The 72,089-nt window shown below is 28.3% G+C and overlaps 2 protein-coding genes and 1 pseudogene across 2 annotated transcripts in view; 2 read left to right on the top strand and 1 right to left on the bottom strand.

The window, feature by feature from the left end:
• MTR4 (RNA helicase, ATP-dependent, SK12/DOB1 protein) overlaps positions 1–10,810 on the bottom strand; it is a 12,828-nt gene extending 2,018 nt beyond the window's left edge. Inside the window, exons 1-12 of the mRNA XM_022867481.2 lie at positions 10,239–10,810; positions 9,933–10,151; positions 7,865–8,203; positions 7,286–7,390; positions 6,335–6,445; positions 5,342–5,592; positions 4,390–4,513; positions 2,876–3,155; positions 2,625–2,779; positions 1,189–1,329; positions 858–1,090; positions 50–314 (exon numbers count right to left, since the gene is read on the bottom strand). Coding sequence (XP_022723216.2) covers positions 50–314; positions 858–1,090; positions 1,189–1,329; positions 2,625–2,779; positions 2,876–3,155; positions 4,390–4,513; positions 5,342–5,592; positions 6,335–6,445; positions 7,286–7,390; positions 7,865–8,203; positions 9,933–10,151; positions 10,239–10,706 — 2,691 coding nt within the window. The 5' untranslated portion in view covers positions 10,707–10,810. The remainder of the gene's footprint in view (positions 1–49; positions 315–857; positions 1,091–1,188; positions 1,330–2,624; positions 2,780–2,875; positions 3,156–4,389; positions 4,514–5,341; positions 5,593–6,334; positions 6,446–7,285; positions 7,391–7,864; positions 8,204–9,932; positions 10,152–10,238) is intronic.
• Positions 10,811–32,178: 21,368 nt separating this feature from the next.
• LOC111280671 (uncharacterized) lies at positions 32,179–34,239 on the top strand. Its single transcript, XM_022868085.2, has one exon. The coding sequence runs from the start codon at positions 32,521–32,523 to the stop codon at positions 33,976–33,978; it is 1,458 nt and encodes a 485-aa protein (XP_022723820.2). The 5' UTR covers positions 32,179–32,520; the 3' UTR covers positions 33,979–34,239.
• A 10,867-nt stretch (positions 34,240–45,106) lies between these two features.
• LOC111280669 (uncharacterized) lies at positions 45,107–47,788 on the top strand (annotated as a pseudogene).
• The last annotated feature ends 24,301 nt before the right edge of the window (positions 47,789–72,089 follow it).

The following is a 72,089-nucleotide window of genomic DNA, read 5'->3' as shown; positions in this document are numbered from 1 at the left end:
ACAAACAAAAATGGGATAGCAACCAGCAAGATGAAGGTTTCTAGTATACCTTGCACTCAAGCTGAGCTTTGGCAATCCTCCGTGCTGTATCTTGTAGTTGTGTAAAGAGCAACTCAAGTTCCTCCCTGGGCTTTGCAGCATCTTGGAGCCTCTCCTGCCAAACAAAACAAGAGAGCAAAGACACCATTTCTTCTGCCTTTACATCCTTTAAGACCCCACTGAACATAAGCTCTGTCAGAGTTAACTCATCAGCACTGCTGATCTCACAAGCAACCTTGCCCTTCAACTCAACAACATCATCACTAGTAATATATCTGCAATCACATCCAATATAAGAGAAAAACCTAGGCAACATAGGCCTCTATGCAACAAGCTTAAGTTTTGTGAAGTATTATCCATTAATATTGAAACTGATAAAAGGATTTAGTTGAAGCTTTAAGTTAAATAACTTTAGCCATGAATAAATTTGAGTAAATGGTGGAAGTAATGGACAATTCATAACAAACTACAGGCATCATTGAGCATTTACAACCATAAACATTAAAGCAACATTTGATTTATATGTTTTTAGAAGGTGGGAAAAAGCAAGGACTAGGGTATATATATTAGAAACAACAACAGATCCTAATTCCAAGAAAAATGATGATTGAGGATCTTCATTTTGATTGCAGAAAAAAACTGCTGGTCATCTTTTGTTATTCTCTAAGACAGAAGAAACAATAAAAAGCAATAACTGGAGATCTGGAGAAAAAACGTATCAAATGCTAAGCAGCTATCAAGTTATGAAACCATGAGATGAGGAAAATTATGCTATGAGCCAATGAAAGAGAAGCTATGATAGAGAAATGCTTGTTTACCCTAGCCTCCTCAGAACCCGTTTTCTGGCCTTAAGCTCATCTTTAAAAGCCAATACTGTGGATGAACGCATTGTTTTCTTAATTGATCTGACCTTGGCTGTCAATTCTTCCTTCCTGTTCAGAAGTTTGAGCTTTTGCTCAATAAGAGGGGATTTTGCAATTTCATGTTTTTCAAACAGGTTCTCTAATGCCTCCAACCTACGGACTGCCTTTTTGTATGAGTTACTTTGAATCTGAGACATGGCAAAATAATTTGTTAATTAATAGAAAGAACAAAGACAATCTTGAATTTTCTTCACAAAATATCATGAAGAAGAAGTTAAACGTATACATTCATTTCTTCAGGATCCAAAGGCATCCCATTAGCATATCTAGAAATAAATTCTGAAAGCTTCTTCAAGGCATTCTCTCGAGCTTCTAATGGCAAAAGATCTTTGGGTATGTTCAAGCGTGCACTACTTAAACTAGTAACCTGTTCAAGGCATAAAATAACAAATTAAATTCCTCCTGCATCAAATGGACATTAGTTTCACCAAGACCAAATAAAATAAGTTAGAAGTATATTCCTATTAACTTTTTATATTAAAATAATCAATTATATGGCTGCAACCAGAAAAATCCAAGTCAAGTAGAAGCCAATCTTCTAAATCCTATAGAAGATTCAATTTTTCTTCATTAAATAAAGAATCAGTCTGAACAATAAAAAAGACTTCAAATATTGTAATCAGAAATTCCAATGACAAAAAAAAAAAAAAAGAAATTAACTGATTGGTCAAAATAAAAAGGAAAATTCCAGCCAAAAAAAAAAAAGGAAAAGAAATGAACCTAAAAGCAAGGTTCTTCTGCCACAGCTATAAGGAGAATGATTATTTCATTTAAAGACAGATATTTTCCCAAATAAATAGATCTTTTCTTAAATGTCATTATGAAGTAGGCAAGTGCAGCATATTATGAATGATATTGTTTATTTGGAACACAAAATCAATCTACACATGCAAAGGTGTACATCAGGATTATAAAACAAATGCTGCACAGAATCAATGCTAGTGACTTGCTACCATAAATTTTACCAACTCCCAAAGCATACAGTTAATTTGAACTGAGAGTGAAATATAACAATGAAATAAAAAGAGGGGTAACAACAAAATAGAAAAGTTGTATATGGCAGAGTTAATCTACCTTAACATATTTGCTCGCTCCCACGTCAACAAGCATATCCCTATCCTTAGTTTCAAAAGTTTCTTAATTAATTATTATCATTATCCCTTTAATTTATATTACATGAAAAGGTTCACTATATCCTTCCAAAATCTTGTTAATTATATTTACTTGAAAATTTCTTAAAAGACAAGAAAGACACAATCTAGGAAGAAATAACATAGATAACAATTGTTCATCTCATTAATGACTATTATTTATGGTGCTTTGTAACAATGCTGCATAAATTAAAAATGTTGAGGACGAGGGAGGAAAGGAGTGGAAGGCAAATGGCTAAACACACGAAATGCAAAAATCTATGCCTAGAGCCAATTAAGTTGACCCGAACCTGAAAAACCTGTCAAAATCTGAACTTGACACAACTCATTTTGACCAAGAAAAGGTTACAACCCCAACCCAAAATGATCCAGCCCTGAATAACCTAAAATTAAATTGATTTGACTTTAAAACTCAATAATTTAGACCTAAAAATGACCTGAAAACGAGTGTCAAACCTGAAAGACCTGCCCCTGGACAGAATATATAAACCAAGAAGTACATTCATTTCACCTGAGAGAGAGGCACAGAAACAACAAGTGGTTCCCCTGGCTCTTTCAAAGGGACAATCTTGATTTGTTTCTTCCCAAGACCATCTTTGCTCACAGCACATCTTGTAAGAATATCAAGGGCATAGCTTGCATCTTCCGGTCTTCTACTGGCATCATCTACATCAAGAATTTCACATGTTTGCAACTAATTTAACTCTAAATGGGGGCATTGTTTGACAATTACAAGCAAAGAAATCAACTTAGTGTTCTCACCTTCAATAGCACTTTTCACTCTATGGAAGTCCATTAAAACACCCCAAGTAGCATGGTCCTCAATGGAGAAAGATGGAGACTTTTCGTCATCAATGCATTTTATACATACAGGCCTGCCAGATTTCATATAGGGTAAACAATATTTTGGAGAATACACAATATCACGAATATCATTCTTCAAACTTTTATATTGCTGAATCAGATTGTAATAATTCTTCAAACTATCTTCTTCTTCAATTATCATGGAATCCCTCTCTTCTTCAAGAGCCTTTACTTGTTTCTGCAAAAATAACACCTTACATCAGATTACTTGACAAAAGCTCTAAAATAGTTAAAATAGCTCAAAGAGCTATGGCATGTTTGATTTTCGTTGGAGAAAGAGTTCATAATTATCATGGAATTCCTCTCTTCTTCATGAGCCTTTACATGTTTCTGTAACCATAACATCTTGCATCAGAAAAATCAACAATGGCTCTAAAAATAGTTAAATAGCTCAAAGATGCTACACGTTTAGTTAGAATTAGAGAAAGGGTTCAAGATTATTAGAAAATTATTTATCCACTAAAATGTAAATACAGATGATCGATCAAGGTTAACACAGCATACATTTCTTTTCACAGTTTTTAACATGATACTCATGGTATGCTTTGGCCCTTTCTTTAATGAGTTTCAGAAAAGGACTAAGATTTAGTAATCAACAATTTAATTTATACTTAAATCAAGTCAATCTTATTTAACAATTAAATCAGCCACATTATCTACAGATGGCATGGCCTTAGTACGGTGCAGGTATTGCCAATGTCAAAGTCAGCCATGGAATTAATAAGGCTTTGCTAGGTAAATGCTTTTGTTATTTGCCTTGTATATTCTAATTATTTTTTATTTTTCACCTTTTGCATTCTATGCTTTTCTTTTTTGTTTTTTTAAAAGTGCAAATAGCAAAAGCATAAACCAAACAAAATCTAAATTTTAGAATGGAAAACCTTCAGTAAAAACTGATGAATACTTTCCACCATCTCTTAAATCTTTCATCTTTTTCTTCTCTTTTTTCCCAATTAAATCTGAAGATTCTTCATTTACTAGAAATGTATAATCTTTCTTCTTATGTCCCATCAATTTTTTATTATTATTTTTCGTATTACACTAGCACTATGACGGTGTTCCTTTCCTACGGCTCTAGAGGTGGAATATTTCACCATATGCCTTTTTTCTCCTTTAGATTTCTATTTCCTCACCACTCCGATCATGGGGAAACATTAAAAGTAAATGCCTTTGATGACCAGAGAACAATAGCCACTTGAACTGGCCAGCAATTCAACACAACTTGTTGTCTCAAAAACTAACATTACTATCTGTCTCCAAGAATAACTGGTACCTCATATTTTTACTCTCTGCTATTGATGACCAATGATGTAAATAATATTAAAAATCAGTTTGAATATTCGAAAACCAGAAAACCATAATCAAGGGATCAACATAAAATTAAACAAGTGTGGAATCTAATAACGACAGACCTCAAGGTCAGGAATTGCATGATCGGCTTGAAACTGGTAGAACGAATTCCGAAGCATACTTTCAGGATCAGCATCTTCACAGCGCAATTGATTCAATAGCATATTGTAGCTTAGGTGGAAGGCACTGATATGAAATGGAAAAGGTAATCAACAAAAAAATCATAATTCTTTGCTTATGGAAAAAATCTTATGCATTTAAATCCTCTACTATAGCATCCTTCAAAACCAAGTTTTGACCAGTCAGTGCTTGTCCGACAATGTTAACACCTAACTTACTAGGAGTTAACCATCAACTTTATTCACAACAAAAGGATATAAGTTGCTATCAAAAAGTATGTCCGACTAGATATCAGCTAGCAGCAACTAAAACCCTCTAAAATCACCTCAAAAAGATTTCCCCTCTAAAAGAAAATATCATTTTACCCCTTTCCGAAGTTAAGAACCCCAGATCAAGAGATTGATTATACAAATTTGTTGCCAGCAGGTGTTACACATAAAATTACTGAGTTTCTGTTGATGTTTAAATAGAGCAAGAAAAGCTAAGACCTTTCATTTTTAATACTGCAAAGAAAAGAACTGTTTGTTCACCTTTCAGTTTTCTATCTCTCCTGACTTTTTTATAGTTTCCCTTTTTCATCTTTTCTACTAAACAAGGCCCAAGAACTGGAATTTAGGATCATGGGCCAGGAAAGTTATGTTATCTGATTTGGTTTAAATAAATGAATCTCTCCAACATTACCATTATAGAACTTGCTTGAAGTTCCTTATGGAAAGGAAAAAAATCCACAGATATGATATCATACATAAACTAACAAGCATCATGTATAAATGTTCTGCAGCATGAAACTTATTGGAAATAAACAATAAATTCAAACACCAAAGTATCATCAAATCATGGAAAGATATGGATTTGTCTGATTTAAACAGGTTGCATCTGGTAGAGCAAATATACCTGTTCAAACTATCAGCATTTCCCTTGAGCATCATTTTAGCAGTAGATGGTTCCATCCTTTCATCCACCATAAGAATGCATATCCCGCGTGCATCAATACCTCGACGACCAGCACGGCCACTCATTTGTATGTACTCTCCACTAGATATCCATCTAAACTTGTCCCCATCAAATTTACGAACATTTGTAAACACAACAGTTTTAGCAGGCATGTTTAACCCAATGCTGAAAGTCTCTGTAGCAAACAAACACTGAAGAAAAAGGTTTCAATCTTTGTACCTCTGGTAAAAGTAAGCATCAAAGGAACAGCCAACAAAAGGAAAAGAAAATTTTTCTACTGCCAAACAAGCAGTATCATGTTCAGAGATGCTTAACATAATAAAGATTCAATAACATAAATCAACCTATAACTCATATGGTACTCAGAAAGTTTATAGCAATCTTTGGTCTCACAATATTTTCTTTACCAGTCTGTTAAAAAATAAGTGATCAAATTGAACGTACTGAAAATTGTATATAACAAAGGGCAAGAAGGAGGTCGGGCAGTTACATACTTTCACAAATGTAAAGCTTGAGCATGCACTTATGCTCCAGATTCCAGAGATACAAAAGCCAACTTACCATAAGCATGTGGAAAACCACCCAACACAAATTCAAGAGAAAAATTAAAAAGGACAAGAATTTCAGACTATCAATTAATATGACAAAAGATCACTTCAGATGCTCAAATGAACAACTGGAAAAAAATCAAGAAAGATGATAGTGTAGTGAATAAAGGGCACATTTTCGAAGATTGAATTCAAAACATGAGCGAAAGAACACATGCAAACTAGCCAGCAGACTGCTATCTATCCATTTAATTTGATAATTGAAGATTCCACAACCGTAGGTAAATTTAGTAATTAATCAGTCAATATGATATGTTATGGCTGATAATTAAACCTTAAATATATGCACTAACTTAAAGAATCAAATTGAGTTTATACTGCCTACCTTGATCAGTCCTTCCTGAAATAATATCTCAATTACTTCCTTTAGGATGGGAAGCAAGCCAGAATGATGCACACCTATTCCACGTTTCAGAAGGGGTAACATGTTTGATACCTGTAAAAGGATATAATAAAAGGCATAACAAACATCTGAGCAAACCAAAACAAGTTATAACATACTAAAAATGACAGCAAAACATAGATCTAAAATATAGATCTCCATGTTGAAACACATTCATTGCATATAAGGAGCAGCTGAAGGGTCCATTGATACAGTTTTTATTTTCTATGTTTTTTTTTTCTTCTGAATATTCCTTCTTTTGTTCTTTTTTTCTTTTTTTTTTTTTTCTGAAAACAACTAAAAAGTGTTTAGTCAACATTTAAAAATAAATAAATAAATGAAAACTAAAAACAAAATTTCATATTGTTTCCATTACTTTGGAAGTTCTCTAGTTGGTATTCAGGTGCAGGTGAACAATACCCACACATATGACAAAATTCAAAATTTTTATTTGTAAATAAGCCTTGAACCTGGGACTTCTTTCCTTTCATTACCCATTCTATCTTTAAACCAGTAGAACCTGGGAAATCAGAATTTTGCAAACCAAACGTGTGGTTTCTTATTATAAATTGAAATCAAATGCAAAAATAAATAAATAAACAATTAAAAATTTTAAAAATAAAAAGGAAAAACTGCCAACTAAACACCTTAAGTGAGGTAACATTCGCAAAAAGTTAATAACTTAAAGGATGGATGGTTAGAAGTAACTAATAAAGGATACAAGATCCTGATTTTGACATAACTAACTCTCAATTTGGTAAACAGAGAATAATCGTACATTACAATTCCATAAACAGAAATACAAATGCATTTGCATTCTTACATGTGCAAACATTTGTAAATTCAAATTCATACATGTATCATGCATTTAGAAGAAGAGGAATAACAACTTGCCTGAGGTAGCTTCTTATCATCATCGGAAAGCATATCCATGGCACTCCAGAAGATTATTTCTATGTTTCCTTTCTCATCATCATCATTTAAATCCATCCTTGCCATCTACAGTTAAAAACATAAGAAAAGAACAAGATGTTGACATATTGGACAGTAAAAAGACAGAAAAAGCGGTGCATGTCCCTAAAGGGAATATCAAAATATTTATTTTGTTTTCAGCACATTTGGAAAAGAACAAGAAAAAGAAAGGAGGAAATGATCCTTCATAAACCCTCTATTGGAGAAGCAACTACCACTAGGCCAAACTTGAATTGGCAGTAAACTAAAAACTATGATAGCATATATCTATTATGAACTTGGCAGAATTACGTGTAGCATAATGCTGAGCAAGTAATTCTTTGTGAAACATACTATGAAGCAAGCTACTAATATTTAGGCATCTTTTGGTTTGTAAGAGGAAACAAGAAATGCCATCCACCCATGCCTGCCCTAATCCCTAGCAACAAGATATATATTAAAAAGAAAAAAAAGGTTTTGTACAATCACACCCTGCTTACACCAAAAAAAAAAACAACCAACCTGCATTGCGAGAAATTCACATTCCCTCTTGCTAAAGCTGAAAATTATCACAGGGTCGTACTGTCGCTGAATGATCATTTTCACCAACTTAAAGATGTCACTTTGTTCATTAACTTTTCCCATCAACAACCCCTTCTTTGATTTACCATTATCTTTTTTCCTGTCACTTTCACTTGTGGGAACTAGTGCATTTAAAGCTTTCTGAAAGCTATCCTCACGGAATTTTCCTTTCTCATCTACCACCAAAAATAGACCATCACCTCCAGCAGGGAAAATATAATGCTGAAGAGGTGTAGGCCGATAATCAGTGTAAACAATGTGACATGGCTGCTTGTGAACCTGCAATCATTGAACCAAAATAAGCAAACATATTTCTACAATTAAACAAGCTATAAAGTTAATAGTTTATAGAGGCATCTAGCAATATAATCTAATGTGCTTGATCCAAAAAACAGTCTACTAAAAAAAAGGTGCATAATGTCCTCGAGATTCATAATCACTTTCTAGGCACAAAATCCAATCACAAGAATCAGCAGCAGGGACCATTAGGATTAGTGCTGGTATTTCACATAGGAACAATCTAAAGAAAAAGAAACGCAAAGTTATTATGCCACCTCATATCTTTTTTTTTAAGCATTAACCAATAACATTTCAATTTAGACATCAAAGCAATATATACATATACATACAGAAATATATATATATACATATATATATATATATATGCTTTTCAGTACAACTCTCTTGGTTCTTCAAGAAGGGTTAGACTACTCTCCATTACTTTTCAGTCCATATTTTGTAATATACCTTTAATCACCATTCATAAGCATGTTTTTCACAATTCATGGGAGGATTCGACATATGTGAATGGTGATGATGATGATGATATATATATCTATATATATTGAAAAGTAATGGAGGGGAGCCCAATCCTTTAAAGAAAAGAAATTTCATAAACATAGTTCAATAAAATGGATAACAAAGTATTCATACAAGATACATACAATAGAAGATTAGAAGAAATGCAACTTCCAAATAAAAATTAATATACCTTTTCTCTACAGGGGAACTCCTCTACCTAACTCATTTGTGATTCCATAGATTAATAATACAATGAAAAGCATAAGTTAGTCTCAATGAATCCTCAAACTTGATAGCATCTAACATTAATATTTCAGATTTAAACAACATGAAAAGAATACAAAAGGTTGGGCATTAAATTAGTGACTGATTTTCGAAGAGTCTCTGGAGTATTAAAGTTCCTAGAACAAATAATAGGATAAGGTCCAGAACGTCTTAGCGTTTGAATAAATTGACTGTTCTCAAGAGTCAAAACCAAATGATATCTGCTTGACAGCTTGAAATTTTAGCTTCAAACAATTCCATAATACCCAAACAATGGGAGTAAAACTGCTTCTATGAAATCACAAGCCTAGTGCTCAAAGTCAGCACATATTGTTTTTTAACATCCCTACTATTTCTTCAAGGAGCATTGACTACATATTGAGAAGTAAAGCAAAAAATATTGCAACTAGAAAAATTCATGCAGAATGGTTTTCAAAATTGTATCATACATCATGCCATCTTTCAACCAAGTCACAATAAATTGCAAAATAATTCAAAAGGCACAGGTTGGAAAAAAAAATCTCCTCAAAAAAGTTTAAAACTGCTCTTAAAAGACTAAAGCAAGCAAACCAATCTATAGGGTCTATGCTGGCAGGTCCTAGCCACTCAAACATCAAAATAGTATAACCAACGGTTGTACTGATGGGAAAACTAAAAACGCCAAGTAGTTTCCCTTGAAACTAACATCAATTATGCTGTAATAATCAGATTTAAACTCAAGCATTTGAGATTTTGAGTTGGATTTATTATGTAATTTAATTTTGACTGGTGTCCTCTTTGTAGTTCCTCAAAGAAAACTTTCCTACTTTCAATTTATAAGACCAAGCTTTCAAATGTTGCACATGTAACCTACTAAGAGAAATGACTTTAAATTGGCTGTAAAGCATGATTAATTATTATCAAGTTGAAAGTTGATGAATATATTCAAGCAAAAATTAATCACCTTTGCCACCCAATCAGCAAATTCCTTTGCATTAGGCACAGTTGCTGAAAGAAATACAAACCGAGAGTTCTTTGGTGCCATAACAATGCTCTCTTCCCATACCACACCTCTCTCACGATCACGCATGTAATGAACTTCATCAAAAACAATCCATGCCACCTCTCTAACAATCTCTGACCCTTTATACTGCATACTACGCCAGATTTCCGTAGTCATCACCTGAAAATCAAACAGTTGGGAAGATTAAAAAAATCAAATTATAGACGAAAAGACATAATCTCAGACGGATAGCAATAAAAAACCAACCAAGCAAGAAGCATTAGGGTCAATTGTAACGTCTCCAGTCATCAAACCCACATCGGAAAACTCTTGTTTAAACTCCCTATACTTCTGGTTGCTGAGAGCCTTAATAGGTGAAGTATATATAACCCGCTGATTATTCCGCAAAGACATAGCAATTGCATATAGAGCTACTACAGTTTTCCCTGCTGATGTATGTGCTGATACCATGACAGATTGGCCATTATCGAGGCAGTTGATAGCTTCAGACTGAAAAGGGTCAAGAGTGAAGGGAAATTCCTTGGCAGGTTTACAGTCTTTTGGAAGTTCTGTTGAGGAAGTGGAAGGAACATAACCTTCTGGATATGAAACATCATGCACACAACCTACGGCTTCCTCCACCAACAATGAGCCATCTCCACTCTGTTGTTTCTTCTTCTGCTGAGGAGAGTCCGAGGATGCCTCCTCACCCCACTTCCTTTTCAGCGATCCCATTTATCAATATTCTCAACGAAGAGACCAGGGCAGCGACGGCAACTAGGGTAAACTGAGAAGGAAAGAAGACAGCAGGAACAAAGCAACGACAAAACAGCTTTGTTGGGAAAATGCTCTTTAGCCCAACTGTTTATAAAATTGGGTTTTTTAGTGAAAAATTAAAATATAGGCTTAATTATTAAAAGGAGCTAAATAAAAATTAAATAATTATCTAAACAACTATATTTTATTATAATTAAATGAGTTTTTAAATATTTATTTTTATTTAATTAAACAATTAAATTTTTTATTTTTATTTAATTAAATTATTAAATATTTATTTTTACTTAATTAAGTTTTTGATCGAAGAAAAATAAATGTTAGTGGTTAATTAATTTTCATCTAATATAAATTTAATTGGTGAAAATAGATATTTGAAAGTTTAATTAATTATAATAAAATAATAATAAGTTAATCATTATTTAATTTTAGTTTAGGAGTTTTTTTTTATATTTATGCCTAAAATATATAGAATTTAAAAAATATTTTTTTAATAGTATACAATAATAATTTACAAAAGGATTTTTTTATCTTAATAAATAAGAGTGTAAATAAACATAATATTCTATTAAAAAATCATATCATTTACATTAGTTTATAAACTTAATAAACAAGTTCAAACAATATTTTTGTCTTCAATTACTAAACAAACAAAATTTGAACATAAATTAGCTCATCTCGTATATGTTCTCCAACACATTTGATAAATTATTCATGAACAAAGTTAACTGACTACGTTTAAGAATGTAAATAAAAAATTGAGGTTGTAGATAATATAAGAATTTAAGATAGCAATTTGCACCTTGAACATGCATTTTTGTTCATTCTACGAATGAAATTCTTTTACTCTTGAAATTTATGTTTGCATACCTTATCATTAATAAAATAAAGTAATTTTATATTTATCGAGCGTAGATGAAATCGATGAAAATTGCCTTCTTTATTATACCTTTTTGTTCATTTTATGAATAAAATTTATGTTCCCTTACCCAAGTTTATGCAAAAGGAGCTTTTAATGAATTGTTCGAAAATAACAATATATTTCATTCATTAACAATCCGTTGTATATGTTAAACAAACAATTTAAATCATGATTCATATCTCTAATCATGATTTACATCTTTGAACTGAGCATACAAATCTTTCATTCCTTTTTTATGTCATTGAAAAAAATACATAAATAAAGAAAAAAAAACATATATAAAAGAATAAGTATCAATTTCCATCTCTTGCTACCATTTTTTTCTTTTTATTTCAACCTTAAAACATTAAGTTTTCTCTTCAATTGAAATTTTTTTTTAATAACTTTAGTTTCAATACAATCCATATCATTATCCTTTAACCATGACACTTGATTCTTCAAATTTTTTATTTGATTATATAATAAAATTTCTCTCTTTCTTAGCTCATTAATAATTTCTCTTACTCTATGACAAAATCTTAGATAATACCATGAATGAAAACCACATGCAATATCCTATAATCAAAATGAATTTTTTAATACATTTAGCCCTATCAATATTATGTTGCTTTTTCATAAAATAGAATGATTATTATAGGGTATCGTTAAAGTCAATGAAATATTTTGTTAGGATTTTAGGTAGTTTATGAAGTCCATTTCGGTGCCTTCAAATTGCAATGACAAAAATGGTTTCTCCTTCATAATAAATTTCATAGATTAACTAGATGTATGTTATATACTATCTAAACATCATTCCTTGATAAAATCGTAAAAGTAAAAAACCAATAACAAAATCAAAAGAATCATGAACATGAAGTAGACTAACTTTGAAAAGGAAATGCTAGATGATTTCATATTTCAAGTAGATTTGGTATTAACTTATGGTTTAGTTTTCTAATTTTTTATATTAGAAATTTGTTAACATGAATAAAACCTAAAGAGAAAGAAGAGATAGAAGCATTTTTTGAAAATAACTAATGGAAAGCTTAATGGCTAAATGTCATTGTTATTGAACTTAATGGTGCATGTAGCTTACTCTTGTTAGAATGTCCTGATTTGAGCACACTTGCAAACGTTTAATTTTTAATTAAACAAAATTAAATATTTTATGCTTAATTGAAAATTGGCCTAAACGTTAGATTTTAAATTGAGTATTTAGCGATAAAGGTTCTATTATTCTTTCATACAATTCAGAATATCAACAATATAGCCCTATAAATGTAGGCCATCATGATTGAATTACATATCCTTTTGTGTTCTTGTCTTCTTGCCTTCTTCAAAGTTTTTTTCAACTACAAGTGTATTCATATTGCCTTTTCCAACAACTATAAAAGGATTTTTTTTTATCTTTTATATGGTAAGTTTTGGTTTCACAACCTTCATTCAGCTTTCTAAACTTGGCAATCCAAAATACGACATAATGATATGATATTAATAGATATAAAAAAAGACATAAAAGTGATAATATGGTTTAAAATTTTAACAATAACTAGATATGGGTTCAACCAAAGTAAAAAATATATATTTTATATTTTCGTGCTAATACCAAATGTGATATGTAATTTTAATGTAAAATATGACATGAATACACAAATTTTAATATTTTACATGATATGAACATACAAATCATCAGGTTTAAATTTAAGGATAGCTCATATTTATATAAATCTATTTCGGAAGACCATTTTAACAATGATTCAACACCTCGGATGGAATTAATTTTTGACAACCCTGACTTTTGCAACGATCATTCCCATAAAAATACATTGAATCTCAATTTATGAAAAATTTTTCAAGTTGGCAACTTTAAATCAATTTTCATATGCCAACTTGAAGGTAAGTATTGAAAAATGATGACTTTTTTCAAGATTTCTCTATAAACAATTATGAGAATTTTGATAATTAAGGAGTAATGAATGAGTAATCAATTATTGATTTGAAAAATATGTTTAGAATCAATTGTAATCATTGTAATCCTTAATATTTCTCTCAATATTAGTTTTCATATATTGTCTACATCACCTATAAGGTTTATGTGTTTTTTCTTACAACTCAGATACCAAAAATGTATCTCTTTCTCGTAAATGTAAGCCATCATAGCCTAATTGCTTATCTTTTTGTGTTCTTAGCCTTTGCCATATTTATTATTCTTTTTTATGCACAAATATTTTTATTTAAAATTTAACATGATATCAAAACAAAGCACAACCCCTCTTAGCCTTTTTGTGGTAAATTTTTATTCCTTCATGTGAAGTTTACCATTACAATTTAGGGGAAGTATTAGAATGGTGATAAAAAAAGTTCACATAAGTTAAATTGGAGACATTCTGAGTACATATATATCAAGAACCTTTTTACTTATTATCAATTAGTTTTAAATTAAAAGTTCATCTTAAAATTTAATATGATATCAAAACAAGCACAACCCTAATTCATTGTTCCTTTTGTGATAATTTTTTATGCCTATGACACAAATTTCATGTCGCATGACGGACGCATTATATTTATGAATGAAATTCATGTTACATTTCTGATATCCTACATGTGAATTATTTTAAACATTTGAAATTCAATACTTCAATTCTAAATATTGTTGAATTGTGAATCGTGAATTTAACTTCAATAAATTAACGAATTTGTTAACAAAATTTATGTGACAATAATGGTGGCAATTGGCATAACCTTAACTTTAATAAACAAATGGATTTGCTAACAAAAACAGCTATCTTTTTAGGTGAAATGGTCATTCAAGATAAGGGTGAATTAGATTTCTTCAAAATTTTCTCAAACAACAATTTTAATATAATTGAATGAAAAATTAAAATCAATATCAAAATATGATGCAAATAATAATAAATTGATAATCTTATAGCAAATGAAAAGTAAAGAGATATGAATAGAGAAATCAAACATAAAGATTTGTAGAGGTTCGATCTTTTTCCATAAAGCACCTACGTATTTTCTTCTTGGTTATTCACACAAAGGCTTCAATTCACTAATCTTGAATTGAAAATACAACTCTATATTTTTTTCTCTAAGACTTAAGATAGAAATCTCTATCCTTTATATTATTTTACCTAATCTCACTACAAAACTCTCAAGAGGATATCTTACCTCTTGCTTTCTTTCTCTTTTATATATCAAAGGTAATTTTGCAAATAATAAAATAACCACTCTAAGACTAGGTGTTTGCCAAGTTTAAGTACAAAAAAATGATGAATGAATAACAAATATGATTTGGATACTATAAATACAAAGATATAGACTTTAAAGCTTTAAAACTTTTGATTTTTTGAAAGATATGAATGTATGGCTTGTTGGTGCTTGCTTTCCTTATTCTTACTACTTCTTGATGTATTGGAATGCCTGATATGTAGAAGAATTGAAAAACTAGCAGTTGGGGATGGTTTGAAGTTGAAAAAAATCATTGAAGCTTGAAAACTAGCCATTGGAGCTTTTTTGGGCATAGGGGATTAATTGGTTTTGATAGATGATCGATCTTGTGCCTTACCTAATCAATCTTTTCTTATAAGGATTGATCCCTTTTGCCAATTTTTTAACATTTTGGCTTTTTAGACAAATACCCAATTGATCTTACACAAGAGAGATCGATCATGTCAAGCAGAGGATTAATCATATCCTTTAAGGGATCGATCATGTCAAGCAGGGGATTAATCATATCCCTTAAGGGATCAATCAGGTCAAGCTGGATAGTTGTCTTATATTTTGCACTTTACTTACTAATTTGATCATATCTTGAGTTATGTAACTCTAAATAAAAAATCATTTGAAGATTTAGAAACTAGACTTAAAAGGCTTTCTATTCAATATTAAATTCATCATCTTATTCTTTGTATTCGAATTATTGTGAATTTTTAAAACTATTCCTTATGCAGTTTTTAGATAACTGCAAAGTGTTTAGTAAAAATTTAAAATCTTTTCTTAGAAAATTTGGATTTTGATTTTGTTTGATCTATTAGAAAATAGATGTAAAAGGCTTTCTAACCACATAAACAAATACTAAAACTTTGTAAATTAATACAAAAAATGAAACAAGTTCAATGTTGAAAAACTTTACTCTTATAAAACAACTTTTTTAAGTTAATCTATTTCTCAAAATCAATATTAGCAAAATTGTATTGAGTCTAAAATGAATAAATTCACTTTAAAAACAACAATTGAACTTTCATTTAAGCTTAAATAAATAATGTCTAAAAATAGTTTTGATTTGAGAAATAAAAAAATATAAAAAAAGGTTTGTTTAAACTTTGAAAATCATATTATTTATTTAGTACTAAAATAATAAAACTTAAGAACTTGTATTAAATAAATCTTTTTCAAAATTTTGATCAAGCTTATTTAGCTTAATGTTTTGTCATTTCAAAATAAGGATCAATTCAAAGTTAACAATCTTCCCCTTTTTGATATGACAAAACTTAAAGATAAATTTGTTTGATAAAAAACTTTTTTTTATGACATTTAAGATTTTTGAAAAACTCTCACATTGACTCTCAATTTATACATCTTAATCCAAGACAACTCAATTAACATATGTTAGAGCGTATATAATAATTAAGCATACACAAACATATGTATATCAAGCATAAGAAAATTTGTCCAACAAATATTTCTCTCCCTTTTTGTCATAGCAAAAAGGCATAAGCAAATAAATACAAAAAGGTATTAACAAATATATTCATAAAACATTTCTCTCCCTTTTTTGTTTAAACTCTTTATATCAAATGTTTAAGCTCCTATATTAAGTGTTATAAACATACAAGAAATATATCTAAACTCACCTTTTTTTTTGTCATAACAAAAGAAAAAGAGATCAATTCAAGGTATGGGACAAAATGCATGATAACAATAATATCAATAGTATTTTTGAATGCATGTAATCAATTGATGTTCACAATCAAGTTTAAATATATGTATTCAAACACAAAAGCATAAAAGTATTCTAATGTATCCAATTTTAGCATTTTAGCACAAATTGTCAAATTTACTACATGAAATTTATAAGCAAAGGATAATGAATGATATGCAATCTACTTATAAATTATGTTATTGTAGATGTGCTTAGAACATAAAATAACAATAGTAATTAAGCATAAACTCAAGCACATATATTTAAACTCATACCAAATGTTAATGATAATAATTATTAAAGATATGTCATCAAAAAGCATACCAATTACTATCACAAAATAACTCATTTTAATCCAAGCAAAATTGTATTCTAAAATTTTTTTCTTTTTCAAAATAAGGAGTAATCAATTTAAGGCACACATAATTTTGCATGAAAAGTATAAGGAATAAGGATAGATATACTAAATAGGCATCAATGAAAGTTCAAAAGATTTATTAGTAATTTTGTCCAACAACTTTTAAAGATCACACATATGTCAAGCATATATAATGAATATTTAAACTTTCAAAGATTTAATCAATAATTCTAATATGACAAAACCAATATTTCATAAGCATAACCTATCCAAAATAAGAATCATAAACTCATATATATAAATGAATCATGAGTACTAATAAGTAATAAGGTTCAATCATCATGTCTTAACAAAGATTATATAAGCATAATTTTTCAAACATGATAAGCATATATGTTATAACAAAAAAATAATGAAAACATAATTATTCAAATATAATCCAAATTATTTCAATGCATAGCAGTGTACTTAACTCAAACATATACAAGTATTCAATCATATATTTTAATCAAAATCATACAAGCATATGAAAAATACATAAGCAATATACCTAATTCAAATACAAGCTTTTAGGCACAGTTTGGTACATACCATCTCAATGATCTTAATCAATGCAAATATATATAAATTTCAAATTTTTAATTCATAATCTATGAGTCAAATCAATTTAAAGATTAAAAAATCAACATAACCAACTCATAGCCATGTTCAAAATTCATTTTAAGCAAATATTCATGCAAAAAAATTATATTAATCACATCAATGCAATCAAAAACTAAGCATGTATATTAATCAAAGTGAATTAATCAATCCAAGCCTTAAAAAAATATTAAGACAATTTTTATCAAATAACTTGGTGACTAATTTGTACAATGTGTTCATATGTTCAAGCATAATGTCTCATTTTTGTACACAATCAAAAAATTCAAAAACAAATGAGTCTTTTAAGCACATATCAAAGCAAGTATGTATTCAAACTCATTCATCATAAGCAAATAGCATAGAGTTAATACATTTACCTCCATCCATGTCAAGCTATGTTGTTATGCTCATTTGGCTTTGAATTCTCCAATTTAAATGTTTTGAGTAAAATTAGGCTTGGTTGATGAAGAAGACTTGTTTTGCTTCTTTCACTTGAAAACAAAAAAATATAAGCTTATTTATGTTCATTTTAAGTTCTTCTAATATAGACTTAGAAAAATTTCTTGACAAAAGATTTTCATTAGTAGCATCAAGAATACTAACTAATAAAAATTATACCAATTGTTAAAATATGAATTTCACATTTTAAGTCATTATTAACAAAAAAAATTTTATTAAGCACAAATTGCCAATAACAAAATAGATATATACTTAAGCTAAAGGTCATATATCAATTTAAACATCAAATAGCATAAGAATAGCACTAAAGCAAAAGTTTACATATAATGTGCAAAAATTAATTTATGAGAATAATAAACAGAAGGAAGACATATTCAGTATTCAAAATTATTCAAGAAAACACAAAAGAATATGTCAAATGCCATATAAAAATTGAAAGGATAAGAAAAATATATTTATCATAAAAAAATATAATCAAAAAATTTTTATCACAAAAGCATAGATATGTCTACACAAATTATAGGCTATAATCAACAATGACTTCAGGCAAACATAAGCATTTTAAGAAAATCACTTATTTAAGTCATGTTGTAAGCATGTTAAGTAGCTCAATTATATTAATATAAAGCACACATACTAGACAACACTGGATGAACCAATAATATATTTCATTTAAGATTAATTAGTTCATCATGCATCAAATTAAAATTACAAATCAAGAAAAATGTCAATTAAGCACAAAAGCAAGCATATTTTTAAAATATTTTATTACAATCTAAAATCATAAATAATCAAATAAATTGTGACATAACAATCAAGCATAAAAATATATTTCAAAATTTTCACAAAAATAAAAAAATAATCAATTTAGCATTTTTCAATAATCAAGTATTTTAACCACATAAACATTACATCAAGAAATAATTTTCATCCATATGCACACATGAGATTTATAACAGTAACGAAATTAAATGAGAAATAATAGTTTAAGCACTGAAAACAAATTATTAATTTTAGCAAGAATACTTGTTCCAAAATATAATCAAATAAATATCTATAATGCATATCTTTTTTAATTAAAAAATATTATTATATATATTAAAAAATTATTGAAAATTTTAAGGTTAAAGTCAAAATAAAAAATCAAAGGTCAAAAATTAAAAGTCAAAAGTCAAAGAGTTATAACATAAGCTCGGCACATATGATTCCAACCCATTTGAATAGCCAAAATGTATTTGGTGGCATTTTGCATAAATGGATTGAGTATCTCCACAAGGGGATTGAACTTGTCATTTAGGTGATTGTTCCCCCATGTAGGATGATAGATTTATTTTTTGACAAAAAAATTAATCATTCCCTTTAAGAGGGGATCAATCTTTTTTTCTGCTAGAGCAATAAACAGTGAAAATTTGCAGCTTTTGGATTCCAAATCTAGGATTTTAATGTTTTTAGTCAAAAATAAAATCTAAACATGTTAAAAACATCATTTTAAACTTGTAGAAATAAGGCATTTAGATCAAAAACATTTTGAAGCAAATTTTAGCATGATTTTGAAAATATTCTAACTTTACCCCTTTTAAAGCTTATGTCATGGAAGTATGTATGAAAAAGGTTTATGCATTGAAACCACTTCAAACAAATTTGAAATGATCAAATAAATATGATAAAAGCATAAATATTCAACAAATGCATGTATTTCAAATTTTCAATGGTTCAAATCCCATTTATGCATGAATAGTGCCCAAAACACTTTTAAAACATTTAAACCATTATGGCTTCCATTCAAAAACTTTGAAATAAGATTGTAAATATTTTTCATAAAATAAGAAAGCATGTTTGAATCATAAAGCATGTGCAATATAAATAAATTTCTCAAGTAAGCTTTTTAAACCTTATACTATTTAATGATCAATATATACCATACAAAATATACTACAGCCATAAAAATCATATTTGTATCCCCAAACTCATGTAAAAAAGTTCATTTATGCCAAACAAAATAAAATGACCATTCAAAGCTTCATATGTCTAAGATTTTAAGTCTTAAAAATTTTGTAACTCATTTGTGCTTGAAAAATACCATGAAAAAAAAAATCTAAAAACTTGTCAAGCTCATTTTTAACCAACTTGAATGATTCCAACAAATTTTAAATGTCAAAACAAAGTTGTTCAAGTGGTCATTTGACTTTAGAAATAAGAAAATCAAAAAGTTAATTCTTCACATATTTCCTTAAAAAAGGCTACTAAAATAGGCAAATATATTTAACCTCATACTTAAGCTCATTAAACCATTTAGACAAGTTTAATATTACAATCTGAAAATGTCCAAATGTTTTTTCTTAATGCCCATAAATGTTAAAAAAAAAAATAAGATTTGATATTTTAAGCTAAAAAATCCTTTATAACTTGAACTTAATACTATGCAAAATTAAAACCAATGTAAGTTATCATGTTTCTTTATTTGAGTAAATTTAAAACATTGAATACAAAATATTCAAATTTATTTCTATTTAAAAACTTACAAAAACAATATTTCATATTTTAAAGCTTGACTCTAGCAAAAATTATTTTCAAAGCAAAACATAAAATTTTAAAATCATTAAGCTTTGAGTGCTCCCCTTAAGTTTACGCATAAATATAAAAACAATTAAGTACATAACTTAATCACATCAAGCATATATAAAATATATCTTAAGCATTACACACAATATCGATAAGTATATGTTGGCATGTATTTCCTTCAAAACAATTTAGAATCAATCAAGATATAATAATAAGCATATAACAATCTAGCATTCAAAATTCATCAACAATAGGTAACCAAATTCAAATTCATAAAAGTTTAGAAGTTACCCATCTATTTTGTGTGTCTAGAGTATTCAATCTTTAAAATCACAATGTAACTCCTTGCTCTAGTACACCTACAAGAGACATTCTTATTTGATTTTTGGTATCCAAATTGCTTTGGATCCTTGATAGTTAGTTACAATATCTCTTGTTTCTTTTGGAACCCATACGTATCTAATTCTAAATGAAACTTTTCTCTTTATGGATCATATATATATTGTATGACCACGAAAATTACAAAAATTACATTTAATCATTTTTGCACTTAAACTCTTGTTTAAAAGTTCTTATTTTTCATTCATCAATTCATCAAATTTCTTTTTCAAAATAATAATGTCTTTTTCTAAAAATTCATTTCTACTTTGAGAGATTTTAAAATCTATTTTTAATTTTTAATTTTCTTTTTTTAAAACAGTTTTTTCATTCATCAAACAATCATTTTCTTATATTTCTTTTTCATTGATTCACATTCAAAATATAGCTCATTATAAGCATTTTGTAATTCATAAAAAATATATGAATTTGAATCAATAAAATTAGAAGTTACCTCCGATTCTTCTAAAGCCATAAGATATATAATGCATTTTAGTTAGAGGTTTGCCTTTCATGTATTTCCTCCAACTTCCTCTATATCTCATTTGAGGTGGAGTACTTTGAAAACAAGTTGAAGTTGTTAGAGTAAAAAACTCTACATAGTAAGCACTTGATCTTAGCATCATCTATCACTTACTTTATGTAGTTTGCATGATTTGAAAGAATTTTAAACCCTTTCTTTATCACATTTTAAGCTTTGAAATCTTGGGTCATTATGAACACTTTCATCCTCATTATTCATTCACAAAATTCAAATTTATCAAACATAAAATCTTTGAGAACTTTTTCATCATCTTGGAACCTAAATTGAGCCACATGATTTTTATTCAATGTGGTTAAACCTATAAAAATATATCAAAACTCTGATACCAATTATTACCTTTTTAGGTGAGATAGTGATCCAAGAGAGGGTGAATTGGATTTCTCTAAATTCTTCCAAAATAATGATTTTAATATAATTAAATAAAAAATTAAAATTAATATCAAAATATGATACAAATAACAATAAATTGATAATCTTAAAGCAAAGGCAAAGTAAAGAGATAAGGATAGAGAAATCAAATACAAAGTTTTATAGATATTTAGTCTTTCTCCACAAGGCACCTACATTATCTCTTTTTGGTTATCCATACCAAAGCTTCAATCTACTAATCTTGAATTGAAAATATAACCCTATCTTTTTCTTTCTAAGGCTTAAGATAGAAACATCTACCATTTATAGTATTTTACTCAATCTTACTATAAAGCTTTTAAAAAGATACCTCTCATTTTACTCTCTTCCCTTTTTGTATATCAAAAGTAATTTTACAAACAATAAAATAACTTTTGTAAGGCTAGGTGTTTGCTAAGTTTAAGTACAAAGAAATGATGAATGAACAACAAATATGATTTAGATAAAATAAATACAAAGATATAGACTTAAGAGCTTTAAAATTCTTAATTTCTTTGAGAGATATGAATGTATGGCTTATTGGTACTTATGCTCTTGATTCTTACTATTTCTTAATGTGTTAAAATGCCCAATATATAGAAGAGTTGAAAAACTAGCCATTATGGATGGTTTAAAGTAGAGAAAATCTGTTGAAGCTTGAAAACTAGTCGTTGGAGCTTTTCTGGGCATAGGGGATCGATTGATTTTGATAAGGGATCGATCCTGTGCCTTACTCAATCAATCCTTTCTTGTAAAGATCAATATGTTTTGCTAGTTTTTCAACATTTTGGCTTTTTGGACAAATATTCAATCGATCCTATACAGGAAAAGATCGATTTTGTTAAGCAGGTGATCAATCATATCCCTTAGGGGATCAATTGGGTCAAGCTAGGTAATTGTTTCTTGTTTTGCACTTTACTCACTAATTTGATCATATCTTGAGTTATACAACTCCAAATTAAAAATCATTTAAAGATTTAGAAACTAGACTTAAATGATTTTCTATCCATATCAAATTTAGCATCTAATTCACTGTATTCGAATTATAGTGAATTTTTAAAACTATCTCTTATGCAGTTTTTAGATAACTGTAAAGTGTCTAGTAAAAATTTAAAATATTTTCTTAAAAATTTAGATTTAGATTTTGTTTGATCTATTAGAAAGTAGACTCAAAGAGCCTTCCAATCATATAAACAAATATTAAAATTTTGTGAACTAATATAGAAAATTAAAACAAGTTCAATGTTAGAAAACTTTATTCTTGTAAAATAGCTTTCTTAAGTTAATCTATTTTTCAAAACCAATATTATCAAAATTGTATTGAGTCCAAAATTGATAAGTTCACTCTAAAAGAAACAATTAGGCTTTCATTTAGCTTAAATAAATAATGTCTAAAGATAGTTTTGATTTGAAAGATAAGAAAACATAAAGAAAATTTGTTTAAACTTTGAAAATCATATTATTTATTTAGTACCAAAATAATAAAACTTAAGAACTAGTACTAAATAAACTTTTTTGCAAAATCTTGATCAAGCTTATTTAACTTAATGTTTTGTCATTTCAAAATAAAGATCAATTTAAGCTAACAAAAACTTATGTAATAATCTTCAAAGAAAAAAAACTTACGCGATAATAATGTTGGTAGTTGGCATCTACATGATTTCTACCTTAGCATGTTTAAATGGCCCAAAGAAAAACCTAATTTCTTTTTAAAATACCAAAAACAAATTGAACTAAAATAAGAAAAAAATTAACTCAAATGAATTAAAATTGAAAAAAATAGATTCTCTTGGAAAAGCTCTCCAATCTAACATAAATGACTAAGGAATTCAAATTGCTCATTTAAAAAATATAAATGACTATAGTAAATTTTAATAAAGTGAAATCTACATAAACATCTCATTTTTTTTAGGGTTTTTCTTTTAAGCTATTTCTAAGTTTAAAAAAATCTGTTACTCGAATTGTTCTAATTGGACTTTGAACCAACCCATTTAAGTCAAATTGTTATAGGACTATAGGTTTTATTTTGTTGGACATGAATTAATTAGACAATACCTTGGTTTTCAACTCAAAATAAGACCAAACTCTTTTTATTTATTTTATTATTTTATTATTTAAAAAATAAAAACAAAAAATTAAAGTTCAAAAGAAATGAAAATCAATCATGGGTTTTGAAAAATTGATATTAGGATTAGGGTTTTTTTAAAATAAAGTTGGATTAATAAATTGTTTAATTCAAATTTAAAATCGAAATCCTACATTAATATGGAATTTAATCTAGATTGGGACTTAGTCCTTTTAAAAAGATAATAATCACTAATTGGCTAGAACAATATATAAGAGAACCAATTAGGAATATCAATCTTATTCATACCCAATGAGGAACCCAATTTTTTATCGAATATGGATGGAGATGGATATTATGTTATGGGTATATGGATGGAAATATGTATGATTTTAAATTTTTATTAGGTACAGAGATGGGGGTGGGTAATATGGCACTTGCCCTGTACCTCTACATTGCATATATATATTTATATATATTTAGTAAATGTTTTTTTATTAAATGATATATATTATTATTTTTGATTAATTAGAACTAATATGTTTTTGTTAAAAAAATATATGTTAATATATATTTATAAAAAATTACTTAAATATACAAAGTAAAAAAAAAACTAAAAAAATAAATTTTGGTTTTTAGTTTTTTTAAAAAGCTATAGATATAGGGATTATCCATACCCATTAAATACCCATAAGGATGAGAATGAGGATAGATTAGAAATACCCATTGGGTATAGGTACAAAGATGTATATAAAAATTTAAAACTAGGAAAGAAGAATGCTCTACCTGTCCCATACCCTATCTTTTATCATCTCTAAAGCCAATAACCATAATATAGAAGCAACATAAAAATTAATTAGAAAAAAAAAGGCGTAAAGGTCTTTTGGCAGTGAATACTTTTGTTTTTCAAGAGTTGAGATGAAATATTTTCTTGAGTTATACCGAAAGTATCAAAAAAGACTTGAGAAAACTTTTGATATTCAAATAATAAATTGAAAAAGTAATCAAATAAAAAAAATTAAGGAAAAGTTACCATTTTGTCATAATAGTTTTGGGACCACTAGACGTAAAATTTTAAAATCGAGAAAAACAAGAAGAGTCGTCACCAATCTTTTTTAAGGTGTAATTGGCCACCAAAAAAGTTTATCTTTTTAATAAAACAATAAAAAGGGTTTAAAGTTTACCAAAAGATAACTTTTGATTTACGAAAACAGAATTAGGTTTGGGAGTCGGTTATGTGTATAGAATAATTAGCACCCCAACAGCACCCATGAAAGTTGGTAACCATTAATCATGCCTTATTTTTGGTGTTGAATAAAATGGTTTTTATTTGAAATTTAATAATAATTCTCTTCATTTTTTTTGAAAAAAATAATTTTATTAAAATTTTTTATTTAGGAATATCGAAAAAATCTTTAAGTTAAAGAACCATCTTAAAATTCTCCAAGTCTAAGCAAAATCTACGAATAACTCTTTTCACCTAAGATTTTTTATAACATTTCTCAAAATGAAAATAATATTCTTTGTAGATGACAATTGTTTGTGACTCTCGATTATCTAGGCAGAGTACTAAGAATTATTTTTCTTAAAATGTTAATTTAGTTTTATTTAAAAATCTATTTTTTTGAATAATACTTTCATAAAAACATTTTATATAAAAAAAACTGACGATGCTACAATTAATTAAGAAGCAATAGTAAATGACATAAACATGCAGAATGAATGTAAGTAATAATAAATAAATGCATGTATGCCAATGAATGATATGCGTAAGGATGAAATGCCATTTTGAAATCAGATTCTTAAATATAATGAGACCACCCGGGCTCTCCAGCCTTTAGACAAAGTTTGGGGGTAACTATTTATATTTAAGATCTCATTTTATTTTTTTTTATTTAATCTCATTATTATTACAAGTTAAAAACTCATATGAAAAACTTAATTAAATAAAATTTTCTAAATACCCTATCTTCTAGACATCATTCGAAAAAAAATTAATTTATATAAAATTTTCATACATATTTTTAGAATTTTAGGATGGTTTTAGGTATGTGTTTAGGTCGAGGCATTAAGGTTTGAATGGTTTTCGAGTAATAATTTGGGGTTGCGTGTTAAACTTAAGGTTTGGGTTAGATTTTAAAGTTTTGAACTTTATAGTTTTGAAATTTTAGGATTTTGAGGTTTTATGGTTTTAGGGTTTCAAGTTTTAAGATTTTGAATTTTTGTGTTTAGGATTTCGAGATCTGGGGTTTTGAAATTTAGGATTTTAAAATTTAGGGTTTTGAAATTTTTGGGTTTAGGGTTTTTAGGGTTTTAGGGTTTATAATTTTAGAAGGTTTTAGGTTTCGAAGGGTTTTAGGGTTTTGAAGTTTTAGGGTTTAGAGTTTCAAGATTTTAAAGGTTTTAGGGTTTCAAAATTTTTTTATTTACTTATTTTATGAGAAAAATGAAAATTATTGGTAGCTTAAACTTTCTCAATTGTCTTCGACATCTAGATGGATTATCGAAACAAATTCAATTTTCGTAATCCTTTTTTCCTAACAGTTTTATATTGATGCGACATGGAGCAAATAGATTATGCAATAAGCGCTAAAAACTAGAACAATTGATTTAATCAATTTTATGCATATTTTCCATGTTTACTTATTTTTTATTATTTCCTTTTTAAAACAAGAATTAAAAAATGCAAGAAATTTCCTATAATTTTTTTTTTGGTTTGTGAAAGAAAATTTTTTATTTTATTTTTAATTAATTTTTTAAAATTTTTTAATTTTCCAACCTTTAGGTGGAATTAAATCTATAAAATATTATTTGAATTTCTTTCAACATATAGGTAGGGTTTTTATTTTTTTTTTTGTTTTAAAACATTTTAGCTTCTAAAACCCTCTTGCTAAAAAAAGTCTTTAAATCAAAATTATCCCCTTCCAAAAAAAAAAAAAATAATGTCTTAACACAATATGATTATAATCTCATTTTCATAATTATGATTTTCCCATAGTCATACATGCAAAAGAGCAATAAATATAAATACACACGTTATAAAATGATCAAGGTAAAAAAATTATACCTCACAACTTTTTGTTGTTGATGCCGCAAACTTATAATCAACCTAGCTTACTGATTCAAGCTACTGAGCCAAAACCATATGGTTTGGGTTTGATTCACCACAATCGGGTCGGGTTGTCAAGTTAGGGCAAACTTTAGGTTATGGGTCCCAAGTGAGTCAATTCAGGTTGACCCAACCCATTCTATGTTTATTTTACACTTTCTAAAAGCTTAACTTTTTTTTTATAAAATCGTTTTCTCATAAAAAAACTCGTTTTTCTTATTCAAAAGAACCAACAGCCTATAACTTGACTTATATCGCCACTGCTACCATCGTTCTATCACCAGTGCCATCATTGATCGATTGTCTTTCCTCCCCAAATTTGAGCAACGATTTCCTCTTTATGCCCTATTCATAGATCTAGTCTCATTTTCCCCTAAAACAACAAAAAAACTCCAAATTTGAGCTAAAAGCCAAAAAACTTCAAACCTCTTAAATTTCCTCCTCCACTGTCAAATCCCTTTGTATTGTTGATATGTGGTTCCCATATCCTTGCTCTTCATTTCCATTGTTTTAGATCTTTCTAAAATTACTTGTTGTTCTACATCTTTTTTTTTTTTAGTGAAATTGACTTTTTTTATGCTTTAGGTTTGGTGTCGCTCTTTTTATACCGTCGTCGACCTTGTTGTCTCCCCTATCGTTGATGGCTTCCTTTGTTATGCTATGGATTTTTTTTTGTTTTGTGATTTTTTTTTTGTGTTCGACGATATGGACGCTAGCTTGATATAGGCAATGGTGCAAGGACTTAGCTTAATTATGGGCATAGGGTTTTACGATGCTTGTGAAAGATGTGCCTTAGGATTAGGAAATATGAGTATGGAAGGACTGTGTTGAGGGCTCCGAAGTGGGCAAGGTGCTTAGGTAGAGTTGAGGGAGTGGCTGAATAAGGTCATTGCTGGGGCTTAATGTTGGTTTGATTTCTCTCTCTAGGTTGGGGGTGCGTCGAGTGCTTTTGATAAAGAGGAGATTGGTGCACACCCCGATCCTAGGTGCAGGCAAAGATGTAAAAAAATGTTAAAAAGGAAAGAAATAAGGGTGGAGGTCTCATCTCTAGTGCTTAGTGGTTCTCTCCTTTTGTCTTGTCAATTTGTTTCCCATCCCCATTCCTCGGGCTTAGCCTTGGGATTAATTTTTTGGAGTTTAGTTGAATTGGGCAGAGAACCACCTAACTTTTAGGGTGGTGGAGCTTGCGAGGTTTTGGGATAGTGATCATTCATGAATTTGTGTTAAGGTTAAAGGTAAAAGCAGAAGGTGAAAATTAAAATGCTAAAAATGGTGCATGCAGGGGGTTAACGGACCTAGCTTTAGTCTTTTTTTTTTGTTATTTCAATTAATAATAATAATAAAAATAATTAACTCTAAAAATAACTAGATAAATATAATTGGGCTTTAAAATCAAATGTTGAAATCAAAATTGAACAAGCTCAAATTGACTAGACAAAATTAGGCGTCTACACATTTTAACCAAGATAATTTTAAGATAATATAAGATTAATGGCACCATTTTAAAATGAGCATTATAGAGATGCTAATATTTTCCTTACACATAACGATACTTCGAAATCTAATTCTATTTTGTACACTAAAATATATTAGTTTTAAAGAGGTTGAGTCAAGTTTAAGATTTCTTTAAAATGGATAAATTCAATCCAATGATCAATCACATTTATCTAAAATTTATTGATGATGACTTCATTTTTTGTGTTTAAAAGTTGAATTCTCAAACTTATACGTTATGACACTCAGTGCAAAGTCTTAGCTTTATTGTATGTGTGTGTGTGTGTATAAATAATTGAATAAGTTTAGTAGTTATAAAAGTATAAATGTCAAAATAATGAATAGCAACATAGCATCCAAAAGTTAAAAGACCAATTAAAAAACATCAAAAGTTCAAGCCTTGACAAAAAGAGAAAAGGCAAGGGACATAAACAAGATCATGTAAAGAAAATGCAATATTCATTTCTTAACTACCAAACCAAGAATATAAGCAAGCAGTTAGCACTTGGTCAAGCAAGACTACAAGATAAATGTCAAAAGAGCAGACAATAAAAAGTAGCCTCTTAGAAAATTCCAACAAGAGGAATCTTATAGTAACTTGTAAATAGTTAAATATTGGTTAAGACAAAAAAAAAAAAGGATAACAAGATTGAGTAAAGGGAAAGTGGAACAATTCTTTTTGGGCCACATACAACAACCTATCTTATACATAGAGGATTCCAAAGTGTCAACATTGTTATATCAACAAATTAGATGAGAAATTGAAATTAATATACTTTGGTCTACATATATATCATTTAATAAAGTATCAACATTTTTATTTATTTAATAAATTTTATTTGATAAATGGAGATAATGAGAATTAAGAAAAGAATAAGAAAATAAAGGTTGTGTAATATAAAAAAAAAACAAACATTTTCATAAAATATTAAATTAATCTGACAAGTAAAGGAATAAGTGATTTTTTTGAATACTTTTGAGATGAAAAAATTTCTTGAGTTATATTGGAAGTATCTGAAAAGACTTGAAAAAATTTTTGATATTCAAATAATAAATTAAAAAAAGATCAAATAAAAAAAATTAAGGAATAATTACCATTTTCACCAAAATAATTTTAAGATAATATAAGATTAATGACACTATTTTAAGATCAGTATTGTGGGAATACTAATAACTTCATTACACTTAATCATACTTCTAAATCGAGTTCAATTTTGTAGACTAAAATATATCATTTTTAAAGAGATTGAGTCAAGTTTAAGATTTCTTTAAAATGAATAATTTCAATTAGGGGACCAATCATATTATCTAATATTTATTGACGGCAACTTCAATTTTTGTATTTAAAAGTCAAATTCTCATATTTAAATGTTATGACACTCAGTACAAAGTTTCAACTTTATTGTTTGTGAGTGTGTATATATATATATTGATAATTGAATGAATTTAGTAATTATAATAGTATAAGGCCAAAATAATGAATAGCAAGACAACATCCATGAGTTAAAGGACCAATTAAAAAAATCAAAAGCTCAAGGATTAACAAAAAAAAGAAAAGGTAAGGGATACAAACAATATCACGTAAAGAAAATGCAATATTCTTTTCTTGACCACCAAATCAAGAATATAAGCAAGTAGTTAAAATTTGGTCAAGCAAGACTACAAAATAAAAATCAAAAGTGCAAACAACAAAAAACAGCCTCTTGGAAAATTCCAACAAGAAGAATCCCATAACAGTTTGCAAATATTTCCATATTTGCTAGGACCCAAAAAACAATATTTAGCAGGAAACAGAAAAAGGGAAATACCCTATTTCTTTTTGTTGTCCATTTTTGCTATCTTAAGGCTATCTAAAATGACGATGTGTTACTTTTTTTTCTCGAGAAATTCTACAATTAAATAGATAACTTAAATACAAATTTTAATTTTTTTTCAAAAATAAAAATATAGGAATTTTATTTCCTTATATTTACTTGTTTCTCCTATATAATAAAAATTGAAATAAAACTATTTCGAATGATAATATTCCAAATCCTTGGAAGATGTATAGACTTATTCATATACTTATGTATTTCAATTCCACCTATCCAAACACCAAAAAAAAAATTTGTTCATATATATATATATATATATATATACTTTATTAATTCTATGTAATGGATACCTTTTATTTGGGTACCCATTACTATCAAATCCGATTATATTGTATTAAGGTATGCTATAATCTATAATTATAGGATTTGGTAGGAGGGTTACTGCTCAGTGGGGTTTGGCTAACATCTTTGCGCACCCTATACCTAAGCCCAACTAGTTATTTGTTCGGAGAGCACAGGGTACTTGAACCCTTTTACCCTAACCCATCATCTATTTACATTTACAAATATTAAAATTTTATATTTGTGGGATGATTTGAATTTGGCAAGTCTTATTACAAGAGTTTTAGGGTCTATATGTATAGTCGGTGAGATTAATTTACGGGGGAATTAATTTATGTGAGATTGAAAATGATGGTGAAAATAAAATTAATTACTATATTAATGAGATTAAAATTAATAGTGAAAATATGTGTTTTGGATACAAATGTAGTAGTAGTGGTGAGTGAAATTATAATAAGTAAAAAAAAAATTGAAAATTAAGGGTATGAAATAAAAACTACATGTAATAAAAAATTTAAATTATTTAATATTTATAAAATTAATAAATTATTAAAAATTATTAAAATATTTTTATTTAAATATTAATCTATTACTACATTATTAAAAACAATAAAAATAATAATATATTAAATAATATTTTTTTATTACGTTAAATTTACAAAATTATTTCTTGACAAAAAAATTAATAACATTATTTAAAAATTTTTATTCTAAAGCATATGATTAGGCTCTACACTAACAAATTGTATAATTTATTCTATATTACATTATAAGAGATTATTATAACGTAATAATAACTTTTGAATAATTTTTGAATTATTATTTTAACATAATAATAACTTTCAAATTATTATTATAAGATACAAATATCAATAATATATTTTATGTACTTGATTCTAAATTGCCTAGTAAGAGATTATGTTTTTTAATTTAAAAACAAAACATTGTTTCTAAATGGCATTCTTAACAAGAAGAGATTATAAAATTTCTTTATGTCATGTATACCTATGATAATTAAAAAATTTATATTATTTATTTTAAATCATATTATAACTTATAAGTGATTATTTTAGGTAGACATACCATATAGTAATTTGATTAGGGTATTAATATATATTAATATATTTAAAAGACTAGTAACCTTTAAATAATTATTTTGAACAATTAATTTTGGAGCTTAATAAGGTAATAATAATTCTGAACTTATATTTTTAATTTTAGTACTTGTTTGATTTTATATCCTTAATTGATAGAAAATTGCATAAATTAGATGTTGAATAAATTACTGTTCTTACTCCAATTCAAGTTTGGGTCAAGTATTGGATATTATCAAAATTTTGCTTAATAATAGAGTATTTAACAGATATTGTAAATATTATTTGGATAGAATTTAAATGGTAAAAACATATAATATTCAAGTATTTATTGGATTGGAATATTTTTATGAATAATCGAATTCGGAAAAAGAATCCAAAAATAACATATATTTTACATGTTGCCATGATTATGGGACGTGCCCCAGTGATTTATCCGAATGAAAACGAAATAAGTGACTATTGTGGCCCGTCGTGTCGCAATGCATTTGATTACCAACATCATCATTGTGATACCTTTAATTTACAAATTCAATTTTAGTTGTCGGCAAACAAAAGTGGGGGCCATGTCCGAAGGAGCAAGAAATTTTGGATGTAAATAACCTTGCAGTCTGCGGCATTCAAGCACAAGAGTGAAAAACACCAAGAGAACAAATAGTTACTTGCTAGAGATTACCAAATTAAAGAGAGATATCGAAAATGGCATTGACATTGCCAACCTTTATGGTGCTCAGATCCGATGAGAAGAACGAATACCTGGGCTTCATCCATGAAAATGGGAAGTCTGATGGGTATCTGGAATTCTCGGAAGCTCAGGCTGTGAGCCCGTATGCAAAATTTGAAGTGGAGATGGCTGCAGGAGCTGGCAAAGATGGCATGGTGCACATAAGGAGCTGTCAAAACAACAAATACTGGGTAAGAACCAAAAATCTTTCCGCCACTGAAACCCCAGGGGAGGGCTATTGGATTACTGCAACGGCCAGCAAGCCGGAGGAAGACCAATCCAAGGAGTCATGCACATTGTTCAAGCCTATCTCTGTAGACCCCGTAACGAATACGGTCCGAATTATTCATGTTCAATCAGAATGCTATCTATGCTTATGGCGGCTGATCAATTCGAATCCAAAACCTGGTGATCGCTGCGTCTTGGCATACTACAAACACTTTGATGGTAATTCCCGTGATATCTTTACAATCATTGATTGGGAGTCGTTGTTGATTCTGCCTAAGTACGTAGCATTCAAAGGAAATAATGGTCAGTATCTTTGTCTGCGTTGGATCGAATATCACCCATATTTGACGTTTGCAACTGATGATATTGGTGATTCAACTGTGCCATGCGAGATTTTTGTTACTCACAACGGAAACATCCGCATCAAGCCCACTTGTTCAGAAAAATTTTGGAGGCTCAGCCCAAATTGGATTTGGGCAGATTCTGATGACGGCGCTACCACCGTTAACATCCCGGTGGACACCTTGTTTCGCCCCGTCAAAGTTGACAATCGCACAATAGCTCTTATCAACTTGGCCAACAATAATTTCTGCAAGAGCATCACAATGGAGGGAAAGACAAACTGTCTTAAAGCAGCCGTCCCCTCTGTTACCAGAGATGCCCAGCTAACGGTGGAAGAGCCTGTCATGACAAGACAAATTCATAATGTCAAATATAAACTTGATTATTCCAGGGTCTATGATGAAAGAATTATTGTTGCAGCTAAAAATTCTGCCAGTAACTATAGCCAGCAATCCTCCACTTTAGACGTGAAGCTTTCCTATACAGATACCAAGACTAGTACTTGGAAAACTAATTTTTCACTAAAGTTGGGAGCGAAAGCCACCTTCGATGTCAACCTGCCACTCATTTTTGAGGGGAAGATTGAATTATCCGGTGAAGTTCAGTCAGGAATTGAGTGGGGAGAGACCAAGACAATTACCACTGTAGTGGAGGTTGTACACAAAGTTGTTGTGCCTCCGATGACTAAGGTGACGGTGGATCTGATTGCAACAAATGGTAAGTGTGACGTTCCCTTCTCATTCACTCAAAGGGACACTCTTTATAATGGGACCACTGTCACAACTGAAGTGCAAGGTGGCACTTACACTGGTTCTAATTACTACAACATCAGCTTTGAAACCAAAGAAGAGAAGTTGAAGTGAACCAAAGCAATATACTGAAAACTCCACTGGGCCACGAGCGGGGACTTGCAAGGATTGCGTGTGAGGTATATCATCGTATGTTTGCCATTGTGTGCATAAATAAAACCGTGTTTCCTTTATGGAAGCAAGCATATATCTGTTTTCTTATTATTAATTACAGTTTATGTATACTTCCTGCATAGCCCAGTGGCATTATATTTCTTGTGTACTTTAACGTGAGAATATATAAATTACGTGTGGTGTGTCTTTATGTGGTTTGGAGATCAATATGTATTTATCTTTATGGTCCATATATATATATATATATATATAAAATAAAAGTACTCTACTTTTGTCTGCATATATCATTAACAAAATTAAGAAAATTTACTACATTGCTGCTTATATATATATATATATATGTATAATGAGTTGGTGTATGTGAGGGTTGTTTTTGTTAAATATATTTTCAAAATATGAAAATAATATGATAAAATAAAGACTTAATCAATAGAAATCTTATCTAAGTATTTAATAAGTTAAAAGAGAATGTTTCATGATCACTAGGATTGATTTTAGATTTAAAGAATCATTGAAAAATGACGTATCATAAAAGCAGTCGATTGCCTTAGCGACTACTATATTCATGCCTAAGGAGCAGTGGACTGTCTATGATAAAAGAGTTGACTATTATGCATTTCATAAAGGTTCCAAGGTTTTAGTACAAAACTTAAAAAAGGCGCAATCGACTGCCTACCCTAAGCAATCAATTACTATGACTAGAATCGATTGCTTTATTGATTGCTTTAAGTTTTGAATATTTTAGAATCGATAAAACTCTAATGCCTACTTTGTGGAACTTCTGGAAACAAAAAATACAAAGAGACAACCAATTGCCTTTAAACCGCCCTAAACAACCACAAGTTAAACAGACGATAGTCGACACCCTAGGTTCCTTTTCTAAATATAGTTAGTTTAGCTATTGAATTGAATTTCTTCATCGTTTGATAGGCTTCTTTTAAGTCAGGCAGCAAGCTTACCTTTCAAGCTGAAAGCCTACTGCAGAATTAGTTACTTCTAACATTGTAGCATTATCTTCAACCTCATTGTCTTTTAAGTTGATCTGTTTCCTTACTAGCTTTTTCCTCCACATCGGCTTTCCCACTATTTGATATAAGTTTACCACTAGACAGAGAGGAAGTGGGCAATGTATCTTCAGTTTCATTGTCTAATACTTCCACAGCAGCAACATCAATCGTCAAATATTATTTTCTGAGAACTATCATCAATTTCAGGTTCACTGATATGATATTGCTTCCTAAGCCTTCTTCTATTTCTTCCTTTGTTATCCTTAGACTTCTTTAAGTCCAACATTTCTTCATTTGTGGACATCAAACCCAACAAAAGCATTTAAAATAGAAAACACATAAAAATGCATACTTTTACCAAAACTTAAAATAAAGAGCATAATTATGAAAACCAGAAATGATTGTTAGTTCAAAACCAACTAAGCTCAAAATACAGATTTGGACATGTATTAAAATGACGAGACTAGAAAAAAGTTTTCATATGTAATATCACTTTTGCACATTGTGGTTGCCAGTTCAAAACCAAACAGTAAACCTTAAAGTACAGATTGGGACATGCATTAAAATGACAAGATCAAAACAAGTTTTCATATGTACTGTCATTTTTGCATACCGTTCACAACGATCCAACATGATTCGAAAAATAAAACAATGCAAAGGGGGGCCATAAATTCTAATGGAGCAGAAGAGCCTGGAGAAGATGGGAAGACTTGTGGATCATCGTCATCATCATTGATAAAACTACTACCATACTTTCTGCGCTGTTCTCTCATCTTTCCATAACTGTCTCTTCAATATCTTCTCCACAAGATTTTCTGAGATACATAGTTAATGAAAAAAAAAAAAAGAAAATAAAACAATAATTTGAAGCAAATTTGACACTTTAAAAGAATAATAAAAAAAAGGGTAAGGTTCATCATTGGGATGATTATGACTACCTTAGTAGCATAAAAACAAGATTAAATAAATATACATACTAAAGTCTAAAATGAAACTTTCTAGTTGCCAGTATAAAGCGGAAGAATGGATAAAAGATGAAAACAAAGAGTAAGAGACTCTGCAATAAAAAAAAGATACATTGAACTGGGTTTAACCACCTATAAAGAAAAGATCAACCAGAAAACCAAAGAACCATACAATTCTTAAACAAAATATAATATATTCATCATGTTCTCATGCATAATAAAATATTCCAAGAAGAAACCTATGGTCAAGTTTCTATAGCAATATAAATGTAAGAGTTCAGGCAACAACCTTTTCCATCAAAATTTTTTTTCCATAAAAAGGAAATATAAGAAAATATTTAAACTGATTGCATCAACCAAATGACTTAGAGGACTCAGCAAAGCACGAATTGACTGAAAAATCACACAATGATTTGTTAAATTAATTAATCAAAAGAATGCTCTGCACATCATGAATAGTGGGTGGATGGTTAGGTATACAAAAACTTAGACATGCAGATATATCTACATATTCACTGCATATTATCCTATAATACGTTGATATACACATTTGAGAAAAAGAGCACTCGTCAAGAAACCAAAAAAAAAAACCCAAAACCCTCTTCCACACCCCACCACAACCCGATGCTCCCATGACTCATTACTACCTAAATCAAAATACTTGAAATTCCCCATAAGAAAACCATTCGGCCATGTCCACCCAAATAAAAAAATTAAAATCACAACCAAAATTTTAAAAAAAAATTGAATCACAGTCCTTTTTGAGGAGCGGAACCCAGTAAAATAAAGAGCAAAAAATAAAAGACAAATGAAGAGAAAGGGGGAGCCCCTTGGGATTTTTGGTTTGAGAATTTGAAGGAGTTTCGGGGCCGGATCTGTAAAGGGGGGAAAGATCTGGTGAGGGGATGAACATATTGAAAGCTGGCAGCCATTGGAATGGCGGAGGTAGGAGTTTCGTGATTTTTTTTTTGGCAGGTTTAAGGGTAGATCTAGGATGGGGGTTGTTTCTAAAAAACCTAAGGCGAGAATGGAACTCAGGAGGCTGAGATAAGGATGTTGAAATTTTGGGGTTGAACAATGACTGACCGACGGCTGCAACAGCCGGCCGATCGTCGGAATCAGGAATCTGGGAGGGGGGTTTGTTTGTCTAAAATTTTTGAAATTTTGAAATTTTTCAAAAAGCAGAAAGAATTGAGTGAAAAAGAAAATATTGGTTTTTATAATGCTAGAACCAATAAGAAAAAAAAAAAAGACAGGATCCGCGCGTGGATCCAAATCAGCGATATGTGGATTTGGACTTGTTCCGGGACATGCACGCCCGACTAGGCTCTAGCCCTTGTCAATAACATTTGATCGGTCTGATTCAATCAGTAATTGAACCGCTTCAAACCGCCGTTGAATCGCAAAAATTGCGTCAAACCCAAAGAACCAGTTTGAAGCGCCCAAAATTGAATCGAACTGTTGAACCGTTGACTAGAATCGATCAAGGTATTTTATTTATTATTTATTATTTTTTCATTTTTATTATTTTTATTTCAATTTTTATGATTATTTATTTATATTTTTTTGTGTCAACTTTGATATGAAAAATAAAATAAATTATAAAAAATAATTAAAAAAATTCTTTGTGAAAATAACATATTTTTTAATCGAAATTTATTGAAAATAATTGTAACATAAATTTAGGAAAAAAAAGTTGAACTTTTATTTTTTTAAGTACTTTTAAAATCAAATAATAAAAATAAAATTTTTGTCGATAATAAAATTTAAAAAAATTATAAGTGATAATTTCTCGAAATTTTAGATAAAAATTTTTTTTTAAAACATATCAGTTCAATCTGATTTGATTTAAAATATTAAAAGCTTTGATTTCAAAATGTTTTGAATCAAAATAATTTAGAGAAATGCTAAGGACAGTCGTCCTTTTCGTCACCTTTTAAACACTCACAAACACAAAAAGCCATGTTATACCCACTTTTAAATTGGTAACGATTGACAATAAGTTTTCTTACTTTTTCAAGATAAGAACGAATGAATTTTGTTTTCATTAAACATTAGGTTGCCAATTTCAAAGTTTAAGATGGGTATGATGTGGCTCTTTATATGTGTAGGTGTTTAAAGGGCGATGGTAAGAACAAGTGTCCCAAGCATTTCTCAATAATTTAATTTATTTAATACTGTACTTAGCATTCTTATATGATTTTATCTTGTTTAATTGAAATTAATATTGGATGTCATCTTAAAAAAAAAAAAAAGAAATATCTAATGTTATTACAACAAAAAGTGATTACACAACCTAAGCTTGAAATTATAGAAGTTTTAGTTTCCATCGCTACGGTTGTGGTAAATTTTACAACTTTAACATGGTTCATAATTGCTAACTTTGTTCTTCAACTTATCTTACATCTCACAAATTGCATAAATTTAGTATACCAAAATTGAATTATGATATATATATATATATATATGTGTGTGTGTGTAGGAGAAATTATCACATTCACTATAATAAAATATTTAAATTTTACAAATAAAATTAATACAAAACAAAAAATTTGTAACAACTTTTATATTGTTATATTAAAATATTAAAAAATAATTTAAGCAACAACAAAGAAAATTCGTTACAAATAAAACAAATTTTCGTAACAAAAATTTTTTTCATTCTAAATATGATAAAATTTTTGTAATAAAATTTTTGTCATTGTATAAAATTTTTAAAAAATAAATTAAGTAACGATGTTAAAAATTTGTTGCAAATAAAATAAGTTTTCGCAATACTAATATTTTATGGTTATAAATGTGATAAAATTTTCGTAATAACTTTTTGTCATTGTAAAAAAATTTTAAAAAATAAATTAAGTAACAATATTGAAAAATTGTTACAAATAAAGTAAGTTTTTACAACAATAATATTTCATTATTACAAATGTAATAAAAATTTTTGTAACAACTTTTTTGTCATTGTAAAAAAATTTTAAAAAATAAACTAACTAATGAAATTGAAAAATCATTATAAATAAAATAAGTTTTAGTAACACTAATATTTTATCATTACAAATATAATAAAATTTTTTGTAACAACCTTTTTATCGTTGTATAAAGTTTTTAAAAATAAATTAAGTAACAACATTAAAAAATCATTATAAATAAAAAAAAATTTTCGTTGTAATAATTTTTATCGTTATAAATATGATAAAAAATTTCGTAATAATTTTTTTGTTATTGTATAAAATATTAAAAATATATTGAAAAATCATTGTAAATAAAACAAGTTTTTGCAACAATAATTTTTTATCGTTACAAATATAATAAAAAATTTTCATAACAACTTTTTTTGTTGTATAAAATATTAAACAAATAAATTAAGTAACAACATTAAAAAATTATTGCAAATAAAAGAAATTTTTGCAACAATAATTTTTTATCATTACAAATATGATAAAAATTTTCATAACAACTTTTTTTGTTGTTGTAAAAAATATTAAAAAAATAACTTAAGCAATGACATTGAAAAATCGTTGCAAATAAAATAAGTTTTTATAATAATAATAATATTTTATCATTTCAAATATGATAAAAACTAGCATAACAACTTTTTTGGCATTGCATAAAATATTAAAAATAACTTAAGCAACGACATTGAAAAATTGTTACAAATAAAACAAGTTTTTGCAGTAATTTTTTTATTGTTGTTACAAGTAGAAAAAGATTTCACAATGATAAAATTGATCAATGTATAAAATATTAAAAATTTCAATTAAGCAACGATTATAAAAGTCATTGTAAATATAACAATATTTCATAATGATATTTTCAATTGTTACAAAATAGGTTGCTATATATCAATATTTTTGTAGTGCTATTAAATATATGGCTTGTTTTCTTGGCATTGTTTTATTGGAAGAAACCTTGTTAATGACAAGGTATTTTCATCTCTCATCAAAGAGATTTTAGTGGTTTGATATTTTTAGTGTAAAGTAAATCAAACATAGGCTTCATCGTATCTAGGAAGCTATTCATACAATCCTTTTTGCATACTATAATTGGTAAGGACAAAATAAGCTTTAAGGAAAGTAGCATTTGCAGTACGCCCTAAAGTTGGTTCTACGTCCTTTAAAGGTTTCATCTTAGGTTTAACCAAGACTTAAAAGGAATACTACAACCGAAGATACAAGTGAAGATCATCATCAATTACAAGTTCATGAAATTACAAGTCTTGGAACTAACAATTTTAAGGATTATTTTCGCTCATCAAGGCTGAAGATGGAAAGGTTCAAAGCATATGAAAAGTTTATAATGTTTCAAAAATTAGAACAAGATCAATGAAACAAGATTTTAATCACTAATGTGGAGAGTAAATTGGTAAATTTGCATGCTACCAATGGAGACCTTTACATGTTTTTAGAAGATATGTTGTAATTTCTTGGAGCCATTGGATTTGAAGGTAAAATGATCCTATGGCCAATATTACATACTTGATCACCTAGTTTAATAATAATAAAAAAGGTTACTACTTACGGATGCATTTTGATCCAATGGTTGAGATAAGTGTTTTTACTTTTTAATTGACATGTATAAGGTTGTAGAGTGGACTTTTTTTCTAGAAACTAGAATTCACCATTAAAGAGAAACTCTTGAGAAAAAGAACCCTTGTATACAACTTTCCTTTAGGTATATTTATTCACCCTTTTCATGCATTTATTTCCATCTCTATTTCATGTAGTTCTTGCTATCTTCCTCATCCTACCCTTTTCAATGGTAGTGTTTAACAGAAGAAAAAGATCATAAAATAATAAAGTGCCATCATAAAAGGGCTTCGACCATAAAACTTCCCATGTTGGCTGAACTTCTCTTCCCATTTTTCAATATTTTTTCACTCTTTAATATATAACATATGTGTTTTTTATGATTTAAAGTTTTGATTATCTTATTTTATGTGTTTTGGTTATGTTTTTGTTTAAATTTCCATGAATAAAGTATAGTTTGTTCATTTGCATATTTTAGTTTACTAAATGTTTGATGAAAGTTTTGTTTTGAATAAGTGGTAGATATTTTGTTTGCTTGATGTATGGTTGATATGTGAGCGATGAGTATAGTGAAAAAAAGGAAAAACCTTTTAAATTGGCCATTGTAGGTTAGGCTAAGCTTCCCATATGCTTAGGTCGAACCTACCTATTACATTTGGCTACATTTTTGTTTGTTAAATCATGTTATATTTGTCTTGGAATTCATGCTATGTGCCAATAGATTTTTACAAGATAGAAAAACCAAGTTTATGGTGTTTTTATGCTGTTTTAATGAATAAAATGTAAGATTTTTTTAGTTATTCAAGTGTTTGATAAAATGGCTATATAGTTTACTAAGTTTTTGATAAATTGTTTTCATTTATATTGTATTGTCATACATTCTAAAACCTTAGTCCTAGGCTAAACCTTAACCTTAGCCTAAATGAAACCTTAACCTAGCTAAAACCCTGAACAAACCCTAACCCTAAACCTACTCTAAACCCAAACCTTAGTTGAAACCTACTTTAAACCCTAACCCTAATCAAAACTTTAAACCTACCTTAAAACCTAACTTAAACCAAAATCCTAAACCATTATAAATCCTAACTTTAGTCGAAACCCTAAACCCTTCTAAACACTAACCTTAGTTGAAACCATAAACCTACCCTAACCTTAAATCAAAACCCTTAACCACTTTAAACCCTAACCTAGTCAAAACCTTAAACCCCTCTAAACCCAAACCATAGCCTAAAACCTAAACATATCTTAAACCCAAACCCTAACCTTAAATCGAAACTCTAAACCACTCTAAACCTAACCCTATATGAAACTCTAATCCTCATTAAAACCTAATCTTAGTTTAAACTCTAATCTTACCCTAAACCAAAACCCTAAATTAACCTTAAACCCTAACCTTCAGCAAAATCTAAACTTGCTTTAAACTTTAACATTTTTGAAATCTTAAACCTACCCTAAAACCTAACCTTAAAACTGAAACCCTAAACCTAATTTAGTCATAAACCTTAAACCTAAACCCTAAAATAGTTAAAACCCTTTTCCAAACCCTAAATTGCAACCCAAAATTTTAAACCCATATCACATTCCCATGTATTTAATAATTACACATGCATTATTAATTTTATATTGTCATTCTTATATCATTTTATTTATATTTGGTATTTTATATTAGCATGCAAATGATTTATGTTTTATGTTTCATGCATTTTGCTTTATGATTTATATAATTTATTTTGTCGTATTCATGGTTTTAAAATGAAGAAAAGAAATGTTTTAGAAATAAATAAGGTAATATTCCTTGTAAAGTTAATTTTTGAAACCTGGCCTAAATATAGGGACAATTCTTAATAATTGTCTTTAGAAATAAAATTATCTTTGTTTTGATGGATTATTATGGAAACCCTAAAGTAAATGAATGTTTTAAAAAAATTTTGCTTAAATATAGAGGAGTTTAGAAAATGTTTCGATACCAAAGATTTTCATTTTAATCCAAAAAATGATTTGCATTTTTAAAATAAAAAATAATAAAAATGAGATTTTGTGAAAATAATGAAATTTAAGGATTTATCTTTAAATATTAAAAATAAGATATTTTCTCAAGATTCAAAGATAACATGCAATTAATTAGTATCATTTTTTTTAAATAGACATTGTGAGGTGCCAATCCTTTTCTATGTATAACCGAACTCTCAAACCCATATCTAATTTCAAAAACCGAAACAATCTTTTGATAATCCTAAAACTCGTTATTAGGTTTTATTAAAAGATAATATTTTTTAGGTGATCAATCATATTTACAAAAAAAAAAAAATTTTATGGCAATTGTCGATTTTTATTTTTAGATTTTTCATCTTGCAGTTGGGTTCTTGAACCCACACATTATGACAAATGTGTACAAAATGGCACCCTATTTCGTTTTTTTGTCTCTAATCCCTTTTTTTATTTTTTTAATTTGATAAAATTTGTACAAAAAATTGATAAATAATTTTTTTAAAAAATGTCAATGCGAGTATGTATGACAAAACAACCATGTATCCCATGGATTTCGATTATTTATGATCTGATTGATCATTTTTTTTATTTAATTTGGCATCAGATCAAAGTTTTCTTTCAAAAATAGAGGCAAAGTCAAATACAAATTTAAGGTGTTTGTTTTGTCCGGGTATATATAAATCTATGCTTTATTATTTATTTAATTTTATATTTATATATATGTATTACATTAGTAAAATTATTATTTAATACTTTAATTTAATAAATCTATATGCAATTCCTATTTGAATTTCTTTTCTGTTTTTTTCTCTTAATTTTTTGTTTTTTTTTTCTAAATTGACATTTTAAAATTAGATAATTTTATAAGAAAATTCACTAGATTTAGGGATGAAAAAAACAACTCATATCCTTTCGATTTCTATTTGGCTTGAACCAAAATGTATGAGTTTTTTAAAAAATTCAAGATTGGATTGAGACTTTTTCTTTTTTAAAATCAAGATTATATCAAAAGCAAGTAGGGTCTTTTGTCTTACCCTAATATATATAATTATATTTTTAATTATTTCTGTTATTTTATATTTATATTATTATATTAACAAAATTATTCTTTAATATCTTAATTCAATAAAATTACTATATTTATTATAATTAAGATATAATTCATTCATTATCATATAAATTTTACTCATTTTACTATTTGTTTGACATTCATTTAAGGTGCTAATGAGATATCTTATGTTTCTCTTTTAAATTTTTTTAAATTTTTTCTTCATTTTTATTTTTGTAATTTTTGTTTTTAGTTTAGATAAATTTATTAAAAAACTGGAGGAACTGTCCACACGACACCATAATTTTTTCTTTTTTTTTGTTTTCATGCTTTTTATTAAATTGATTTTGTTAGAAAAATGAGGCCAATGGAGATATTCAAGTGGTACTTCTATTTGACTTATTTTTTATTCTTTTATGTTTAATTAGATCAAATTTACAATAAAAGATGTCTATTGATAAAAATGACAAAACAATTCATATTTGATGAGTTTTAATCTATCTCGATATGATGTGAGGTTGTTTTTTTTTTTTTAAATAGCGATCGAGTTGGTTGGAGTATGTCAAGTTTTTATAAGATATGGGATTGGCCGTCATTATGTTTAAGGTGCTTTGTCTCGACTTGTTTCGTGGTATATATAAAAAATATATTTTATTATTAATTTAATTATATATATATTATATTAATAAAGTTATTATTTGATATTTTAATGTAACAAATTAATATTTTAATATCAATGAAACGTTTTATGGGCTCTTTTTTCATTTTTCGTTTTAATTTTTTTCTTCTTTTCTACTTTTTTTATTTCTTATATTTTTATTAGATAAAGTTTATGAGAATAAGAAGTCAATTTAAGTATCCAAGTGCGACTCCTATTTTTTTTTTTTTTAACTTTCATCTCTTTTTTTTTAATTAGATAAATTTTATAAAAAAATGAACAAAAAGACAACACAAAAAAATTTGACTTGCAATAGAGAGTGAGTATCCACATAATAATCTTAAATCTTGTAACCTCGTTACATTAAGATAAAAATTATTGTATAATATTGATTTTATTTTATTTTTATATATTATTACAACTAATGATCTAATAAAACATCCATAGAAACTATTAATTTATCCAACTTATCTACTGTTATATTACATCTAACGATTTATATATTTGTTTCGTATTTGTTTTATATCAAATTATATCATAATTTGTGTTGTCAAATACAACTTTTATTTTTATTTTTGACAAATTTATATAATTTTTATAAATTTTAAATAGTATATTTTCGTATTTTCATATTTTTTTTATCATTTTTATTTTTATATATTTTAGTATATCATTTATATTTAAAATTACCCAATGTATATTATATTATATAATATAATGGCGTAGAACTAGGATTTAGTATAAATATAATAGATAATAATTGTAAAATAATTATATTTTATTATTAAACCAAAATAGCGAAAGAGATCAACAAAATAGTAAAAAGATAAGAAAAAGAGTGACTCTGTAGTCTCGACTTTTCTCTTCTCTTCTCTGTTCCTCTATTCTCTACTGCGTCGCTTCTACTGGTACCTCACCTTTGATTTTCTCTTCTCTTAATGCCTTTTGCCTTTACATTTCTTTTATCGGAAAAATCTACTCTCGATTTCGTTTTCCCACTCTTAGATTCTTGCTTGTATCTGTGCGACAAGGGTTTTCACTTTTCAGGAATCATAATCCACTCTTTCCTATTTTACTTTTCCTTCCATCACATTACCTTCGCTCTATTTTCTAGGGTTCCAACCATTTTCAATACTCTCAATTTTTTTTTATTTCTTGTATTTTTTTTCTTTTACTCTTTTATTTTATTCATGTCTTCAATAATGTAGGTTTATTTGATATTGCTTTAATGTGTATCAGTCATGTTTGACAATTTTGGTTACTAACGTTTCACTTACTGTTATTTGTTGGAATTTGACCTTTTTTTTTTTTTGAGATTTTTGTTTTCCTGTCAAGTGCTCTTTTTCTTTTTTTTTTGCATTTATATGTATATTCTCTCTGAAGCTGTTGATATGCTTTTATGTTTGCTGATATTTACTTTCCTGTAATGTAGATTTTGTGGTAAAAAGTGTAAATTGGCTTGAGATTGTTGGAATTATACGTTATGGAGATGGCAAATTTACAAATGACCGGTATTCTAGAGCAAAGTGATTATTGTGGCCATCGTGACACTTTCAGTTCATGCATTTACTAGCATCATCATTGTGACACGCTTAATTTACAAATTCAGTTTCATTTGTCGGCAAACAAAAGTGAGGGCCATGTCCAAAGGCGCAAGAAATTTTGGATATAAATAACCTAGCAGTTTCCGGCATGCAAGCTCAAGAGTGAAACACACCAAGAGAACAAATAGTTACTTTCTAGAGATTACCAAATTAAATAGAGCTATCAAAAATGGCATTGGCATTGCCAAGTTTTATTGTACTCAGATCCGATGAGAAGAACGAATACCTGGGCTTCATCCATGAAAATGGGAAGTCTGATGGGTATCTGGAATTCTCTGAAACTCAGGCTGTGAGTCCATATGCAAAATTTGAAGGTGAGATAGTTGCACGAACTGGCAAGGATCACTTGGTGCACACAAGGAGCTGTCAAAACAATAAATACTGGGTACGAACCAAAAATCTTTCCACCCATGAAACCCCAAGCGAGGGCTATTGGATTGCTGCAACGGCCAACAAACCGGATGAAGACCAATTCAAGGAGTCGTGCACGTTGTTCAAGCTTATCTCATAGACTCTGCAACGAATACGGTCCTAATTATTGATGTCCAATCAGGATGCTATCTATGCTTATTGCGGTGTACCAATTCGAATCCAGCACCTGGTGATCGCTGCGTGTTGGCAAACTACAAAGTTTTCAATGGCAATTCCAGTGATATTTTTACAATCATTGATTGGGAGTCATTGTTGATTTTGCCTAAGTACGTAGCATTCAGAGGAAATGACGGTTAGTATTTGTGTCTTCGTTGGATCGAAAAGCACCCATATTTGAAGTTTGCAACTGATGATATTGGTGATTCAACTGTGCCATGCAAGATTTTGTTACTCACAATGGAAACATCCGTATCAAGCCCACTTGTTCAGAAAAATTTTGAAGGCGCAGCCCAAATTGGATTTTGTGCGGATTCTAAAGACGGCGCTACCACCATTAACATCCCGGTGGACACCTTGTTTCGCCCCGTCAAAGTTGACAATCACACAATAGCAGCTATCTAATTGGGCAACAATAATTTCTGCAAGAGCCTCACAACGGAGGGAAAGACAAATTGTCTTAATGCAGCCATCCGCTCTGTTACCAGAGATGCCCAACTAACAGTGGAAGAGCCTGTCATGACAAGAAAAATTCATAATGTCAAATATAAACTTGATTATTCCAGGGTCTATGATGAAAGAACTATTGTTGCAGCTAAAAATAGTGCCAGTAACTATAGCCAGCAATCCTCCACCTTAGACGTGAAGCTTTCCTATACAGATACCAAGACTAGTACTTGGAAAACTAATTTTCCACCAAAGTTGGGAGCGAAAGCCACCTTCGATGTCAACCTGCCACTCATTGTGTAGGGGAAGATTGAATTACCCGGTGAAGTTCAGTCAGGAATTGAGTGGGGAGAGACCAAAACAATTACAACTGTAGTGGAGGTTGTACACAAAGTTGTTGTGCCTCTGATGACTAAGGTGACGGTGGATCTGATTGCAACAAATGGTAAGTGTGACGTTCCCTTCTCATTCACTCAAAGGGACACTCTTTATAATGGGACCACTGTCACAACTGAAGTGCAAGGTGGCACTTACACTGGCTCTAATTACTACAGCATCATCTTTAAAACCAAAGAAGAGAAGTTGAAGTGAACCAAAGCAATATATTGAAAACCCCACTGGGCCACAAGCGGGGACTTACAAGGACTGTGTGTGTGATATGTCACCGTAGGTGTGCCATTGTGTGCATAAATAAAATCGTGTTTCCTTTATAGAAGCAAACATATGTTTGTTTTCTTATTATTACTTACAATTTATGTATACTTCCTGCATAGCCTAGTGGCATTATATTTCTCATGTACTTTAACGTGAGAATAAATAAATTATGAGTGGTGTGTGCTTATGTGGTTTGGAGATCAATATGTATTTATCTTCATGGTCTATATGTATATAATGAAAGGTGATTTACTTTTGTTTACAGATATCACTAACAAAATTAAGAAAATTTACTACGTTGCTGCTTATATATGGAAATGCGTTGCTTTGTTTATATATAAATAATTAAATAATGAGTTGGGATATGTGAAGGTTTGTTTTTGTTAAAAATATTTTTAAAATATGAAAATAATATGATTAAGTAAAGACTTGATCAAAAGAGAAATTATATTAAAGTATTTAATAACTTAAAGATAATGTTCCATGATCAATAGGACTAATTTTAGACTTAAAGAATCAATGAAATGTGACGTATCATAGAAACAGTAGGCTGCCTTAGTGACTGCTAGGTTCATGCCTAAGAAGCAGTTGACTCCCTATGATAAAAGAGTATACTTCTATGCATTCCAGAGAGACACCAAAGTCTAGATATAAAACTTAACAAAAGAGCAATTGACTATCTACCCTAAGCAATCGATTGCTATAGCTAGAATCAATTGCTTTCAATTTTGAGTGTTCTATAATTGAGAAAAGTTAATTGCCAACTTCATGGAACGTTCTAGGAATAGAAAATACAAAGAGGCACCTGACTGTCTTTAGGGAGCAATTGACTACTCTAGTTAAAATTTTGTAATTTTCTAAAATGTGAAGAATTATTTCCATTAGAATGAAAGAGTGATCATTCAAATAAATTGATATAACTTCAATAATTCAAAATTTTTTTTCATTAAAGGAAGTGATATTTGATTGAAACAACATAATCAAAGAGTTATAATCATAGAATATAAATTTTTTATATAGAGATTATGTAAGTTCATTTGATAAGTGATCTATTATGATCAATAGAGTTGATAATTTTCAAAAACCCTGTCTACCTTTTCCAATTATTTCTCAAATATATGGGTTAGTTTCTTGGCATTGTTTTATTACTAGAAACCATGTTAAAGACAAGGTATTTTCGTTTTTCATCAAGGAGAATTTAGTGGTTTGATTTTTTTTTTGCAAGGTAAATCAAACATATTCTTTATCATATCTTAGAAGCTATTCAATATAATTCCTTTTGCATATTATTATTGGTAAGTACAAAATAAACCTTAAGAAAAGTAGTATTTGCAGCACGCCTTGAAGTCGGTTCATATGTCCTTTAAAGGTTTCATTTTAGGTTCAACTATGACTTGAAAGGAAGACTACAATTGAAGATACAAGTGAAGATCATCAACAACTACAAATTCATGAAATTACAAGTCTTGGAACTAACAATCTTAAGGATTATTTTCATTCATCAAGGCCAAAATTGGAAAGGTTCAAGGCACATGAAAAGGCTAAAGTGTTCCAAAACAAGATCAATGAAACAAGATTTTAATCACTAATGTGGAAAGTAAATTAGTAAATTTGCATGCTACCAAGGGATGCCTCTGCATGTTTTTAAAAGACGTCTTATAATTTTTTGGAGTTAATGGATTTGAAGGTACAATGATCCTATGGCCAATATTACATACTTAGTTACCAAATTTAGTAAGAAAAAGATAAAATAGTTACTATCCATGGATGCATTTTTATATAATGGTTGTTTTTGCTCTTTAAATTGACATGCATGAGGTTGTAGAGTGGATTTTTTTTCTAGAAACTAAAGTCCACCATTAAAGAAAGGATCTTGAGAAGAAAAACCCTCGTAAAAAATTTTCTTTAAGTATATTTCTCCACCCTTTTCATGCATTTCCATTTTCATTTTATGTAGTTTTTGCTAGATTTTCTTCATAAGTTCATATATGATCTATCTTTCTCATCTTACTTATTTCATGGTAGTGTTTGGGAAAAGAAAAAGATCATAAAATAATAAACTGCCATCATAAAGAGGATTTGACTATAAAGCTTCCCATGTTGGCCGAACCTCTATCTCTCATTTCTTAGTATTTTTCACGTTTAATATACAATATATGTGTTTTTGATGATTTAAAGTTGTGATTATCTTATTTATGTGTTTTGGTTATGTGTTTGTTTAAATTTTCATGAATAAAGTATAGTTTGTTCATTTGCATATTGTAGTTTGCTAATGTTTTATGAAAGTTTTGTTAAATGATAGATATTTTGTTTGCTTGATGTATAGTTGATATGAGTGATGAGTATGGTGAAAAAAAAGGGTAAAACCCATGTTAGGCCAAGCTTCCCTTATGCTTAGGTCAAACCTACCTATTACATTTGGCTATATTTTTATTTTTTAGAACATTTTATTTTTGTCTTGAAATTTATGCTATGTGCCAGTAGATTTTTATAATATAAAAAAATCAAGTTTATAGTGTTTTTATGTTGTTATGATGAATAAAATATAAGGTTTTTTTAGTTATTCAAGTGTTTGATAAAATGGTTACATAGTTTACTAAGTGTTTGATAAGTTGTTTTCATTCATGTTGCATTGTCATACATTTTAAACCTTAGCTCTAGCATGAACCTTAACCTTTGCCTTAATGAAACCCTAACCTAGCTAAAACCCTAAACTAACCCTAACTTAACCCTAAACATACCCTAAATCCTAACCCTAGTCTAAACCTACCATAAACCTTAACCCTAGTTCAAACTCTAAACCTACCCCAAAACCTAACCTAAATCAAATCCCTAGACCACCCAAAACCAAAGCCCTAAACTTACCTTAAACCATAACCCTAGCCAAAACCCTAAACTTGCCTTAAACTCTAACTCTATTTGAAGCCTTAAACTTACCTTAAAACCTGAACTTAAAATTGAAACCATAAACTCTAATTTAGTCATTCTCATATCATTTTATTTATATTTGTGTATTTTATGTTAGCATGTATATGATTTATGTTTTATGTTTCATGCATTTTGCTTCATGACACTACAACACAAAATATTTATAATGGCATATGTATTAGTCTCAAAATGTTAATTATATGCCTTTACATCATTTAAAGGCAGAATGCATTTTTGTCCTCAATACTCTTGTCACTAAATGTATATAACAACTTATTAGGTGCAAATAAATAAATGCCACTAGTTTTAAATATAAAGGCAAATTTACTTGAATTTAAAAATAGCTTATAGCAATTATTTTGTGTATTTAATTATAACTTTTTGAGACACATACTTGTGTTTTTAATTTTAGAATTAGAAACAATTAAATTTGTTGTTAAATTTGAATATTAAGATAAAAAAAAATGCCAATACTCAATTAATATAACTTTCTTAGTAACTTTTACAATTGCCTCTAAAAATATTATTTTCTTTTTTTTAATAATGGATTTACCATATAATATGTAACAAATAATTCATATAGAGTTATATTCGTAAACAATTTATTTCCGTTAATGTACTAAAATTGAATAATAAATAGCAAATTTGGTCTTTAAATTACATTACACATTATAAAAATACTACAAAAAGACAGAGTAAAAGTTTGTAAATATTGTATTTTTTATGCTTGAATCTTTAAAAGATTACAAAATATTTATAAGAGAAAACCAATAACAACACTTCAAACAATCAAGTTCCATGATCATCTTCATTTGTAGTAGGCTTCTTCACAAACTCTTTGTCCAGGTGTTACCACCATATCTGATTATCATTATTTGACCTTGAAATGAGTATAAACAAATTTTGTTAAATAAAATTAATGAGTTTCAAAAGAAAGTTTGTTATTAGCCTAGCAATTTATAATAACTACTACTCAACTAAAGCTATAAGAGAAAATCAATTATTTATCTAAGAGACTTCAAATATAACTTCCTTTGAAACCATATATAAGGACATGTAAATTAGTTTTAAAAAATCAATTATTTGCCAAAGAATCTCCAATATAGAATTTTATTAAAACTTTTTTGTGTATGCAGATATTTGATTTTAGGATTTACTTTTTCCTTTCTAGCAATTTCATTATTGGTGTAATGTATAAGACTTATGTAAGGACCAAAGAAAAAACCTAATAGGGATGAACAATAGTGAAGATTCTTAGTTGATGAAAAAATAATTAAGGAATCTAACCTCTTTAGTTACATCCTTTAACTTGTGTCCAAGCTACTTCAAAGCTTGTATATAATCTATTATAAGCTCTAAATCACCAATCTACATTTAGCAAGGCTTTACCTTGTATCAATTATAACAAAAAATATTTCACAATCTTTAGTTCGTAATTTTGGTTCCAAAAAACAAATTTCATTAGCAAGAAGCAGTGAAATTTAATGTCAAACTTGCAAGTATTCTATAAAAAAATTCATAAATTAACAAGTACCATATCAAAACCCATATAATCATTTTGAATCTGATTAAGTTAAAATGAAGCTATTGGTTGCACAATATATCTTTATTATTAGTCAATGGACCATATGCTTACCAATTTAGTCTATTCTGTTTCATTAGGTCCCAATCAAAATATCTTATAATAGGGTGTTTGGGGTTAGATTATCATTCATAGAGAAAGAAAACCAAGGGATTAAAGATTGACAGAGATGATCTAACTGCACTTGTAGAGACAATTAAAATGAATATATAATGATAAATTAGACCTAAGTTTTTGTATGTATAATTAGCATGCACTATAAAACTTACACTAATTTACTTCAAGGGTTTTTCTTAAAAGATAACTTTGTAAAATTCCTTATCTAAGTTATTAGTGGTTGACAGAGCATATTTTTCCTACTTCTTGATCAAGTGCCACACCACCAGCCTTAACAGCCCCTACTACAATAAAAGTTAGTTCAATAACTCAGTTAGACCAATTACACCTAAACCAACAACTATAGTTTTGCTACTTAAAATTGTTGCATCTGCTTGAATTTCAATCACTAAAAAAGTATTGTCGCAACACAACTATTCAAAATTCAGGCATTTTTCATTATCGATACCTAATACATTAACTTAAAATTGCTTAAGTTATAAATGCAATAAAGCTTTTTTTATCACCTTTGCCAACCAAGAATTTGTGGGAAAAATGAAATAAGAATCCTTGCAAATGCAGCCATTAAAGTTTCCTGCAACGGTTGGGGTAATTTCTTACTAGGTTTTATTTTCGTAAAATAAGGATCACAACTTAAAAGTGTTGAACTTTCAATGGCTTGCTCTACTAGTGCCATCTCTAAAGCATAAGTTGGTAACTATCCCAATTTATTCCTTAAGTAATAAATCAATCGTAGTTTGAAAAAAAAAATCATAATCATAGATGTACCTTTATCCAACTTACGATTTGCAAATGTGATTTTGTGAACTATAGCCTATTCCAGTTTAAAAAACTACAAGCTAATCCTAGTAAGAACAGTTCAAAAAGACAAAGTCATACAACTTATGTACTAAAATATTTTCTAACATATAAGGCTAAATAAAAAAAAAGGGGAAAACCTGTGTTGAAACTAGAATGTATGGCATAAAAAACAAATAAAACCAAGTAGCATTGTTATGATCAAGCGCAACGTTAATTATCAAATGACAGTCAGAACTATTCATAAGTCATCATTTTGTTGTTCACATTATTTCGAGTGTTCGTCAGCATCTTTAGTAGTCGAGGCTCTACTTAGTAACTCTTTGCTTAAAATAAAACTCTTCCCTTTCAGCAGAGCTGTTTGATTAGGTTTCTTTCAAGAAGGTTCAGCTTTACATACGTGAGTTCAATTAAAACAAAAAGTGACTATTAACCAATTAGATATTAGAAATCAAAACTAGAAAATGAAAATCCAAATGGAGGAAGTATTTAGAGGAAAAGAAAACTTGGTTGAAGAAACAAGGATGATGGTGATAAATGCTAATTATGGAGATGACGATGAAAATGATAATTGTCAGAGTAGAACAAGAAAAATTAGGGTAATTGTCATAACGTCTAGATCCGGGGATCTATCGCTAGATAATGACTTTTAGGGAGTTGCCACCAATCTTTTTTATCTAGGTGCGATTGACCACCTAAGAAATCTGTTCTTTCAGGGAATACTTAAGTTTAAGGGTCCCTAAAAGAATAAGTTCAGGTCTACTAACCAGAACAGAGTTTGAGAGTTCGGTTACGTGTGAGAAAGGTTATAGCATCCTCACAATGCCCATCAAAAGATGGTACTAGCTTAAATTTGTGTTATCCGATGAGCCTTAAAATTTTACCAAGTAATTAATTATTGGAAACTATTCTCAATTGACTCTAATACTTTTAGCAAAAAATTGAAAAAATTCTCTCACCTCAGGAGTATGTAAGAAAACTATTGTTTCACTTGCAGAGGCTTCATCGTTGGATTATTTAACAAAAACAAAAAAAAGAAAGAAATCAATAATTGTTCTTGTGCAGGAAAATTGATACTTTCAATTTTTCCCCAAAAATATTCTTTTGAAACTTTAATTTCGAGGAAAATTGATACTTTCAACTTTTTTTCAAAAATATTTTTTAGAAAATTTATTTTTAAGAAAAATTGATACTTTCAACTTTTCTCCAAAAATATTTTTTGAAAAAATTTATTTTTAAGAAAAATTTATACTTTCAACTTTTCTCCAAAAATATTTTTTGGAAACTTTGATTTTCGAGAAAAATTGATACTTTCAACTTTTCTCCAAAAATATTTTTTGAAAAAATTTATTTTTAAGAAAAATTTATACTTTCAACTTTTCTCCAAAAATATTTTTTGGAAACTTTGATTTTCGAGCTCAAAAAAAATTTTTTTTGAAAATTTATTTTTAAGGAAAATTGATACTTTCAACTTTTCCCCAAAAATATTTTTTGAAAAAATTTATTTTTAAGAAAAATTGATACTTTCAACTTTTCTCCAAAAATATTTTTTGAAAACTTTGATTTTCGAGAAAAATTGATACTTTCAACTTTTTCTCAAAAAACCTTTTTTGAAAATTTATTTTTAAGGAAAATTGATACTTTCAACTTTTCTTTAAAAATATATTTTTTTAGGTTTTATTTAAAGAAAATAAAATAATAAAACAAAATAAAAGTGAAAAAAAAGTAAAACAAAAATAAAAATAAAATAAAGATAAAAAAATATTAAATAATCCTAATTTCATAAATAAAAAAACAAATAAATAAATAAACAAGTAAATAAATAAATAAATATAAAAAAAACAAAAAAAAACCCGGAGCAGCTCGGAGTACGGCTCAGCTCGGCTCGGCTCAAGGAAGAGAAACGGCTCGAAGAAGCGGCTCGAGACGTCGGCTTGGCTCGGCTAACGGCTCGGAAAGGCAGAACACACGCGGCTCGGGAAGGCAGAACACGCTCGGGTCGGGTCGAATCTTGGTAAAACGTGCGGATCTTTTGGGTTATTTAACACAAAAACGATGTCATTTTGGAAGGGTATATAAGGCTGTTTCCTTCGTTTTTTGGGCAGAAACCTTCTTCCCTCTCTCTCTCTTCTTTCTTTTTCTCTCATTTCTCTCTAAAATGGCCGAAGAACTCCAGTTTAATATTCATCGAATTTTAAAATTTTTCGTCAGAAGTTCATCGAAAAGTTGGTCGGTTTCTGAGAATCTTCACCAAAAATTGGACAGCTGGCCGAAAACTTCAAACTTGATCGAAATTGTCACCGAAAAATTTAACTTTCGTCGGAAAGTTCATCGAAATCTGCAAATTTTCCAAAAATTTCCAGAAAAAAATTTTGCCAAAAATCTCCAAAAATTTTTTTTCGATTCCTATAGCTGTTCTAACATTTCTAAACCTTTTCTCAATCAGTAGCTTTTTCCACTGTTTTTCTGTGTTCTTCTGTTCCAGAGGATCCCTTTTATAGGGATTGATAATAAGAGTTTCTAATCAATCCCAATTCCTCTTTGGATCGGGATTCAATCATTGAATCCAACATGAACTCTTCTGATTGAATCTCAATCCAATTTCCAGTCAGATAAATAAAAAAAATAAAAAAAATTAAATGAAATTAAATCAGATAAATCAAGAAAATTAATAGATAAATTAAAATTAAGTAACAGATAATACATAATCTAATATACATAAATATTAACAAAATAATAATAATAATAATAATAATAATAATAATAAAGATATATACACATTAATAAATAAGTAAATACCTAAAATAAAAATAAAAGAAAAAAATATAAAAAAATAATAATAATAAATAAATAAATAAATGTAAAATAAAAATAAAATAAAGAAAAAAAATAGACTCACCTATTTGGACCAGGCCTAATTGATCCGGGCTTGGACCAAATTGGGTGTCTACAGCTGCCCTTTTTTGCATATTTTCTGTGAAACAGAAATTGCGCAAAGGCGTAGACAACCAATCAAGACTCAATTCGACATTTTTATTTTTTGTTTTTTTGGTTTTTTTTTTCATTTTTGACCGAAGTTCCTCTAAGCAAAGGCTCAACGACTTTGAGAAACATAAATGGCTCCTCTAATCCGAGGCTCAACAACTTTGAGAAACATAAATGGCTCTTCTAATCCGAGGCTCAACGACTTTGAAAAATAAATTGTTCCTCTAAACAGAGGCACCACGACTTTGAAAAATAAATTGCTCCTCTAAACAGCGGCACCACGACTTTGAAAAAGTAAATTACTCTTATAAATAGAGGCACCACGACTTTGAAAAGTAAATTACTCCTCTAAACAGAGGCACCACGACTTTGAAAAGTAAATTGCTCCTCTAAACAGAACTTTGGAAAGTAAATTGCTCCTCTAAACAGAGGCACCACGACTTTTGAAAAGTAAATTGCTCCTCTAAACAGAGGCACCACGACTTTGAAAAGTAATTTGCTCCTCTAAACAGAGACACCACGACTTTTGAAAGTAAATTGCTCTTCTAAACAGAGGCACCACGACTTTTAAAAGTAAATTGCTCCTCTAAACAGAGGTACCATGACATTGAAAAAGTAAATTGCTCCTCTAAACAGAGGCACCACGACTTTTAAAAGTAAATTACTCTTTGACCATCATGTCCAAAGGAGTTATAGATCGTGATTGAAAAAATTTTATATTGGGAACTCAAAGATTCACAATTTGAGTTCAACATTCATAGGTTCAGATTCTTAAGAACCTTCCAACTTCGTAAAAATTTACTAAAATTTGATTCTCAAAATTTCAGTTTCATCAAATTTGCAAGATCTCAAGATTTACATTTACAACTTGCAAGACTCGCATCAAAGATCCTCATTTGAATTTTTGACGCTCACATCCAAAAGTTCAAGGCTTTTCAAGGTTTTCATTTGGCAAACTTGGAATTCATATCCAAAAATCTAAAGCTTTTCATTTGAATTTTGGTAATTCACATCCAAAAATTCAAAGCTTTTCATTTGAGTTCAAAGGCTCACATGCAATAAAACTTAGAGTTTCACATCTAAGTTCAAAGGCTTTCATTTAAAACATTGGAAATTCATATCCAAAAGGTTGAAGCTTTGTATTTTGGAGATCCACATCTAAAAGTTTAAAACTTTTCATTTGTTCGAAGATTCACATTCGATGAACTTTAGGGTTTCACCCCTCAAATTTTTCATTTTGAAACTCAAATATTCTCATTTGAGTTCTCAAAAAATCAAAATATTTACAATTTATTTTTCAAGTGACTCAAAAACTTGCATGAATGAATGTTATGACTAAAGATGCAAATGCCTTCTTAATGATACAAACGCGGTAACCTATATTCTCATAATGCCATGCATGTCTAAACAAAGTTTAATTCATCAAATCATGTGCATGTACTATTCAAGTGACGATGCCACCATGATGCATGTAATGCAAATGTCTATGCACCAAAATTCTAAATAATTATGGTGATATGGCTCTCAAAACTCCACCATTTCGTATGTCTTCCTTGTTCAGTTTCTCAATATTTTGAAACAAGTTTCATCAATTGCTCATCACTTGACCACCATTCATAGACTTCTCAGCACTAACAGATTTCAGAACAAATTTCATCCACCATCAATGGGTCATTACTCATGGGTGTATCAACATTAACCATTCCAAAACAAACTTTGTCCACTGATTGTTTTCATCATTCAATCATAACTTGCAAGTCATATCGACCAATTCATCCTTGTACTCATCACTTGGTTATACCATTTTTCAAGATTTACCTCATCATATTCTCCATTTGGTGGCGTCATATATCCTTCTAAATCATCTCTTTTAAGTTTCTGCCATTTTTTCATTTTGTTACCACCATCATCTTAGATTTCTTTTCAAATGAATGCAAGACTCTTTTAAACACATTCATTCATTATCATTTCAATTCTTGACAAATATAATACAATCAAACATTCTCTCAATTCATTCTAGGGGTGTAACAATAAGAGAACACAAGGTGAATTATGATAAAGATAATCAATGAAGAACTATTTTAGTACAAAACAAATAGGAAAGGAAATAAATTGGATACATGTCATAAGGATGACTGGTATGTCCAAATGATGAATATTTAGACAATTCTCAATATTAATCTAGGATTTTTTTTCAAAAACTCATTTCATTTATTGTTGGAGTCATTTTGAGCTTGACAAACTTTACTCAAGTCTTTGAAGGGTCTTCAGATGTCTTTAACCTTTCATCCATGCGAACCATTTGACCTGGATCTTTTTCTACCAAAATCACTCTTTCAAATTTTCAATTTGAATATCTTTTTTTTATTTTCTCATTTTTTCTTCTTTCTTTTTTTTTTCTTTTTTTTTCATCTTTTTTCATTTTTCATCTATCGTTGATATCTTTCATACATCTAACTTTAGAGCAATGATTCCATTGTTTCATTATGAGCATGCCTTCATTCAACATATGATCATTCAAGTTAAGCATTCACACTTAATCCAAATGGGCTTTTCAAAGTTGTAATGTAGGTCAAGGTGAAGGGTCATAAAAAAAATGGATATAATAGGCTCAAAACATGTATTAAAAGGTTCAAAACCAAGGATCATTTGATGTAACTTGGTATTTTGTCCTATATCATTTCACTACTTTTTTTCTCACATAAAAGATTCTCATTATTTTACCCCAAATCATGTGTGGCATTTTTTTTCTTTTGCTTTTCTTTTTCTTTCCATCTTTGAGACCTTTTGTGGTTTTTTTTTTTTCAAAAATTTCCCTCAAGTGTAAAAGGTGATCCTTGGTTAGGGTTCTTAAAAAAAAATCATGATAGGCTCAAAGGGGTAGCAATAAATGGTTTTTCAAATGGTAAAAGAAAGATGACCATTTTTCATCTCAATTGTGAATACCTTTTTTGAACATCATCTATTGAACAAAGCTCATGAACCGTATAAAAGATTACACATCTTCAAGACATATCTATTTCACTTTCGATAATAGCTTACTTTTTGCTCAAATCATCTTCTCATCTTAATACGGATGAGTTTTCAAATTAAATCCCAAAATTATTGTTATCATTGTCTAAATATTCATCATCTGAAATTTAAGAATGGGAATGTAAAGTTATGAAAGGTAACAGGGCATGGAATAATGATCGAGTGAAAGAGAAAATGTAATGAAATGCATTAACTTACCCTTATTAAGATGATAACAAGTGAAATCATATTGCAAAAAAGAAATCCTAACATTACTTTAAAAGAACTCTTAAAATGACAAGTAGCATTCAACCAGTTTTAACATCCTCTTTAAAATCATGCCCCTAGGTAACCAGGCGAAGGATTTTTATCTCGTCCCATTAATTCATTGCGATTCTTTATATTCTTAATCCTCAAACAAAATGATTGGGCTTTTCCTGTCGAGTTTTAAAGATACAGGCTTGACCATTTGAGCGGCTACTTCCATTATCATGCTTCATGTTGTAGTACTTCTGGTAAAGGTAATCTTGTCAACATTGAGATGAGATGCCAAAGAAATCATAACTTTAGAGCCCGATCTAGTCAAAATCTTCTTGGAAAAATATGAACCTTCCTACACATGTCAGTCAGTTTCAAACAGGTGATAGATACTAACTTGAAAGGTTTCAATATTGCAGCACAATCTTTTACTTCGCATCTAAACCTTTAGCAAGGTACGTTTAGTACTCAAAACATCCAGCAACATCATCGATGTCCCAAGTTGCTTCATCAAGTGTTTTTTCGTAATCAATTGCTCAAGCTTTGTTAATTCAGATTTTTTCTCTGTTATTTTTGAAATGATGGCCTGTAAATACTTAGCATGAACAGCGCCAAAAGCTGAAGCCCAATCTTTACCTTTGTTTTTAGAAAGAGCTCTCTGAGTAATAATCACCGTAAGCTCGACATCTTCAGCTGTAACTGTGAGAATATGATCGATGTTTTGTTCAATTACATAATAGATAATTGAAATTCATTTTTTGATAACAGGCTCTCTCTATTCACTGTCGATGAGTAATATTCGACTCAAAATTTAGACCACCATATTAAATCAATTTACCCATCTTTTTTTTTTTTTTGGTTTCACTCTCATCCTCAAACCAGTGTCTAAGAAGTTTTTTTTTCTATGATATTTCCCTAATCTCTGTACTCGTATTTTTTTGTTGCTCTTCCTTGATCAAAACTTACCATTCTATCCTTGATTAACCGTTGCACCTCATGATTTAAAGCAGTGTAATTTTCAGTAGAATGGCTAGTAATTTCATAGTGGTAGTCACAGTGAGCCGTAGGATCATACCACTTTGGATAGGGTGGTTTAAGTGGCTCCACATGGCTAGAGGCAATCAAATGGCTATGATAGAGTTTTCAGTATAACTTCGTATAAGTCATGAGGATTGGATTAGATATAAGTTTTTCTCGAGTAATCCATTGCTCTCATAAACCATTTTTTAGGCGAATAGAATGAATTTAGGGTCTTGCAGGAGTTTGACTGTTAAGGCTGTATATGAGAGCTTGAGGGATAAAAATGGGCTGGTATATGGATGAATTAGGTGGTTGTGGGGCTGGTTGGTATGGATAAGATGAAGTATTATTCACAGTAGGATAGTAAGGAGAGTAATCTGAGGGTGAATAGGGTTGATATCCCCTTAACTATCCGTCAAAGCTTACAGCTTGAGCTTCAGTCTCTTTTTTCTTGGGTGCCTTCTTAGTTTTTTCTCCTTTCAGCTTACCATTCTCAATAATTTCGCCTGAGATCACCATGTCAGCAAAATTTTTTGTGGTATTCCTTATCATCTCTTCATAATAGAAAATTTTCAAAATACTGACAAACAATACGATGGTCTCTTTTTCAGTCAAAAGAAGTTGCACTTGAGAAGCAATATCCCTCCACCGTTGGACATATTCTTTAAATGATTCAGTTACTTTCTTATTCATATTCTGTAAAGAAAGATGATCAAGGGCCAAGTCTATTATATGCTGGTATCAATTAATGAAAGTATAAGCTATATCGCTCTAAGAACCAATACAATTCCTGTCCAACTAGACATACCACCTAGCAGTAGAGCCAGTGAGGCTGTCTTAGAATGCATGCATCAAGAGCTTTTCATTACTGGCATGGGTAGTCATTTTTTGACAATACATAGTAATGTGAATTTTTGAACACTTTGTACAATCGTATTTCTTGAACTTCAGCACCTTGAATTTTGGAAGAATAATCACATCAAGAACTAAACAGGGCCCAGCAGCATCAACTGAGCTATAAAAACTAACTCCCTCCACTACTCGTAGCGTTTTATCTAACGTGTTCATCTTCTGTTTAGCTTTGAGGCTTCTAAAACCCCTTTCTCCTTAGGCCTCAATTTTTTTTCTAGATCATCCAAATTAGGGACTGATATTGGTTCTACTGTCTTTTTAGTAAAGACAAGAATTGTCCTTGATTTGAAGCAGATGGCATTTTGGGATATGTGTACCCTACAGGATAGGTGAACCGCTGTGGTGGTAGACCTTGTACAGATTAGACTTGATGTGGCTCGAAACCAAGAGGGCACAATAGGTCATCCTCCTCCATTTGGCTAGCATTCTTCTCTATTGCTCTCTTCTTGGTTAGCTTGTTCAAAGCCTCTAATATCTTATTCAACTCTTCTTCTAACTTCTCTTAAGCTTTCTCTAATCTCTTGAAATGATTGGAATTTTTTATTCTATTTGTCTAGCTCGAGCTCTTATGTTGTATTGGTGAGTGGGGTTGTTTGGTGGAGTTATCTTTGAACCTCTAACACCACAATTATGATTAAAAATGCTATGCTATGCTCTATGTATGATGCGTTGATGTATGAATGAAATGTATATTTTTTTGAATGAAATCTAATATGAAATTGATGTAAATGATTGTGTTAAAATATGATCATGAAAATAATGTAGATGCATAAAATCAGACAAATAACATAGTTAGTTCCATGGATGAAATGAAAGTGATGCTGATGCATAATGTTACATATGATAATAAAAATGATGTACAAAGTCAAACAATCAAAATGATTAGATAAACACCCTTTTTGTGTCTTAATTTCAGGATATATCTATCATTGGATAGAAAGGGTTCTATCCTAGGTTTAGGCACTCTTAAGGTTCACTATATATGGTTCAAGGTTAAAATCTAAAGGTTTCCAAATTGCTCCTTACATCATTGTCCATCACAGACTAGTAAGGCACCCTAATTCTCACCCATTACAGGTTACAAGTGAAAAAGATTCAATTTGAATGGGAGTATTTCACTAGCCACTACGGAGGCATTAAACCTCACGAAAGCAATAGGTACTTTACTCCCTCCTAGAGGGCGGAGCTCGGGTATAGAGCTCATGTTATGCACATACACATGAATGACATAATTAATAAAGTAAATAAACATGAATGAATAATAATACATGTGTACAAAAAGGTTCAATTTTATTAGGCTTTTGGATAACACAAATTTTTTGCTGGCCTGACTCTCAAAGTCCCCAGTGGAGTCGCCAAGCTGTCATAACATCTAGATCCAGGGATCTATCACTAGACATTGACTTTTAGGGGGTCGCCATCAATCTTTTTTATCTAGGTGCGATTGGCCACCTAAGAAATCTATTCTTTCAGGGAACACCTAAGTTTAAAGGTTCCTAAAAGAATAGGTTCAGGTCTACTAACCAGAACAGAGTTCGGGAGTTCGGTTACGTGTGAGGAAGGTTATAGCACCCTCACAACGCCCATCAAAATATGGTACCAGCTTAAATTTGTGTTATCTAATGAGCCTTAAAATTTTACCAAGTAATTAATTATTAGAAATTATTCTCAATTGACTCTAATACTTTTAGCAAAAAATTGAAAAAATTCCCTCACCTCAGGAGTATGCAAGAAAATTATTGTTTCACTTACAGAGGCTCCATCGTCAGATTATTTAACATAAACAAAAAAAAGGAAAAAAATGATTGTTCTTGTGCAGAGAAAATTGATACTTTCAACTTTTCCTTAAAAATATTATTTTGAAACTTTAATTTCGAGGATTACTTTCAACTTTTCCCCGAAAATATTTTTTAGAAAATTTATTTTTAAGAAAAATTGATACTTTCAATTTTTCCTCAAAAAAAACTTTTTTTTGAAAATTTATTTTTAAGGAAAATTGATACTTTCAACTTTTTCTCAAAAATATTTTTTGGAAACTTTGATTTTTGAGAAAAATTGATACTTTCAACTTTTTCTCAAAAAAAACTTTTTTTTGAAAATTTATTTTTAAGAAAAATTGATACTTTCAATTTTTTCCCAAAAATCTTTTTTGGAAAAATTTATTTTTAAGAAAAATTTATACTTTCAACTTTTCTCTCAAAATATTTTTTGAAAACTTTGATTTTCGAGAAAAATTGATACTTTCAACTTTTCCTCAAAAAATTTTTTTTTTGAAAATTTATTTTCAAGGAAAATTGATACTTTCAACTTTTCCCCAAAAATATTTTTTGGAAAGGTTTTATTTAAAGAAAATAAAATAATAAAACAAAATAAAAGTGAAAAAAAAGTAAGACAAAAATAAAAATAAAATAAAGATAAAAGAACATTAACTAATCCTAATTTAATAAATAAAATAAATAAATAAATAAATAAATATAAAAAAAACAAAAAAAAACCTTGAGCAACTCGGAGTACGGCTCCGCTCGACTCGGCTCAAGGAAGAGAAACGGCTCGGAGAAGCGGCTTGAAACATCGGCTCGGCTCAAAGAAGAGAAACGGCTCGGAGAAGCGGCTCGGGACATCGACTCGGCTCAGGCTAATGGCTCGGGGAGGCAGAACATGCGCTGGTTAAAAAGTGGGTCGACGCTTGGGTCAGGTCGGATCTTGACAAAACGCGCGAATCTTTGGGTTATTTAACGCAAAAATGACGTCGTTTTGAGAGGGTATATAAGGCTATTTCCTTTTTTTTTTTAGCAGAAATCTTCTTCCCTCTCTCTCTTCCTTCTTTTTCTCTCCCTTCTCTCTAAAAAGGTCGAAGAACTCCGGTTGAATATTCATCGAATTTTGAAATTTTTTGCCAAAATCTGGGTTTTTCACCGAAAGTTCGTCAGAAAGTTGGTCGATTTCTGGAAACCTTCACCGAAAACTTCAAACTTGACCGAAATTGTCACCGAAAAATTTAACTTTCATCGAAAAGTTTACTAGAATCTGGAAATTTTACAGAAATTTCCAGAAAAAAATTTTGCCAAAAATCTCCAAAAATTTTTTTTCGATTCCTACAACTGTTCTAACACTTCTAAACCTTTTCTTAGCCTTCAAAAATTTTCTATACGCCCTTTTTCTCAATCAGTAGCTTTTTTCACTGTTTTTCTATATTCTTCTGTTCCAGAGGATCCCTTTTATAGGGATTAATCAGAAGAGTTTCTGATCAATCTCAATTCCTCTTTGGATCGGGATTCAATCATTGAATCCAACATGGACTCTTCTAATTGAATCCCAATCCAATTTTCAGCCGGATAAATAAAAAAAATAAAAAAATAAAAAAAATCAAATGAAATTAAATCAGATAAATTAAGAAAATTAATAGATAAATTAAAATTAAATAACAGATAATACATAATCTGATATACATAAATATTAACAAAATAATAATAATAATAATAATAAAGATATATACATATTAATAAATAAGTAAATACCTAAGATAAAAATAAAAGAAATATATATATAAAATAATAATAATAATAATAATAAATAGAAATAAAATAAAAATGTAAGATAAAAAAATGAAAATAAAAATAAAATAAAGAAAAAAAAATAGACTCACATATTTGGACCAGGCCCAATTGATCCGGGCTTGAACCAAATTGGGTGTCTACAGTAATTAGATTTTTAAAAATTAGGAAAAAAAGATAATATCTGATTTAAAAAGGAGATTTTGATTTTGGTTCTGATTGGAGAAAGAGATTTTGATTTTGATTTTGAAAGAGTTAAAAGATGAATTTTTCAGCCTTGGAAAACAAAAAACCAAAGTAAAAGAAAGACAGAGGGAAAAAATCATCAAGACAAAGATATGTGAAAAAGAAAAATTTTTATTATTATTAAAGGTAAAAGTGTCATCAAAGCATTAATCATTAATGGCAATTTCATTTTCATCAGTTAAAAAGAAAGAAAGAAACAAATAAATTTGAATTGTTCTTTAAATTGTTAAGAAAAATGTGTCTTTAAAATAAACTTCTTTTGTAGTGCCCTCTCCATTCATTTTTTTAAACTATTTTTGTAGATTCATATGTCTACCTCTAAAAAAATAACTTTAGAGACAAAAATTGATAAATATAAAGACTAATATAGTATTTGCCCTTAAAAAAATTAAATAAAGGTAGATACAATAAATTATGGCAACTATACCATATTTGTCTCTAAAAATTATGATTTTGAGACAAAAAAGTTATTTGCCTGAAATTTTTTATCTCTAAATATGGTTTGTGTTGTAGTGTGATTTGTTCTATTTATTTTGTTGTATTCATGGTTTTAAAATGAAAAAAAGAAATGTTAGAAATAAATAAGATAATATTCCTATTAAAAGTAATTTTTGATACCAATCTAAATATATGAGAAATTCTTAATAATTGTTTTTATAAAGAATATTATCTTTGTTTTGTTGGATTATTATGTAAACCCCAAAGTAAATGGATGTTTTTAAAAAATTTTGCCTAAATATAAGGGAGTTTAGAAAATGTTTCGATATCAAAAGTTTTCATTTTAATTCAAAAATAAAAATGATTAGCACTTTTAAAATAAAAGAACAACAAAAATAAGATTTTGTGAAAATAAATGAAATTTAAGCAATTATCTTTAAATATTAAACGTAAGATATTTTTCTCAAAATTCAAGGATAACATGCAATTAATTAGTATTGTTTTTAAAACAAAACGCTGTAGGGTGCTAATCATTTCTCATACATAATCTTTGAACCCATATATGATTTCAAAGAGGAAAACTATCTTTTAATAATCTTTAAACTCGTTATTTGATTTTATTAAAAGATAAATTTTTTAGGTAATTAATGACACTTACAAGAAAATATTAATGGTGACTCTTATTTTCATTCTTAAATTTTTAGTCTTATGGTCGGGTTCATGAACTCATACATTGTGACAAATGTGTACAAAATGGCACTTTATTTCATTTTTTGTCTTTCACATTTTTTTGTTTTCTTATTTTTTAATTAGATAAAATTTGCACAAAAAACTTGTAAATGATTTTTTTTTTAAAAAGTCAATATAAGTATATATGACAAAACAATCATATATCTAATAGATTTTGATTCACCATGATTTGATAGGTCATTTTTTTTTTAATTTGGGATTGGATTGAGTTTTTCTTTCAAAAATAAAGGTAAAGTCGAATATGAGTTTAATATGTTTTATTTCATCTGGGTATATATAAATATATGTTTTATAATTTATTTAATTTTATATTCATAAATCTGTATTATATTAATGAAATTATTATTGAATACTTTAATTTAATAAACCCACATGCAATCCTCATTTAACTTTCTTTTCTTTTTTTTTTCACCATTTTTTAATTGATTTTTAAAAATTAGAGAGTTTTATAAGAAAAATCACTAGATGCAAAGACAACAAAACAACTCATATCCCTTAGGTTTTTATTTGGTTAGAACCAAATTTTATGGATTTTTAAAAAATTCAAGATTGGATTGAGCTTTTTCGTTTTATAAAATCAAGATCAAATCAAAAGCAAGTTTAAGGTCTTATGTCTTATCTTAATATATATATATATATAATTATATTTTTAATTATTTATGTTATTTTATATTTATATATTATCATATTAATAAAGTTATTATTTAATATCTTAATTCAAAAAAAATACTATATTTATATATAATTAAAATATAATCCATCCATCTTTTTTTAACATTCACTTAAGGTATTAATGCGATATCTTATGTTTCTTTCTTCTTTGTTTTTAACTTTTTTTCTTCATTTTTATTTTTTGTTAACTTTTTATTTTTGTATTTTTGTTTTAGTTTAGATAAATTTATTAAAAAAACAAATGGAATTGTCCATGTGGCACAATAATTTGGTTTTTGTTTTTTTAATTACATAAATTTTGTAACGAAAGAAGCTGATGCATAGGGATGTGAAAATAATTCATATTTAATATGTTTCGACCCAACTCGATACGATAGGGGACAATTTTTTCCCTTTTCTATCTTTTTTTTTTTTTGCTTTTTGATATTTGTGATTTATGCTTTTTATTAAATTGGTTTTGCTAGAAAAATAAGGCCAATGGAGATATCGAAGTGGTACTTCTATTTAACTTTTTTTTCTTTCACTTTTTTGTATTTAATTAGATAAATTTTGTTTGTAACAAAAGGTGGCAATTGATAGAGATGATAAAACAATTTTGTATTTGATGAGTTTTAATCCATTTTAATTCGACATGGGGTGATTTTTTAAAATAGGGATCGAGTTGGTTGAGACGGATCAAGTTTTTTATAAAATATGAGATTGGGGCATAATTGTATTTAGGGTTCTTTGTCTTGACTCCTTTTGATATATAAAAGTATATATTTTATTTTATATTTACATGTATGTGTTATATTAATAAAGTTATTATTCAATACTTCAATTTAAGAAATTAATATTTTAAACTCAATGAAGTGTTCTATAAGCTCTTTTTTCATTTTTTACTTAATTTTTTATTTTTTTCTTTTAATTTTTTCAATTTTTTGTTTTTTTATTTGATTAAATATATTCTGTAAGCATATGAGGTCAGTTTAAGTATCCAAGTGACTCTTTTTTTTTTTTTTTAACTTTCATCCATTTATTTAATTAGGTAAATTTTCTATAAAAAAATGAATAAAAAGGTAAAACAAAAAATTTTTTATCCACGGCAACACGTAAGTATCCACTTAATAATCTTAAATCTTACAACCTCATTAAAGTAGAATAAAATTATTGTATGATATTGATTTTATATTTTTTGTATATTATTACAACTAATGATTAATAAAATATCCATAGAAAACTATTAATTTATCCAACTTACCTAGTGCTATGTTACATCTGACAATTTATATATATTTATTTCATACTTATTTCGTATCAAATTATATCATAATTTGAGTTGTCAAACAACGAATTTATTTTTATTTTTGGCAAATCTATATAATTTTTATCAATTACTATATTCAAACCCGAACTACATCGTAAAAGTTATTTTTTAAAAATTGACATCTTTTATCGTGAAATGCCATATTACTAAAATAAGAGAATATAATGAAAAACTAAATTTAAGTCCACACGATGCATGTGTGATAATTTTATTTTATAATAATTTTTAAATATAGTAAAAAAAAATTTTAAATACTAATAGTTTATTCACAATAACAATAGATTAAAAGTAATTTAACCAAAAAGATTTGAATTTGTAATAATGTTCATTTAATCTATAAACACCTTAAAATAAAAGGAAATAAAAATAGAATCAACTAAAATTTTAATTGAGAGATGATTATGCATATAAATATTTGAATATATGAGTAGCAAATTCCTTTTTTATTTAAATTTATAATTGAATTTGCTAATAATTAGAAATTTTTACCAAATTCAAGTCAAAATTTATAATATGATTCAAAGTCAAATGTTATCAATTAAATTAATTTAGGCATGTGGTAATCAAAAGACATGTGATACTAAATTAGACTAACATGTAAAAAAGATAGATCAACCACAAAATTAGCTAATTTTTTTTTATTATATGCTACTATTTAAAAGTTAGAGTATTATTTATCGAAAAAACATCAACATGTTTTTATTTTAAGAAATGTGGTACTTATAATTTTGATAAAAATTTATTTTTAATGATAAAATACATTGTTAGTATTCTCATAAAAAATTAAGCATATTACCCTCAATATATATAATACTAATAGTTTATGATGCACTCTTAACTTTTTTTTGCCGACTGTATATTTCAATATATTAAAAGTAATAAAAGCTCACATTTGGATTTAACTCTTCTTAAATCCAAATAATACTATGTGTTTTTTTTTAATTGTAAGAAATTCAATTTATTCTAAATGTTTTGAAAAAAAATTCCACACCTTTAAAAATTTTTGTAAAAAAAATAATAGCACAATAAAATGTTGAATAAAAAAAATTATCTTTTTGAATTTTTTGGTGAAAATAACTATCATTTACTGTAAACCTTATAATACTTGTTACATGAATCAAAAAATTGAAACTAAAAAGCTACTTATATCAATTTTCATTTACTTGGATAGTAATTAGCTCCAATTTAAGTTAAATTATGAAAGTGATAATATTAAAACAACAAACACAATATTAGAATGACAAAAAAAAAAAACATATCACTAAGAAAATAAATAAATCAATTCACTTAATATAACAAATAAAATGCGTACTTGATACATATGATAGAATAAGTGATCAGTGATTACTTTTTCTCTAATTTATCATTGAGCTTACTTTTTTATAATAAAGTATAATGGGAATTTAGTATATAAATCGATATTATAACATAAACAAAAAAATGTATAAAGATACATATAATATGTGTATAGTTTAAATTATAATAGAATTAATAACAATAACAAAAATTTATAAAAAAAAATTCAAAACATTAAATTTTCAAGAAATTTTGTTTAATTTTAAAATTTTTTTTCAAAATGATTTTTTTAAAAAATACATTATTTTAAAACTATGATGAAGAATTAATTTAAAAGACGTTAACACAAAATAAAAAATAAAGCAATACCCAAAATAATACAAAACCAAACATAAAATAACTTGTACATCTAATCTAGCTATATATAACATCACAAAAAAAAAAAAAAAAGAGAACCTAAGCCTAGGTTTATTGCATGTCAAAAGAATATCATGACAATGGAAAAAAATATTGTAGGGATGTAATTTATATTTTAAGCATCCTAAAACACCTTTATTTATAAGATGGATCTTGAACATAATTATCGGATGATTTATAACTTTTGAATGTCTAATGACTAAAATGAATTTGAGAACCAAATCAAGATCAATAATAGTATTTTAAATTAAGAGTAAGTTATGCTTGACAATTAGAATAATCAAACATATTATGTTTTTAACTTGTTTAAGATAAATGGAAAAATAATGATTTTGAAATTAGTGTAATAATGGTAATGAAATTCATTTTATTTGATATATTCCAAAATTAATTTTAATTGATTTGATCATTTATTAATCATTTTAAAATTAATACATATATATATTAAACGTGTATACATAGCTTAAAAGGTAGAGTAAATAAATAAGTTATAGATTTCAAAATTGGAAAGTGAATTTTTTTTACACAAATGTAATTTAAAAATTGAATATTATAATTGAAAAAAGAAAACACAAAATTATCCTATAATGATGATAATTAAAGTTTTATTACCTTTAATATAAATTTAATTGAGTGTGATTTAAAGTAAATAACCATAAAAAATAAATATAATTAATTTACTTTTTAAAAAATAATTCAAACATAATCAATGCATTGAAATGTTTTAAAATTTATATGAAATCAAATAAAATTAATTAAATGCAAGTCACATATTGTTTAACATCATCTGTATATCAAAATAATAGGCCATCTATCTTGAATTTTTTCCTTTTTTGCTAAAAGATTTGACTTTTATATATTTATATAAGATAATATAATAATTCATTAACAACCATAATTTATTGTCAATTAAAAATGTAACCATTAATAATTTAATGAATCATGAAAATGAGAGATTAACATGTTGGTATTCATGATATTATTCAAATTTAAAGAAATAAGAAACATATAATATTTTTGGAACATGTATACATGAATGTATATACTTCAAAAAAAGAGTTGAACATGAATGTATATACTTTATTATTTTTATTGTAGTTATTCAGAGCTATTGCCCTAAAAGCAAAATTGTTAAATTAGGTCATGAAAATCTAAAATAAATTTATCTTGTTTAAAATGCTTCTAATATGGCCAATGAAAAGATTTAACCAAAAAAGATCAGGTAGATAGCAACATAAATGGTCTAAACAATGCAATATGCATACCAAGTTATATAAAAAGATTAAAATCTCAAGCATACCTTTTCATAGTGATTTAAACAAAATACATTTATAGAACTTTGTTAGATAAAAATTGAGTGAGCAACTTACATAGGAAAAAAAAAACAGAGGAAGTTAGAAAAAAATTTATAAATACACAATCTCTTAATCTTATTCAAGACAAATAAATAACAAAATTATACCAAAACAAGTATTCATGCTCCCAACTTCTAGCAATAGAATATAAAGAACAAAAATAAAATAACAATAACATATATAAAGAAACATAATTTAAAAAGAATAAAGCATTTATATCAATGATATCAAAAGATAATATGCATTTTTGTTTATTTTGTGCACCCAATAGCTCCTTAAGACCAAAAAAAAAAAAAAAAATTGCTTACCTTAATTCTATAGGAAAGCTGGACTTCATCTATATTCCATGCTATGTTATAACTTTTTTTAAATATTCACTTAGAATAATGATGAATGAAAATAATAATTATATAAGACAATCAAATCTAGTTGCATGATATCATGAATGCTCAAAATTTACAAAAATTCTCATTATAAAAAATGTGTTAGTTCATACTAATTTATAATGATAGTTCATGCCTAATAGTTAATAAGAAAATTGATAGTTTCAATCAACTTATTTTGACAAAAAAACCTAAGAGGAAAAAATAAGAAAAAATTGTGTTATGTTGTAAATAAATTATGAACACAAAAAAAAAAAGAGTAATAAAAAAATACACTATGATAACTAAAAACATGTATCACATTACAAATAGTATAAAAAAGTAGAAAAAAACACAATTTTGAAAAAAAAAATACAGATATCAATATTGTAGAAAAATTAATTGCCTATGTATAAAAAAAGAGTAAGAACTCATAGATGTCATCACCTATAGCACTAATAAAATATTTAATACTAACCTAAAAAAATAATAATAATAAAGAATCAATTTAAAAAAATGCATTGATTAACACAAAAAAAAATTTTAATTTTAAAGCC

This window comes from Durio zibethinus, chromosome 28, assembly GCF_047325235.1.
Source record: "Durio zibethinus cultivar Kanyao isolate XHJ-2024 chromosome 28, ASM4732523v1, whole genome shotgun sequence".
NCBI lineage: Eukaryota > Viridiplantae > Streptophyta > Magnoliopsida > Malvales > Malvaceae > Durio > Durio zibethinus.
Note: the sequence above shows the minus strand (reverse complement) of the source record. Positions and strands in the feature narration are given on the sequence as shown.

Coding starts and splice junctions, on each gene's coding strand:
- LOC111280671 (XM_022868085.2), top strand. CDS start 32,521: ATGGCATTGACATTGCCAACCTTTATGGTGCTCAGATCCGATGAGAAG.